We start from the raw sequence: 70,980 nt of genomic DNA, 5'->3' as shown, positions 1-70,980 counted from the left end.
CTGAGACCCGGCAGTGCTGCCTGGAGAAGAGGCCACATATGCCAGACTTCAAAGGGCGGTTAGGAGTTTGATGAAGACAAGGCAGCAGTAGGGACAGGAAAGAGGGGCAGCTTCTCTCTCTCTCTCTGGTGCCTCTCAGCCCAAGCCTGATATTCTCCACTGGCTTCGCTCTCGCCGTGGTTTCTGCCACTACGTGGAGAGAGTTCTCTCTGGAATTTTTTGTTTTTTATGAGACAAGGTCTTACTCTGTCGCCCAGACTGGAGTGTGGTAACATGATCTCAGCTCACTGCAACCTCCGCCTCCCAGGTTCAAGCCATCCTTCTGACTCAGCCTCCCGAGTAGCTGGGCCTACAGGTGAGCACCACCACACATGCCTATTGTTTTTTGGGGGTTTTTTTTGTATTTTTTAGTAGACACGGGGTTTCACCATGTTGCCCAGGCTGGTCTTGAACTCCTGACCCCAAGTGATCCACCTGCCTTGACCTCCCAGTGATAGGATTACAGGCCTGAGCCACCGCACCTGGCCTCTCTGGATTTCTTTAGAGGCTTGAGAGTCCCAGGGGCGGAAAGGTGCTCAGAGGAGAATGAGGTCTGCAGTGCCTATTGAAGTGAACAGACGGACATTTCCTACCGGGAAGGACAACCAAGGCCCCTGGGCCCAAACGCCATGCTCTGGGAGCGGACACATTCCCCCGCAGACTCCTCCAGGTGCCCTTTCTTGGGCTTGTCTCCTTTCCTTTTCTTTTTCTTTTTTAAAAATTATTTATTTTGACAAGATTTTTCTCTGTCGCCCAGGCTGGAGTACAGTGGCACAATCACAGCTCACTGCAGCCTTGAACTCTTGGGCTCAAGCGGTCCTCGCACCTCAGCCTCCTGTGTAGCTGAGATGACAAGCCTGAGCCACTGTGCTCAGTGGATGTCTGAGATTTTTGTTTGTTTTGTTTGTTTGCTTCTTTTTTTGAGATGGAGTTTCGCTCTTGTTGCCCAGGTTGGAGTGCAGTGATGCCATCTCAGGTCACCGCAACCTTCGCCTCCCGGGTTCAAGTGATTCTCCTGCCTCAGCCTTCCAAGTAGCTGGGATTACAGACATGTGTCACCATGCCCGGCTAATTTTTTTGTATTCTTAGTAGAGATGAAGTTTCTCCATGTTGGTCAGGCTGGTCTCGAACTCCCGACCTCAGGTGATCCGCCTGCCTCAGTCTCCCAAAGCGCTGGGATTACAGGCATGAGCCACTGTGCCCGGCCCGGGTTTTTTGTTTGTTTGTTGGGTTTTTTGGTAGAGATGGGATTTTGCTGTTACCCAGGCTGGTGTCAAACTCTTGGCCTCAAGCAATCCTCCCGCCTCAGCCTCCCAAAGTGTTGGGATTACAGGTGTGAACTACCGTGCCATTTTATTTTTTGAAGCAGACGTAAGTGGCACCCGCCCCACGTGGCAGCCTCTGGATTGTCATTTCTCTTCCAACAGGCACGTTCATGGCTGGGCCTCCTGGACGGGACCCAAAAGCCGTTTGCTTCGGAGGCAAAGTTTGAGTCAGACCCAGCTGGGTCTTTCCATCCTTTATTTGCCCAATCCTATTAATAATTAATGGTACCGTAATGAGAATTGCTTTTAATAGAATCTGCTGCCATCACCGCATTCTGTTCCTCACCAAGGGCTTCCTCCACAAGGATTCACGCTCACATGGCCGCGTTTTCTGCCACGGGCACCAGGAAGCCAGGAGCTTCCCCAATGATGGACTTCACAGCCCCTAAGCAGGCCAGGGCCCGAGCCCCACGCCCCCATGACCTGGAGGCTCCTTTCCCCGCTCCATCACGGCCCCTCCTTGGAGCCCCACCCCTTGTGCCCTGGATGTTCCCACGGTGAGTGAGGCTGTTCCAGCAGCCCAGCCACGCAGGTGTCTGTCACCCAGGCAGACTGGTCCCACTGGTCAGGGACCGGGCAGGCAGGAAGCTGTGGTGCAGGCAGCCCTGCGCCCTCCAGGCAGGGGCCACATTCCAGACAGAAAAAAGACCTGTGCAGGGCAAGAGTCAGGGAGAGACTGGAGAGGAAAGGACCTGGCTAAGCCATGTTTGGGGGACCTTGGGAAAGTGTCATCTCTGTCCCCATCCTCAGTTGCTGCATCTGCGGAAGAGCAGTAAAGATGGTCCTTACCCCTTCAGAATGTTCTTGGTTTTTTTTCTTTCTATTTTTGAGACAGTTTGGCTCTTGTTGCCCAGGCTGGAGTGCAATGGTACAATTTCTGCTCACTGCAACCTCAGCTTCCCAGGTTCAAGTGATTCTCCTGCCTCAGTCTCCCAAGTAGCTAGGATTACAGGCACCTGCCACCATGACTGGGTAATTTTGTATTTTTACAAACAGGGTTTTGCCATATTGGCCAGGCTGGTCTCGAACTCCTGACCTCAGGTGAGCCACCCGCCTCGGTCTCCCAAAGTGCTGGGATTACACGTGTGAGCTATCATGCCTGGCCCCCTCCAGAACATTCTGAGGAGAAGGGGAATGAGTGCTGGGGAGGCCGAGAATCCAGGGAGCTCCTTAATATTTGCTCCAAGAAAATATCTGTGCTGGCCAGGTGCGGTGGCTCACGCCTGTAATACCAGCACTTTGGGAGGCCAAGGCAGGTGGATCTTGAGGTCAAGAGATTGAGACCATCTGGGCCAATATGGTAAAACCCCCATCTCTACCAAAAATACAAAAATTAGCTGGGCATGGTGGCATACGCCTGTAGTCCCAGCTACTTAGGAGGCTGAGGCAGGAGAATTGCTTGAACCTGGGAGTTGAAAGTTGCAGTGAGCCGAGATCGTGCCACTGCACTCCAGCCTGCCAACAGAGACTCAGTCTCAAAAAAAAAAAAAAAAGAAAGAAAAGAAAATATCTGTGCTGTCCCCAGGGTTCTAGCTATTAATGACTCCATCAATAAATATAATTTATTGGCAATATTTGTGATATCACAACTTGGAAAGCATCTCAGTGTTCCACAATAGTGGACTGGCTGAAATGAATCTGGAGGCATTGCACAGAGGGGCACTCGGCCGCCACTGGAAAGGGGCTTAGAGGCCAGCTCCCTAAACCACACTGAGCCTCAGAGCCCCCTGGAGATCCTGGGGAAGTGTGGGGTCTGCGGTCTGGGACAGGGCTGTGATTCTGCGCATGTGGATGCGCACGCACACACACACACACACACACACACATCTAACTGGCAGCCATTCGGGGAGCATTCTGAGGAACGGGAGGGTGGAGGGTTTGGGTGACACAGAAGTTCACATCCTGCTGGCGAATAGAAGAATCGGGTTACAAAACAAAGTGTGGCTGGGCCCTGTGTTCTTGGGTCGCCGCCTTCGCTCAGAGCGCCTCACATTCATGCAAAAGTCTGGGGGCCAGAAGCTCAAATGCTCAGCGTGGCCATAGATGGGTAATGAGTCATAGACCATTTCACATCTTCTCTTTGGTTTATCTTAATTTCAAAATTATCCACAATTAACATGTATTGCTTTTGTAACTGAAGAAAATGTTTTTTTTTTTTTTCTTTTCTTTTCTTTTTTTTTGAGACAGAACCTTGCTCTGTTGCCCAGGCTGGAGTGCAATGGCACGATCTCGGCCCACTGCAACCTCCACCTCCTGGGTTCAAGCGATTCTCCTGCTTCAGCCTCCCAAGTAGCTGGGAATACAGGCGCGCACCACCACACCCAGCTAATATTTTGTATTTTTAGTAGAGACAAGATTTCTCCGTGTTAGCCAGGATGGTCTTGATCATCCTGACCTCGTGATCTGCCCGACTCGGTCTCCCAAAGTGCTGGGATTACAGGCGTGAGCCACCACACCCAGCCGAAAATGTTATTTTATATATATATATATATTTTTTTTTTTTTTTTTTTTTTAATGAACAAATGTTCTCTTCCTTTCCCTACAACACAATCAGGGTGACATTCAGCTTGGAAAGGTGGGGATTCTGAGACACACGGAGTTGGACGGGTTCTGGCTCCAGAGCCCATGTGGACAGCTGTGGGTTAGAGGGGGCAGCCATAGCACTGGGGCAGCCTCCTGCAAGCCTTGCATGCCTGACACCAGGCTAAGCCCTCCGGACCTGGCATCGTCCCACCCCAACCCCCACACCCCATACCCCCTAAGAGTGGGAGCATCCCCAGAAGAACTGGGATTAGCCACTTTGCCACTGAGGGAACTAGAAGCTCTGAGAGGTGAGTGGCCTGCCAGGCAGCCCAGTTCCCGGTGGGAGAGGGGTGGGGGAGGAACGGGGGTGGGAGCCAGGGGCCTACTGGGGGGCGTTCTGTACCAGCCACAAGGAAACCCCTTTCTCTTTGAGGGACTTTTGTTTGACCACTAGTCAAAGTGGCCTCTCCAGAAAATCCAGAAAGACAGGTGATAGACTTTGAAAATTAGCTGCAGTAGCCATGAGAGGTGTCTTCGCCACCCCCATGGGACTGAGTGGGAAACCGAGGCTCCCCTGGGCAGGGACTGGGGCGTGGTCACACAGTCAGGCAGCAAGGCCCCTGCTCCTGCCCCATCTACCTCCCACTCTGCCCCCACAGAAGGGAGTGCCAGGAGGCTGGAGGGAGGAAGCCCCTTTTCTCAGAGTGGGGAGGGAAGAAGAGAGAGGGCTAAGTGGTTAGAGGCTCTGGTCACCCAACGTGGTGCCACCTGACCTTGCCTGCCTGGGAAGGGGGCCCTGGCTGGCAGATCTGGTCAGCTCCCCCTACACACCCTGGTGCCTGGGAAGGTGGGAGCCACCAGAGATGAATTCCACTTCACACCTTATCATACCCACTCCTGGTCCTCTGGAAGCTGGACTTGGAGGTTCTAGAACAGTGCTGCCCAAAGTGGGGTGTGCAGAGAAGCCTCAGCACCAGCCTCCCAGCTCCAGCAGCCCCCACTGCAGCCAAACCAAAATCAGTTCCCAAAAATCCGTTTGGGAAATTGTATAGCGGCCAGGCGTGGTGGCTCAAGCCTGTAATCCCAGCGCTTTGGGAGGCCGAGGCAGGCAGATCACAAGGTCAGGAGTTTGAGGCCAGCCTGGCCAATAGGGTAAAACCCCATCTCTACTAAAAATACAAAAAAATAGCCGGGCATGGTAGTGGTGCCCCCATAGTCCCAGGTATTCAGGAGGCTGAAGCAGGAGAATCACTTAAACCTGAGAGGTGAAGTTTGCAGTGAGCTGAGATAGCACCACTGCACTCCAGGCTGGGCAAGTGAGACTCCATCTCAAAATAAAAGAAAAGTAATTGGACAAACTCCTTTCCTAGGTTGGAGACCAACTGTCCACATCCACAAACGCTTTGAGAAGCCCTGCTGGAAAGAACAGTTCTGTTTAATCCTGCTTTTCCCGAAATTTATTTAATCATGAACCTCCATTTGTGCCATGAAATACATATTAGCATCTGTGGTGGATTAAACATGACTACAAATTCCCTGATACCCCCATCATTGAGAGGTAGGGTCTATGCCCCTTACCTTCAATCTGAGTAGGCTATGTGACAGCTTTGATCAGTGGAGGACTGCAGAAGTGACACTGGGACAGTTTGCCTCCTGCCTCTTGGTGCACTGGGCTGTAGGAAATCTGGGATACACTAGGGGAGCACAGGATCACCACAACGAGGCTGTTTTGGGCACCTGGCCCAGTGGAGCCTTTAGACGACTCCAGCTCCTGCTATCCTCTGACTGCCCCCGCAGGAGACTGTCCCCGCAGGAGATGGCCCATGCACGAACCACCCTGCTGAGCCCAGCCAACCCCAGAATCACAAGACAGTCCAATCCATGATCATGCTGAGCCACTGTTTGGGGTGGCCTGTCACATGGCAGCAGATAACTGCTTTTCGGGGTGTGCCTAGAGCACCCTTCTGCCTCCCTTTCCAGTTGGGAAGGGAAGATCGTACAAAGTCTGCACTTTGAAGCCTTTTTCTTTTCTTTTTTTGAGTCAGTCTTGCTCTGTCACTCACGTTAGAGTGCAATGGCGCCATCTCTGCTCACTGCAACCTCTGCCTCCTGGGTTCAAACGATTCTCCTGCTTCAGCCTCCCGAGTAGCTTGGATTACAGGCACCCACCACCATGCCCAGCTACTTTTCGTATTTTTAGCAGAGACACAATTTTACCATGTTGGCCAGACTGGTCTCAAACTCCTGACCTCGCCTTGGCCTCCCAAAGTACTGGGATTACAGGTGTGAGCCACTGCACCTGGCCTGAAACCCTTTTCTAACAACCATCAAGACAACTACCGCCTGGGATGTGCCTCGGCTCACACTTACCAGCCATATGCATTCAGACAGTGCCAGGCACACTGGCATGTACCTGTGGTCCCAGCTACTTGGGAGGCAGAGGCGGAAGGATGGCTTCAGCCCAGAGGTTTGAGGCTGCAGTGAGTTATGATCACACCAACGCACTCCAACCTGGGCGACAGAGCGAGAAAGGATTCAGACAGGTATTTAGTTCTTTGGGTGTCACTTTCCTAATCTGTAAAATGGGAGAATAATGGTAGCGACTGCGTGAGGTTATTGGGCGGATTCAGCATCGGAATAAAGCAGACAGCAGGTGCTGAGCAGATGGTGGCCAATACTCACAGCTCTGTGCCTCCGGCAGCGCATGGCCTAGTGCTGGGAGTGGGTTGTTTGCACCTCAGCTCCCCCAGGACTGGGCTCGCCCCTCCCCCCGCCCAGAGTGGGCCTCCCGTAGCCACCTGCTTGTTGCACCCAAGCGCGGCGTTTGTGACATTGCTGGTGCTCAAGAGAGGTTTGGCAGAAAATAAAAGGTTCAGAGAATTCTGAATTGTTCCATCTGGAACACTTCCCAGAAATTAAAGAACTGAGCCCCTTTATTTTTACTGAGGCCCAGAGAGGTAGAGGGCCTTACCCAAGGTCACACAGCTAGTTCTGGAGGGAATCCCTGGTCTCAGCTCCTCTCCTGGTGCCTGGTGTGACACAGGGCTCCTTGAGTCTTGAGCCTCCTGTGCCTTCCCTTCCCCCAGAGCTGCCTGAGATGCCCCAAGGCCTGCTCTCTGGGTCAGCTGAGATCCTCCCCACCAACAGCGCAGCCGGACCGAGGGGCCTTTCCGGCATCTCCCTTCACTCCTTTCTCCCCAGGACATGTGCTCAGCCAGGACATGTGGACTGGATGCTGTAGTGTGCCACGCAGAGGTGCAAGCCACCCTGCCACCCCAAAGGCCCTGTGGAAGCTCCAGACCAGCAGCAGGGAAAAGTTGGCAGGATACTGCCAAGCTGCCAGTGCAGAAGTGGGGGCTGCCTGACCCATAGAGCCCCAGAGAGTTTGGCTCAAACCCCTCCCTTCTCTCTTGCTGGGGGACCCTGGGTGTATTACCTAAACTCCCAGCCTCACTTTCCCCATCTGTAAAATGGGAGTAAGAACATGTCCACCAGAGGGAGGTAAGACATGAGAGCCCAGGCACAGAACCCAGCAGTGGAAATGGGCGGAGGCCACCAGGCAGACCCCATGGGACAGGGCTGCCCTGGGCATCTGAACCAACTCCCCTCCTTCAAGACCCGACAGCCGCTCCCCACCACAATTTCCATTCTTTCTTCCCGTCAGTTCCTAGGCCGGTTTGGGTTCTGAACACACTTGGGGGCCCTGGGGCTCTAAGGAGGTGGGGCATAGAACCTAGAACCTTTGGGGAGGGCCACAACGTTCTTCTGGAAACATCCTTCTTGAAGATGGCAGGGCACATCTTGGGATGGGGGCCCACAGGCCACAAACATGAAATGCCAGTCTACGAAAAGTATGTTCGTAGGTCAGGCTCACTGGCTCATGCCTGTAATCCCAGCGCTCTGGGAGGCCAAGGCAGTAGGATGGCTTGAGGCCAGGAGTTTGAGACCAGCCCGGGCAACATAGACCTTTGTCTCTACAAAAAATTAAAAAGGATGAGTTTGTGTTTGTTGCACAGAGAAAGAGTGTGTGTGTGTGTCTGTGTGTAAGTGTCTGTGTGTATGTGTGTGTATGTGTGTGTGTGTGCATCTGTGTATGTGTCTGTGTATGTGCGTGTCTGTGTCTATGTGTATATGTGTGTCTATGTGTGTCTGTGTGTGTGTCTGTGTCTATGTGTATGTGCATGTCTGTGTCTATGTGTCTGTGTGTGTGTGTGTGTGTGTGTGTGTGTGTGAGAGAGAGAGACGTGCTTGCCCAGCATAGGGGGCTGGGGACAGGGAGGGCGTTGCCCTGCAGCTGTCCCAGTCCTGGTAGAGCTTTGCAGGCAGCTCCTTCCCTGCACAGGAGGCAGAGGATGTGGATTTGAGAGCAGGGCTGCAGCAGGCTTAGAGCTGGGAGCTTCAAACAGAGCTGGCCTGGCAGCAGGCCTGGAGCCAGGGCTTAAAGGGACTGCTGAAATTATAAATAGCCACCATCCCCGGGTCTCTCCAGTCCCTCCTGGAGAGAGCCCTCCCACCAGCCCCAGCTTGAGCCTCCACTCCAGCCCCCAGCCCTCTAGGAAGGGAGAGGGGCGGGGCGGGGCGGGGCGGGAGGAGCCGGTGCTAGTCAGAAGGCTGAGCAGACCTGCATGTTAGCTACAAACACTTGGTTTTGAGTTGCAGGGAGCATCTAGAGACCCTCCCAGCTGCTGACCCCGCAGACGCTGCCTGAGGACTCCTCCATCACTAACAAACACCCCCACCCCCACCCCAGCTCATATGTCAGGGCCAGAGATTGCTTAAGAGGAGGGGCTGGCACGGGTCTAGCCAAGCAACCCTGCATCCGTCAGGCCTCTGCGGAACTCAGTTCCCCACCCTTGAAGAAGAGGAGAGGGACGCGGAGGTGTGATCAAAGGGGCATTTGGGGTTCTCCCACCTGAAGCCGGGACCTGGGCAGGGTCAGGCACTGAGCCAGCTGCTGCCAAGGATGGGACAGCGCGGGCCCCGCTCAGAAAAAGCCGGCCTGGGCGAGCAGAGGCTGCGAGCTTGTGAAATGGCTGGTGCCCCTTCCCGCCCCATCCCTTCTCTGCCCACCAGGCACTTTCCCATCCGTGAGGTGGAGGGGGTGGACAGGGACCACCAGGCCACCAGGATGGGCTGTCAGCTCCGCAGGCAGGGGCAGTCACAGCCCCACTGCGCACAGGGGACCCCGAGGCTCCGCGCCGGGCTCAGAAGCACAAGGCCAGGAAGAGGCCGATCAGGGATTAGAATTCAGCTCTTTCCAAAACCTGAGCGCTCAACCCCAGCCGCTCTGGGCCACCGATAGATCTGTGGCCTGATCCATCAATCAAACCTGTGATTGACGGATTGGCCCGCTGATTGATGAGCTGATTGGCTGATTGCCTGCCCGCCCTTCCTCCGGGCCGGCCTCCAGGGAGCCCCGTCCCCCTTTCCGCGGCCCGGTCCGCGTGCTTCGGGAACCTCACCCCAGGCGCCCCCAACCGCCGCCCGAGCGAGGGGGCGGGGAAGGGGCGGGGCTCAACCCAATCCCCGCCCCTCCCGCCGACCGGCCCGTTGCCGAGGAAACGACCCCTCCTCCCGGGAGCCTTCGGGGGCTCTGGCCGCCCCTGGACCCTCTGCTGGGAGCTGGGGTCCTCGGGTGAGAGGGACGGGGGGGCGCGGGGCAAGTGGGAGGACACAGATGGAGAGATGGGGGAGACAGAGGCAGAAATCTACGGGGGGAGACTCAAAAATCGCCCCCGTCCCGCCACCCAGAGAGACAGAGACGAAGACGCACTGGGGGAGAGACCGAGGGAGAGACACGGGCTTAAGAGACTGGGAGAGAGGAAGGAGAGGGCCTGGGGGAGATAGAGACCACCCCAGGCGGGAGGGACTGCAGAAGGAAGGCAGGGAGGGGAAGAGGGGCCGAGTGAGAGCCGTTGAGGGATCTGCACCCCGAGGGTCCCAAAGAGAAAAGACCAGGGCCAGCCAGGGGGAGCCAGGAGGGGTGAACTTGTAAAAATAAATATTTATAAATTGAGAGTTTCCCAGTTCTTTTTGCATTTCCGTAGTAAATTATGTATCTCCTATCTGCTTTGGGAGCCGCCAAGGGGGTGCTCCTTTCTGTGCTCCCCCATCTTCCTCCCCATCCTCCTCCTTTGCCCCCTTCCTCACCCCCTCCACCCCACGCCCTCCCCAGCCTCCTCTTCCCCGCTCATCTCTCCTCCCTAATCCTCTCCTCCTGCCCCTTCTCCCCTTACCCTCCTACTCTCCTCCCCTTACCCCAGCACCCGCTTCCCTTCCTCCTCCACCCTCTTCTGCCCCTCTTCCCCCTTCCTCTTCCTCCCCCTTCCTCATCCTCCTAATTCATCCTCTCCCGTCCCCCTCCCCCTTTCAGCCTCCTGCTTCCCCTCTCCTCCCACCTCCCCAGGTTGGAGCTGGGCACAGGCAGGCCGGAGGGGCTGCCCCCACCTGGAGGTGCCCCCTCCCAGAGGTGACCAGCTGCCCACTCCCAGTTTCTTCCCTGCCTTAAATAAAAAGAATCACACAAGTCAGCGAGGCTAGGATTTTAAAAATGCTGTTGTCGCTGGCAGTTTGGCACCCCCAACCGGGACCACGGAAATCTTCCTCCAGAGGACAGGGGATGCTGGGGTTGTGAGGAAGGCAGGGCCAAGGAGGAGGCAGGAGGGCACTGCAGTCTCAGGGAGGCCTGGCCTGGAGGCTAAGACCACTTCGGCTTCCTAGGGGGCCTGGACAAGCCCCCAGCTGGCTGAGCCTCAGTTTCCCCCGCTGTGGGATGGGGCCGGGGGTTGGCTCCCTGCTCTCTAGGGCCAGACTTGCTCTGTTTGGGCATCTTTGCCAGAGTCTGGGAGGTTTCCAGCCCCCTCTGACAGTCCCCACAGTGCCTCAGACACAAAGGAGGAGCTGAGGAAGACACACACACACACACACACACACACACACACACACACACGCTGCAGGAGTTCCTAAACTGGGGCCTGCCCCCAGTCATAGCCTGCCAGGTTGAGGGGTCACACCCACTAGCAGTCTGTGGCCTGGCTTTGAGGAGCCTCAGTTTCCTTATCTGCAAACTGGGCCCGGTGAGGCCTCCCTCCCCTTGACCAAGAACGAGGATCCTGCCCCCTGAAAACTGCCATGCCCTGTACATAGTACCATAGGCTCCCTGCTCCACCCTGAGGTCTTGGAAGCCAGGAGCCAACCTTGGAGCATTCCTTGGGACCCGCATCCTTTCTTGGGGCTGCAGGTGGAGGGCCTGGCTCCATTGGCCTGCCCTTTCTGGGTGTGGGGGCCTGGGTGTTCGATCCAGGGTTTGACATTAGCCCTGCCTTCTCTCCAAGCTCCTTTCAGTCCTCACCTGTTTCCAGTCCTTCCCATTGTTGTTAAGAACAGCAAGGGTGGCCAGTGGCTCTCGCCTGTAATTCCAGCACGTTGGGAGGCTGAGGTGGGCAGATCGCCTGAGCTCAGGAGTTCAAGACCACCCTGGGCAACATGGCAAAATACCGTCTCTACCAAAAATACAAAAAATTAGCCAAATGTAGCGGCACACACCTGCAGTCCTAGCTCTTTGGAAGGCTGAGGTGGGAGAATCACTTGAGCCTGGGAGGTCTAGGCTCCAGTGAGCCGAGATTGTGCTACTGCACTCCAGCCTAGGTGACAGAGGAAGACCCTGTCTCAAGAAACGAATGGCAAGCGCCATTGATCAGGTACTGACTGGCACCAGGGGCAGTGCGTGGGACCTGCCAGCTCCTCCCTGCCCTCCCCACACCCCGCTCCGATGCCCTCCGATGCAGGGCCCTACAGATGTTCCAAACAGCAGAGGCTCAGGAGGACGACTTGCCCCAGGTCAAGTGGCCGGACAGTCCTGAGCGGAGCTCTGGCCTGGGCCACACGGAGGGGCGTCTTCAGACCCAATGGGAAGGGGGAAAGGTGGGCTGCCTGGCTTAGCAACCTCAGGCCCTGCAGGACCCTCAGAAGCACCCGTCTCATGTAGAGACACATCTTTCTTCTAAGCCAGGCAGTGAGGGATGCACTGGGAAATGACTCCCCTCACCCCTCGTTTATCTGCTGCCAGCACCTCCCGTGGCCGGGGTGTTTCCAACTGTTTCACAGCCCCTAGGGGCATCGAATGGGAAATGGAGAGGGCCAAGTGGGGGACTCACAGCCCTTCCCGCTGCTTCCTTCCGTATTGATCACTTGGGTCAGATTCATTTCAAGAAAAGAGAACAAGGTTGCGATGGGAAGGTGAATGGGAAGTACAGCTCGGACCTCTCTGCTGTCAAGACCTAGGAGCCTCTGGGAGGAAAACTGTGGGTTCCCAAAGACCCCCAACCTCTGTAACTCAGCTTTCCCCAGGCCACCACCCCCAGGGCAAGCAGACAGAGCAAAGCGGCACTGCCAGGTGAGGAGGCCTGGGCATCGAGTTCTGTCCTTCAAGCCTGCCACGTGGGCCCTGCTGTGCCTGTAGGGTGGATGAGGAAGTGGGGGCTCAGAGACCTTAAGTGACTTGCCCAGGGTCACACAGCCAGTACAAGACTCCACTAGGACACTCTCCAGTCCCTCTGACTCCAAACCCAAGCTTCTGTAGCACCCACCCTCCCCCGAAGAAGCCACAGGGTCACTCTGACCCTGTTACAGGCTCTTGCCCCCTTTCTGCTCTTGTTTCCTGTCAAGCCGCCCCCAGGGGTTTCTTCTGGCATCAGGAAGACTCACAAATGCTCAGGAACAGGACTGAGGAACGACTAAGGGAGACCACCACGGTACCACGAAGGGCAGGGCAAAGCCGCCTGTGCAGTGGAAATTGCCACCCCCCACCACTCGCCCCTGCCACCCCCCACCGAGCATGACAGCAACATCTGCCACCCCCAGTGGATGTTGTCCCAATCTCCCAGAGCCCTGTGCATCCAAGAGGCGCCGGAGCAGGGCTGCGGGGTCCCAGGTACCTGTTGTCCTTACAGAAATGTCTACACCTGCATCAGATTGGACCTAGAACTGCCACCACCACACTGCCACCTGGGTCGTGCCTCCTCCCTCCCTGAGAAGCAAGGCCAGGCCCTTGCCAGTGGCAGCTGTTTCTTTCCTGCAGGCAAAGGTCCTCCCAGGAAGCTCCTGACATCCCAGGGGTCGATCAACAATCCACTTCACTAGAGAGACCCAGACACTTGGGAGCACCCAGGCCCAAGCTGGGGCCTGCTCTGTGCTTAGAAAAGGTCAATTATTGCTGATGGTGAGTGGGGGCTGGAGACAGAGCCACAAACCAGACAGAGGCCTGCTTGGCTTTGTGCGAACGCAACACACAAACTGGGGTGTCTGGAAGGTAGCAGGGTGGAATTTTCTTTGGGACTGGAGGATCAGTCCCTGCTTAGTGGGGACCAAAGCCTGCTCCCTGGAGCTGGAGAGGCAGCAGGCTTCCAACCTGGCAATGGGGGGAGGGGTGCCGGTGGGCTGTTTGTTTATGCCCTGGGAGGGGAGGGAATGGAGATTTTCAGGCCCTCAGATCCACACCACACCTACAGCAAGAAAGGGAGAGATTTTCATGGTCATTACAGGGGATGGGGAGAAATGTCTACACTGCAGAAGGATGTCCACCCAGACATTAACCAGAGTTGTTTCTGGGTGAGGTGTGTTGGTGATTTTTACCTTCTTTCTTTTTTAGAGATGGAGTCTCGCTCTGTCGCCCAGGCTGGAGTGCAGTGTGGGATCTCGCTTCACTGCAGCTTCCACCGCCCGGGTTCAAGCGATTCTCCTGCCTCAGCCTCCCCAGTAGCTGGGTCTACAGGCGTGCGCCACCACACTGGCTGATTTTTGTATTTTTAGTAGAGACCGGGTTTCACCATGTTGGCCAGGCTGGTCTTGAACGCCTGACCTTGTGATCCGCCTGCCTCAGCCTCCCAAAATGCTGAGATGATAGGCATGAGTCATGGTGCCTGGCCTAGCAGCTCTTCTTAAAAGCTGCTTGTGGCCCTGGAGGCAGCATGTGTCCCCTGGAGAGCTGTCAGGTTGCTAAAAGCACCCACACTTTGACCAAGTGATTCCATTGTTAGGAATTTATGCCACAGACGCATTCACATGGCGACAAGGTGAAATGCAGAAAGAAGCTCACTGCACCCGTGTTTTTAATAGCAGAACTTTGGAAATGCCTTAAACACCCATCCCAGGGGACTGATGATGAACAGGAAGAGTGCACAGTGGAAGAGTATTTGGCTGTTAAAAATACCTGCCTGAGGCCAGCCGCGGTTGCTCACACCTGTAATCCCTGCACTTTGGGAGGCCAAGGCGGGTGGATCACTTGAGGTCAGGAGTTTGAGAGCAGCCTGGCCAACATGATGAAACTCTGGTCTCTACTGAAAAAAAAATTGGCTGGGTGTGGTGGCACACGTCTGTAATCCCAGCTACTTGGGAGGTTGAGGCAGGAGAATCGCCTGAACCTGGGAAGTGGAGGTTGCAGTGAGCTGACGTTGCGCCACTGCACTCCAGCCTGGGGGACAGAGCAAGACTCTGTCTCAAAAATCAATCAATCAATCAATAATACTTTTCTACTAGGGCCCATCTGGGCTTCTTCAAGGACAGAAGAACAGGAAGCTCTCATTTGTATTTTGAAAGGGGCACCTGGATTCACACACTGACTGTGAGGAGAAACCTGGTGCTCACCTGTAGCCGGTTTTCCTCTTTCTGAGGACCTGCCACCCTTGCGGCTGCACGAGGCCCCCTGGCTAGTGAGCCATGGGAGGACGTGATGTGACACTCTTTACCCTGCCTCAGTGATCTGGAGATGGGGGTGTCACGAGCTGAAGGCAGCCTGGATTTTTGAGCCTTCACAGGAAGGGCAGTTACCCCAAAGAATCACCTGGAGGCTGGCGCGATGGTTCATACCGTAATCCCAGCACTTTGGGAGGCTGAGATGGGCAGATTACTTGAAGTCAGCAGTTCGAGAGCAGCCTGGCCAACATGGTGAAACCCCATCTCTACTAAAAATACAGCCATCAGCTGGGCATGACGGCACGCGCCTATAGTCCCAGCTACTTAGGAGGCTGAGGCAAGAGAATTGCTTGAATCTGGGAGGCGGAGGCTGCAGTGAGCTGAGATTAGACAGAGACTTTGTCTTCCAAAAAAAAAAAAAAGAATTGCCTGGATACACAGCAGACTTTGTTGAATGTGAAACAAACTTTGACCTTGTTAAGGTGCTCAGATGTGGGGTTCATTTGTTATGGCAGCAGAGGGAGCCTTGCTGACCAGTACAGCTCACACCCAGGCACAGGTGAAGCCTGGCCCAGGTGCTGAGGAAACTCCTGGAAAACCACGCTCTGGTTCAGGAGATGCTGAGGGATCCTGGCAAGTCCTTTGACTCTTCTGGGCCTCTGTTTCCTCATGTGGAGGGTGGGGCAAGAGATGTTTTCTCCTCTAAGGCCTACGGTGCTTATGCTCCCAAAACCCAAAGGCTCAAGGAAGACCTGCCAGTCCTAGGGGTGGCTGGGGGCTGGTTGCTCACTGCACATTGGCCGCTGGGCAGAGCACCTCAGAGGCATGGTGGAGCCCTCACAGTGGCTCCAGGAGGGAGGTGCCATCACGATCCCTGTTTCCCTGTGAGGAAACTGAGGCTCAGAGAGGCAAGGTCACTTGCCCAGAAACATGAGCATCTGAATTCTTGACTGCAGTAATGCCGATTACTATCTGGTATTTTTATTTCTTACAAAAGCAGCTAACTTAAGGCTGGGATTTGTCTCACGCCTGTAATCCCAGCACTTTGGAGGCCCAGACAGGATGATGACTTGAGGCCAGGAGTCCTAGACCAACCTGAGCAACATAGTGAGACCCCATGTCTACAAAAAAAGTAAAGAATGAGCTGGGTGTGGTAGCTGCTCTGGAGGCTGAGGCGGGACGATCGCTTCAGCCTAGGAGTTCAAGGATGCAGTGAGCCGTAATCATTCCACTACACTTCAGCCTGAGTGACAGTGAGACCCTGTCTCAAAATAGAAAAAAGAAAAAAAAAACTTCAAAGAAAGCCAACTATCAATAACATAAGAGAACTGGTAATAAATTTCTTTTAAATACACATGAAATGTATCATCGTAACCATTTTCAAGTGCACAGTTCAGCAGTGTTAAGTACATTCATGGTATTGTACAACCATCACCACCATCCACCCACAGAACTCTTTTCATCTTGTAAAACTTAAACTCTGTACCCATGAAACACTAACTCCTCCTTTCCCCGGCAACCACCATCCCACTGTCTGTCTCACGAATGCAACTCCTTTAGAACCTCACATAAGTGGGATCCTACTGTATCTGCCCTTTCGTACAGGCTGTTTTACTCAGCCTGCTGTCTTCAAGTTTCATCCATGTTGTAGCGTGTGTCAGTTTCCTTCTTATGGCCACATAATATTCCATCGTACGTATGCATCGCATTGTTTATTCCTGCGCCCGAGGACACCTGAGCTGCTTCCGCCTTTTCTCTATTGTGAGTAAAGTTGCTGGGAAGACAGGAGCATGAGTATCTCTTCGAGACCTTGCTTTCCATTCTTTTGGGTACATACCCAGAAGTGGAAATGCTAGATCATATGGTAATTCTATTTTTAATGTTTTTGAGGCACTGCCATGCTGTTTTCCACAGCGGCTGCACCATTTTCGTCCCCATCGGCCCTGCCCAAGTGCTGCAGTTCCTCCACCTCATCCCCTCCAGCACTTGCTCCTTCTGCCTCCTGATAGTAGCCACGCTTGTGGGTGGGAGAGGACATCTCATCTGGGTTTTCATCTGCTAACAATTAGTGAGGGGATAAGGGCTTTTTCTTTTTTCTTTTATTTTCTTGCTTTTTTTTTTTTTTGAGATGGAGCCTCACTCAGTCCCCCAGTCTGGAGAGTGGTGGTGCAATCTCGGCTCACTGCAACCTTTGCCTCCCAGATTCAAGCAATTCTCCTGCCTCAGCCTCCCAAGTAGCTGGGACTACCCATGTACCACCACATCTAGCTAGTTTTTAAATTTTGGGTAGAGACGGGGGTTTCACCATGTTGACCAGGCTGGTCTCGAACTCCTGACCTCAAGCGATCCACCTGCCTTGGCCTCCCAAAGTGTTGGCATTACAAGCATGAGCCACCACACCTGTCCTGATATGGGCTTTTTCAATGCTGCTAGTGGGTCTAGAGCAGTGCATTCACCTGACTCTGCTTCCACGGGAGGAAAGAGGGTCCCAGTGCTGCCCCCATCCCGGGGGAAGTTGTGGGCACAACTCAGAGTCCCTGACCCCCAAACCAGCTAGTAGGGCTGTGGCTGCAGCATGACCTGTGCCCCAGTGAACAGGCTGGGGGCCCAGCTTCTCCGGAACCTCAACCTCCGTGGATGTTGCAACCTCCACTTCCCCTGCTGGGCCTCAGCAGGAACTGAGCTGGGCTTTTCCAGCTCCGGCCAACCCTGTGACCTGGAGTCCCTGCCCAGCCTGGAACTCAGAGCGGACAGGAGTCAGCACCACAGGGAGACAAGAGACGTGGTCATCTGCGTGTCCCTCGGCTTCCGCATCCGGACAAGGGGCAGCTCTGTGGATAGGACGTGCAGGACGAGCTTGCAGACCGTGTGGCCAGATGGATGTGGTCTGACTCCCATTTCTTCCATTTACCAGTGGTGTGACCCTGGATAAGTCACTTCCCCTCCGAGCCCTCACTTCCATTTGTGAAATGGTGCTTGGCACGCGGTATGAACTCAGTGCCTCCTGTGATTACCAATACCATCATCCTCCTCGTCACCATCAATCTCCACTAGGATGACCAGGTCACGCCTGTGTCCAACCATCCATGGCTCCCACTGCCAGCCAGAGACAGCCCATCACACTCTCACGGCTGCTAGGTGCCGCCCAGACTGACCCCTGCCCACATCTCCAACCTCCTCTCCCTCTCACTCGTCACATTCCACTCTCTGGGGCTGCCCACCTGTCCTTCAAACTCAAAGCTCTCCCTCAAGCCACAGGCCCTTTGCATATGCTGTTCCCTGCCTGGAATGTGCTTCCCCACCCATCCAGCTCCACCCCTTCATCAGTTACCTCCTAAAAGGCCTCCAAACTGTGAAATTATTAGAAGACTGTCAGCCTCCCTACGTCCCTCTATGAGGCCAGGATCATGCCCACTTTGCTTCCCACTAAGGACAAGGTTGGTCCAGGTAGCCCCCAAATATTAGCCACATGGAATTATGTCCTTTCCAGATAAACCCTGATTTTGGAAACTCAGGTTCTTTCCACAAACACGCCATTCCTCACATCACTAAGTAAGCTTTAACTTTCGTACCTTGGGAAGATTTTTTTCCCTTCAGTAACAAACAAACCTGAGAAAGCCCTCGGCAACATCCTGTGTCCTCACTGTTCAGCTCAGAAAAATATGGTCACTGCACTTGGAGGAGCTGCTCCCAACGCCTGCTGCACCTCCTCCCAGTCCGCCCCGGCTGCCCCTTCCTCAGGACTCAAGGGAGCTTTCGAGCTGCTCTCTGGGTGACCCCCTGCTTGGGAATAAACACCCACCCTGAGAGACGGAGGAAGGAGAGGGAGGCAGATCTGTTTCAGCCCCCACAACAAGGTCGGAGAGAGCCACAGTGAACCCTGCTAAGCGCCAGAGCCTGACCCAGCCAGGCTACAGTCAGCACCACCGCCATCGGGAGCTCGGGTGTGGACCCCAGGAGGGCCATGGGCCAGGAGACTTCATGAAACTTCATGGCCCAAACCCGTGCCTGCATCCCCCCTTCCATCCCCTTGCTTATCTTTTAAAATTTGTACTTATGTATGTATTTACTTATTTTTTATTTTTACTTTTTTGAGATAAAGTCTCGTTCTGTCACCCAGGCTGGAGTGCAGTGGCACGATCTTGGCTCACTGCAACCTCCACCTCCCAGGTTCAAGCAATTCTCCTGCCTCAGCCTCCTGAGTAGCTGGGATTACAGGCACCCACCACCACGCCAAGCTAATTTTTGTGTTTTTAGTAGAGACGGGGTTTCACCATATTGGTCTGGTCTCAAACTCTTGACCTCAGGTGATCCACTCACCTTAGCCTCCCAGAGTGCTGGGATTACAGGTGTGAGCCACCGCGCCCTGCCTACTTGCTTGTCTATTTCAACATTTATTTAGCAAGCACCTATTATGTGCCCAGCCCAATTTTGGGGAAGCCTAGTGAAGACGCCAGGTCCTGCCCTCCTAACCAAGCAATTTACACAGACCCGGTACTTACTTCTGGGGAGGAGACCTCAGGCTCTGCACTGTCCCCAGGCTCACCCAGCGCATTCTCTGGGCTCAGGGCCTGTGGGTAGGGGCTGGCTCTAGGGGATGCTCCAGAGGACCCCATGGGGAGGGGGGATTCTGAGGGGTAGTGCACTCTCCCATTCCAGAAGGTCCTGGGGAAAGAACTTTCTCCTCAGGGTCACAGGAGCAGGCTCTGCACAGTCATCACCCATCAGCACCACTGTCGTTGCTGTGCTTGGGGCCAGCTCAGGCCTGCAGGAAGGAGGGGCTGTCCCCAAACATAGGTGAGTCAAGGGAAGACTTAGGGTCACCGTCTGGGCCTCAGGGACACCAAGGGGGAGCCCTGGGGTGAAGGAGTCACGGCCACAGGGAGGACCAGGAAACCTCCCCTGGGCCTGGCGGGGAGGGGGGTGGTTCTGAGATGAGTACCTGCTATTTGGGTTCTCACGGGGGTCACATTCCTGGGGGAGATGACAGCAGCCAAACAAAGCACACAACCATGTGGCCACAGAACTACCCTGGTGAGAGGGAAGAGGGGGAGGCCTGGGAGCCTGGGTCAGGAAACGGTGGGAGGCGGGAGGCGGGAGGCGGGAGGCGGGCCTGGGAAGGCTGCAGGAAGGGAGGGAGCGGTGAGGACCTCCAGGAAGACTGGCTTCTGGGGCCCAGCACTGGGCGAATCTTGAGAGAGAGGAAGAGGAGTGGGTGTGAGGCCAGAGGGGACCCCAGGGCCACTGTGGGGACGGGGACTCCGGGAGGTGCTGGCCTGAGGGGCCCTCCGGTCTGCTGTGCCCCAGGAGGCTTGGGTGGGCAGACAGAGATGGTGAGATTCCCCACGGGTTTCCAAGGGAGAGGCCCCTGTGGGACTGGAGAGCCCAGGGGACTGCAGAGACTAGAGAGAGAGGAGAGCAGGAACACGCAGAGGCCTGGGCCAGGGCAGCCAGAAGGGCCCTGATGTCCTCCCACGCCAGATCTGCCAGGGGAGCTCAGAAATGCCTGCCACAGAGTTTCAGTTCATGCACCCCTCCCAACCTGCCTGGCACTCCCAGGCACATCCACACCTGCCCACAAACACACCCTCCCTCACACACACAAATCTCATGCATGCTAACGCCTGTGCACACCAATTCACACATACACAACTCACACACCGACTCACACGTACACAACTCACAGACACAACAACTCACATATATACAACTCACACACCAACTCATACATGCCAACTCTGACTCACACACACCAACTCACACATATACGACATACACCAACTCACACATACACAACTCACATGCGTACCAACTCATACACAGCAACTCACACATACACAATTCACACACCAACTCATACATGCCAACTCACACCGACTCACACACACACACACCAACTCACACATATACAACTCATACACCAACTCACATACACACCAACTCACATGCCAGCTCACACACTGACACACAGCAACTCACATGCACATCAACTCACACACATACCAACTCATACACAAGCCACTCATACAACACACATCAACTCACACAACTCACACTAACACACAGCAACTCACACACTAATTCACACGCACAGCAACTCACACACCAACTCACATACACACACACACACAACTCACATGCACACAAACACACACAACTCACACGCCAACTCACACACACAACTCACATGCACACAAACACACACAGAACTCACACGCCAATTCACACATACAACTCACATGCACACAAACAACTCACATGCCAACTCACACACAACTCACAAGCACACCAACTCACACACACATATATACGACTCACATCAACTCACACCACACACTATCACACACACCCTCAGACACCCTCTCACATACACCCTCACTCACACACATCAACTCCCATGCACACCAACTCCCTTCCATGCACCCACCCTCCCTCATACACAACTCACACACAGACCCATGTACACACCCTCATCCCATCTAACACAACCTCACACATACCAACTCACATGCACACACCCTCACTCCCAACACGACCTCACACATATACAACTCACACACCAAGTCACACACACCCTCATGCAAATTCACATGCACACACCCTCCCTCATTACACAACTCACACACAGACCAACTCACATGCACACACCCTCACCCCCAATAACACCTCACACATGCACAACTCACACACACCAATGCACATGTCCACATTCTCACACACATCTACATACATCCCTGCTTGCACTCACCCTCCCACACACACACTCTCACATGCACACATAAACTTACATACACACCCTCACTCACACACACACACCCCTGCTCACAGACACACACACACTCTCACACATACACATACACACACACCCTACCCCCACTGGGCTCAAGGACCCCTCCAGTATCCTCGGGGCACTGGCCCAGGGGCAGCAGGTGGGGTGATTTCCCAAATAGCAGCCCCCAGAGCCCAGGTTCTGCCCCAGAGAAGTTCAAGTCCAGACAGCAGAAGGATCTCCCTGGAAGCTGAAGACATTTACATGAGAAGAACAACTTCCCCAAGTGACTCAGCATGCACAGATCACACACACACACACAGACACACACACACGCGGAGGGCTCTCTAGAGAGCAGTCCTCGACCCTCACTTCGGGCCCAGAATTCTGAGGCTCCACTCCAGCCCCAACAGTCCAAGTCCTACCCATCTATGCAAAGCTCAGGGGTGCCTCTGGCATGTGGGAGCCTCACAGTGCCATATCCTGTCACCTCATTCCAGAGGCAGCTTTCCCTGGCTGGGGGGCCGGGGGAGAGCAGGGAAGGCCCAGCCTGAACCACAGTAAAGTGGAAATCCTCAGGGAGATTCACACTCAGTTGCCTGCCTGCCAAGGACAGCATTCACACAGGCGCACTGACACACACGTGTGCACACCAACTCGTGTGTACACAGCCCCATACTCACCCTGATCTGCAGGTGCACACTGGTCACAGGCGTTCAAACCAGAGCGAAGGCATGTTGAGTGAGGGCTCGAAACGTGAGGCTGGGGCTTGATGGGCTGCCTTCCCAGAAAGTCAGGTATTCCCAGCTTCTACACGGTCACAGTGAAGGGAACAAATTAATAATGTTTACTAAAACAGACCCAGACTTGGGAGTGTCCAGATACCCTGGATCTGGAGAACAAAGGCAATCCTAATTTTGCTTTAAAGATAATAATATTGATTCTTGCAAAATATAGGAATTAAGAAAACTAATCCTTTATCACAAACCCTTGTAGCAGAGCCAATCTCCCCATGTATGTAAGCATTGTGCCTGGGGTGGAGGCATCCTCCTCTTTTGGGAACGTCCTACTTTGTCTATGGAGTAGCTGTCCTTTCTTTCTTTTCCACTTTTCTTTTCTTTTTTTGAGATGGAGTTTCACTCCTGTTGCCCAGGCTGGAGTGCAGTGGCACCATCTTGGCTCACTGCAACCTCTACCTCCCAGGTTCCAGCAATTCTCCTGCCTCAGCCTCTCGAGTAGCTGGGATTACAGATGCACTCCACCATGCCCAGCTAATTTTGTATTGTTAGTAGAGATGGGGTTTCCCATATTGGTCAGGCTGGTCTTGAACTCCCAACCTCAGGTGATCCACCCCCCTTGGCCTCTCAAAGTGCTGGGATTACAGGCGTGAGCCAGCGCGCCCGGCCAGGTTTTTTGTTGTTGTTGTTGTTGTTTTTTTTTTTCTCTCTCTTTTTTTTTGTTTTTTGTTTTGAGACAGAGTCTTGCTCTATTGCCCAGGCTGGAGTGCAGTGGTTTGATCTTGGCCTACTGCAACCTCTGCTTCCCAGGTTCAAGTGATTCTCCTGCCTCAGCCTCCCGAGTAGCTGAGACTACAAGCATGTGACACTAGGCCCAGCTAATTGTTTTTGTTTGTTTGTTTGTTTGTTTTGTTTTGTTGTATTTTTAGTAGAGACAGGGTTTCACTATATGTTGGTCAGGCTGATCTCAAACTCCTGACCTCAGGTGACCCACCCGCCTCGGCCTCCCAGAGCTGGGGTGACAGGCGTGAGCACCGCACCGGGCCCATTGTTCGTTCTTAGTAAACTGGCTTTTGCTTTGCACTGTGGACTCCTCCTGAATCCTTTCTTGTGCAAAATCCAAGAACCCTCTCTTGGAGGCTGTATCAGAACCCCTCTCCAGTAACACACTAACACTGAAACTCACACAAGCACAAATATACACTCCCCTACGCCACTGGTGCACACACACCAGCAAACTCACAATGACACGACACACCCAAGTACACGCAGACACTGCAGAGTGTAACTCTGGGTCTCCAGTGGGTCTGAGCGGTCTGCTCCACAGTGGGGCTCTCTTGAGGCTGGAGCCTCCTCTCAGAAATGTTTCCGCCCCCAGCTGCCATGTGACTTAAAATCCTGAGAAATTAGGAAAGATTCCTTTAAAACCAGCACCTCGGATTTTAGGCTTAAGCAGTATTTGGAAAATGCGAGGCTCAGTCCTCCAGCTGGGTGGGCTCTGGACCTGTGTCTCGCGGCTCACGGGGGCAGGTGGGAGGAGGGAGCTGGCTGGTGGTATGGGGCGAGTCCAGGCAGATTTGGGGCAGATGCAGGTACGCAGGTACGAGGACATCCCACCGCAGAGAGCCAGAGAGACAGCAGGGGGCTGTGGGGGGTCAAAGACAGGGCTCTGGAGAGACCCAGTCCCCACCCGCTCTCCCTGCAACCCTCCCCTAGGGACTTCACTCCCGCGAGCCTCAGTTTCCCCATCTGCACAATGGGTGTGACTCCAGGACCCACCTCATGGGCTAATGTGAAACTCAAATGACACCGTGCCGAGGAAGTTAGAAGCCCTGGAAGACCAAGAAAAGAAAGTGGTGGTGGCGGCGGGGCTGCGATGGGGGAAAAAACCACCATCCCCGGCTTCCCGCGTGTAACGGGGCCGAAAATAACCAGCATTTTCCTTTTCTCTGCGACTGAAGCCCACGCTTCCCAGAGGACCGAGCCTGCTTATCAGGAGCAGAGCGGCTCGCTCGGCTGTCTCCGCCAGAAGGTGACTGTGGGGGCCCCGCTCCCCTCCAGCCTCCAGCCCGACTCCCACCAGGAAAACACCGGCTCCTCTCCCCCTTCCCCCCGCCCCTCCCAGGTTTCCGCCCCACCCCCCAGCCCACAAACAATTTTGCATATATTTAAATCTCCTTTGCGAGTTCCCCCTCCCCCGGAAAAAGAGAGAAAGAAATTACAAAGGCCGTCATTTGTCTCCGTCCCCGCACCCCATCTATCAGGGCCCGGAGCCCGTCGCCTCGAATGAGGCGCGCGCCCGGGACGGCCGCTTTAATGGGGCGCCGCGTGTGACTGTGCAGCCGCGCGGCGGGCGCAGCCGGCCGGCATTTGCATACATATTAAACGGAGCAGTAAAAAATGCAGACATGCAAACCATTTGGACGGGCTCCTCGGCGCAGAGCCTGCCAGGAAATCAATCTTCTGGTTTCTTCAAGGCAGCCTGCTCGGGAGGAGGTGGCGATGCCACACAGCCCGCAGGCCGTGGGAGGGGGCCATCGTCTGTCCATCTGCCTGCAGGAGCGGCCGTGGGGGTCCTTCCTGGCCACGGAGAAGCCACCTACGGGGAGCCAGGGGCCGGGGAGTGAGTGTTGTGGGTCCTGGCTCGGCTGGCTGTGTGCCCTGGAGTGAGAGCTGGCCCCTCTCTGAGCCCCCTTCACTGGGTCCTGAAGATACTTCCTCTTCCTTTTGCCACTCTGGGGCTTAGGGGACTAACCCAAGATCACCGGGCCGGGTCTCTAAGCCAAGTGCAGAGAAGGATGGCCGAGCACCCATGCTCTGGAGGCAGGCGGCCTGATTCAGTCAGGCTCCACTCCTTGGGAGCTGTGTGATCTTGGGAGCTGTGTGATCTTGGGCAAATGCATCAACCTCCCTGTTTCCCGTAAAAGAAAGCTCAATACGCCTCCCTTCTAAGTATGCTGTTGGATTGAAATAGGGCAGTCTTGTACAGCACTTGGCTCCTCGCCTGGCAAGTAGTATGTGCTCAATAAATAGCGGCAGAACAGGGAGTAGGAGGATCCTCGGTGTGATCGGTATGGCCTTCTGGGTGGATATCCCTCTTTACGTCTGCATGGCGTGACGAGCCACGAACCTCCTTACCTGTAAAATAGGGCGTTTTGATTCTCACGGAAAGGGCTAGCTGTGTTCTACAGGGCACTGGGTTGTCTCCCTGGTCCTCCCTGCTGTGTGCTCCCACCCACCCGCTGATTCCAGCCAGCGTGGCCGAGGTGGCACCTCTGAGGGCTGCCCACAGCCTGTCTTAGGCAACGCCCAGAGCAATCTGTGGGTCCAGGAAAAGGCCACTGTCCCTGAACCTCAGCTGAGAGAGACTGGGGCCTGTCTGAATTCCGTGGCACAGATGGGGAAACTGAAGCTCAGAGAGGCGTGGCAGAGCCAGGAAGCTCCAAGGTGGTGCCACTGGGATTCAAGCCGGATGCGCCCAACTGCAAGGCCACCTCCCCAGAGGTCACCCGGAAAGTAAATACTGCTGGCAGAAGGAGGAGCTCACCCCACAGTGTCGGGACACAGCTGCTCCCCCAAAGGAGGGGGTGCTTGTGGAGAAAGAACTGAGTTTTGTGTCTGAGCCCAAGTGAATATTTGGTACCCATGAAGGTCCTTCCCTTTTTTTTTTTGAGTCGGAGTTTCCCTCTTGTTGCCCAGGCTAGAGTGCAATGGCACAATCTTGGCTCACTGCCATCTCCGCCTCCCGGGTTCCAGCGATTCTCCTGCCTCAGCCTCCCTAGTAGCTGGGATTACAGGCATGTGCCACCATGCCCAGCTAATTTTTTGTGTTTTTAGTAGAGACAGGGTTTCACTACGTCGGCCAGGCTGGTCTCGAACTCCTGACCTCAGACAATCCACCTGCCTTGGCCTCCCAAAGTGCTAGGATTACAGGCATGAGCCACCGCGCCCGGCTCAGTCCTTCCTTGAAAAAACCTGGAGGAAGAGGGGAGAGAGGGCTTTTAAGAACCTGCTCAATTTGGCCTTCATTCATCTACTTTATACTCCCAGAAGCGGGGAACAGAGATGATCAAGGTCCCCAAGACCTGGCCAGGCAGTGGGCAGTGCTGGGGCGTTAATGGCAGGATGGGGGGTGCGCCTAGACCAGTGGGTGCACTGTCCTCTCTGAGACCCTAGGGATTAGGTGAAGAGGCCAGGCCAGGGCATGCGCAGGGGAGCGCTGTTTTCAGTTGGGAGAGGGTCTCCTGAGGTTCAAAGCTTCCCAACTGAGTGGCAGTGTGACCTCCGTGCTGTGTGTGGGAGTCACAGCCTAAAGTTATGGGAACTAAAGAGGCCAGACCCAGAGCTGTGGCCCAATTCACTGGTGTCTCGCTGTGTGACCTTAGACAAGGCCTGGCTTCTCTGGGCTGGGGTAGCTGAGCCGACTGCACCCCTGCTCTGTCTCTCGGGGAGCCCCCCTTCATTCTTGCCCTCCAGGCCCTCCGGGCTTCTGTCCCTCCACCTCTCTCTGCAGCCCCGAGTGCAGGCCACCCCCACTCACTGCCCGGCAGGCAGTCCAGCCAGGGTGAAGGAAGCAGGCAGGGCGGGAAAAGGCGGGAGGGGTCCGAGTTACAGGAACCAGCAGGGCCATTGCTCAACTGGGGAACCTGGCTGCAGGCCTGCCTCGGCCCCCACCTCCAGCAGCCCGCCCTCCTCCCGACTCTGCATTTCAAACATTCCTCGCCAATCTCGGGTTGCTGCAGCCCCGGAAGGGGGAACTGCAGCAGACACAGCAAGAGGCCGCCAGAAACGCTTAACCCCTTCGCTCCTTCCAGGCAGAGCTTTCAGGCGGAGGAAGGAGAGAGCTGGGGCGGCAGCTGCCAGAGTCCTTCCCAGGCTCTGGGTGACCGGGTCAGGTGATTTGCTGGCAGGCCTGGCCGGATTACCAACGTGGATCAACAGGTTGTGCGTTCATGACTCAGCCAGCAGACATTTCCGGAGCTCCCCTGGGTGCTGGCAGCAGACATGAAAATCCAAGAGTAGCCCCAGCATGGGGGGTGGGATGCGGGTCTCATGACGAGCATAACCAAGGAGAAGTGCAGGGTGAGCCTGAGCACAAACGAACGTGGTTCAACTAGTCAGGGAGGGCTTCCTGGACGAAGTGACTTTTAGGGAGCCCTGTGAGGGCAGAGGGAAAGAGTTCCAGGCAGAGGAGGCAGCAAGTGTGAGGCTCTAGAGGGCAGAGAGATGTTGGCACGTTTCAATCTGTGTTTCTGGAGGAGAGGGAGGAAGGGAAGGAAAGCCCCCAGGTGGGAAAGCTTGGCCCATGCCAGGTCCCAGAAAGTCTTGAGGCCACTCCCAGCATGGACTGTCATCTGAGGGTACTGAGGAGTCGGGGAAGGGCTTACGTGAAGAATGACATGGTCAAGTTTAGCTCTATGCTCTAAAAAATGCCTTGAATATAAAACAGAACCTTGGGCGGGTGCGGTGGCTCACGCCTGTAATCCCAGCACTTTGGGAGGCCGAGGTGGGCAGATCATGAGGTCAGGAGTTCGAAACCAGCCTGGTCCACATGGTGAAACCCTGCCTCTACTAAAAATACAAAAATTAGCCGTGTATAGTGTCACGCACCTGTAGTCTCAGCTACTTGGGAGGCTGAATCAGGAGAACTGCTTGAATCCAGGAGGTGGAGGCTGCAGTAAGTCGAGGTTGAGCCACTGCCCTCCAGCCTGGCGACCAAGCAAGACTCTGTCAGGGGGGAAAAACAACAAACCACAACCTTAATGGAAAGAGAGGGCACTAACACATTTTCATGTACAAACCAAATGGACTCTAAGACCAGAACACCTGAGCCATGCCAAGGTGCCACCAACAGGACGCGTTTCAGATGGCAGCTGGGCGGGGCACTAGTCTCTCCGGCAGCACACACGGCCACTCTGCCATCCCAGGCCACAAAGAATCAGCAGGCTCAGGTTGGCTCTTCCTCCCAGGGTGGGGTCAGTACCTCCCATCTCCCAGACACTGCTCCTGCATACAGCTGGAGCTCAATAAATGCAGCAATTGTCAGAGTGTTTGAAGTTGGGAGGGGCTGAGAGGTCATCTAGGCCCACAGCCTCCTTGCTTTTTTTAATGTTATGTTATGTTATGTTATTATTTTATTTGTGAGATGGATTTTCACTCTAGTTGCCCAGGCTGGAGTACAATGGTATGATCTCGGCTCATTGCAACCTCCACCCCCCGGATTCAAGAGATTCTCCTGCCTCAGCCTCTCAAGTAACTGGGATTATGGGTGCCCACCACCACGTCCGGCTGATTTTGTATTTTTAATAGAGATGGGGTTTCACCACGTTGGTCAGGCTGGTCTCGAACTCCTGACCTCAGGTGATTCACCCGCCCTGGCCTCCCAAAGTTCTGGGATTACAGGTGTGAACCACCACACCCTGTCCTCACTTTAGATGAGGCCCAGAGGTAGCGATGGCTGGCCCAGGCCTTAGTCCCAGGCCTACACATACTGGTCATGAGCTACATGACCCAGGTAAGTGATGTCATGGTCCTCATTTACCCATCTGCAAAATGAAATGATAACGGTAAACTGCTCCATATGTGATGAAGACTCAGAGAGAGAATCCCCACCACAGGGGGGCCTGGAGTTTATAGCTGAGACACCCATAGAGCATGTCAAGAGGAGGCCAGCACACCCAGCTGCCCATAACCTTGGTCCTCAAATCTCCTTCACCAAAGACCTCAAATCTCCCTCACCAAAGCCCCCTTCCTTTTTCTACCTCTTATTGGGCCTGTTCCCTCTATACCTGGTCTTTTTGTTGGAACAGCAAATATATTCGGGGTTCCTCTAAGTCCTGCTCAGCCTGGTGAGACTTCTGAGGGGAAACATGCCCAGAATCCTCCCTGTTGAAAATCATGCCCCAACAGGACAGGAAGGGGCGGGGCAGGCTCCAGACCTCCACATGCCCCAGCAGAAGAAGGGGCTGAGCCCAGCCTCTTTGGGGATCACCCCTATGGGCGGCCTCAGACGTCACCACAGTCTGTTTTGTGAGGGTCCCCTGGGTGTTGCCAGACCCTTCCAGGCAGTAGAATTTCTAGAAAGGTTCCTTCCATTTGGGGGACCACCACCTTGGTGACCTGCCACCGACTCTGCCATGTGAAACATCTTACAGCCCTCATGCTGGGCCAAGGGTTCACTCTCCGAATCCTCATCACAAGTGGTGAAGTTGCCTGTCATTGTCCCATTTTGCAGATGGGAAACTGAGGTCCGTGGAGTCACACAGCTCATGAGCAGTATGGGTAGGCCTGGGACACAGGCGTTTTGGGGCTCACCACCAGGTGTTCAGGTGTCACCACTAGGCCTCCCAGCCAGGGATCCCTGCCCCGGGGCTAGAAACATGACACTTCTTCCCAGCAAGGAGGCTCCAGCCAAACCAGGGATTCCCCATGCTCACCCTGACCCTCGTCTTGTTAACGTACTTAAACCTCAACCTGTACATGAAATAAATATTTCGTCTCCTCTGTTAATCATTTGTTTATCACGGGCATTTATCCATCCTAAATTTCCTCGTTGCTCAAATCTTCCCCACATGGGTTCACTCAGGTTACTGATCTTGTCTCAACTTCCATAAGGCACAGCTACGTGTGTGCTGCAGCCAGCATCACAGAAAAAAGTCTCACTTCACGCATTTCACAGGCGTGAGTGGCCTGACTCAAAAATATTAGTGGAACCTGCTGAGTGGGGCCGGGGGTGGCACGGCACCCTGAGGCCCGAGAGGTACCTCGTGCAGAGTGAGCACCCAGGAAGGGGGGCTGGGGTATTATCACCACCATTTTTCGCCAGGGTTCCAGGTGGCTGATAAATTCCTGGTCTCTTCCTCTTCTCTTCATATCGCAGGTTAACAGGTTCCCCTACTGACATTGCTCATGTCTACACAATGGTAAGAAAAAAGGAACTTTGCGAATGAGGCAAGTTTTCTGTCCTCGGACTGCAGTGTTGGCCTCCAAGATGGTCTCCAAATGATCCCCCCTCCTGGCACGCACACCTTTCCACAGTGAATCAGGCTGGCCCGCATAACCAATCAGATATGACTGCATGTGCTCTCCAAGGCTAGGTCATAAAAGGTACTGCAGCTTTAGTCTCACTCTCTTGTGTCACTCACTCTGAGAAGCCAGCCGCCATATTGTGGGGAAACTCAAACGGCCTGATGAAGTCCACATGGCATGGAGCTGAAGCCTTTTTGTCAGCTACGTGAATGAGCTATTTAGGAAAGAGATCCTCTATCTTCAGTCAAGCCTTCAGATGACTGCAGCCCCAGCTGACATCTTGATGGCGACCTTAAGAGAGACCAGCCAGCTAAGCCACCTCTGAATTCCAGACCCACAGCAGCTGAGATACTAAAATGCCTGTTTTGAGACACTAACTTTGGGATAATGTGTACTCCACGGTGTGTAACTAAAAAGAAACAGAGAGACCTTTTAGTCACGAGAGCCTTCCAGGGACTCTGTTCCCAAAATGTGTTCCCCGGAATGCCAATCCCAGGCTTTGTTCTGAAAAACCAAGGTCAGTTGAATGGAGACAGACGGTGAATTCTAGTCTCCTGTTCAAGATTCCCATGCTCCTTGGCACATTAAAGTGGACTCCTCCAGGCGAGGAAGCCGTTCTCTTGATGTAGCACTTCTCAGGGACCTCTGGCTGTGGAACTCTGGTGTCAGCCTCATAGCATGCCTTGGGACACAGCCAAACTTTCATGGCAGCCAATTCCTTGAATACTTTAAATGATTGTGCCCAGTATAAAACTGAAAGTGGGCCAGGCTCAGTGTCTCATGCCTGTGATCCCAGGTGCTTTGGGAGACTGAGGCAAGAGGATCACTTGAGGCCAGCCTGGCTGGGCAACATGGCAAAACCACTTCTCTACCAAAAAAAAAAGCCAGGTATGGTGGCATGCACCTGTCATCCCAGCTACTCAGGAGGCTAAGGTGGGAGGACTGCTTGAGTCCAGGGGTTCAAGATTCCTGGGTGACAAAGTGAGACCTTATCTCTCAAATTAAACGCTACAGTGAGCTCAGATTATGCCACAGCACTCCAGATTGAATAACAAAAGGAAACCCTGTCTCTAAATAAATAAATAAAAATAACCCAAAATACTCCCAGCCTAATATCAAGAGTCTGGCTAGGCACAGTGACTCACGTCTGTAATCCCAGCATTTTGGGAGGCCTAGGTGGGAGAAACACTTGTGGTCAGGAGTTTGAAAGCAGCCCGGCCAACACGGTGAAACCTCGTCTCTACTAAAATACAAAAATTAGCTGAGGGTGGTGACACACGCCTGTAATCCCAGCTACTCAGGAGGCTGAGGCAGGAGAATCACTTGAACCTGGGAGGCGGAGGTTGCAGTGAGCTGAGATTATGCCACTGCACTCCAGCCTGCGTGACAGAGTGAGACTCTGTCTCAAAAATACTAATAATAATAATATCCAGAGTCTGACCTACCGCATGAGACACAAGGAGGAGATGGCTGCTCCACCAAGATGGGCCACTGTCCCCAGGCTCCTCTTCTGGATGAGGGGTTGGTTTGCCCTGGGTCACGTATGGCCCCTCCCATCTTTATTTATTTAATTTTTTTTTTTGAGACAGAGTCTCACGGTGTTGCCCAGGCTGGAGTGCAGTGGTGCAATCTCAGCTCACTGCAACCTCCACCTCCTGGGTTCAAGCCATTCTCCTGCCTCAGCCTCCCAAGTAGCTGGGATTACAAGTGCATGTCACCACGCCCAACTAATTTTTTTGTATTTTTAGTAGATACGGGGTTTCACCATGTTGGCCAGGCTGGTCTCGAACTCCTGACCTCGTGATCCACCCACCTCGGTCTCCCAAAGTGCTGGGATTACAGGCATGAGCCACTGCACTCAGCCTCCTCCCATCTTATAATCAGTAGTGTTGGGCCAGGATCTGGCCAGAGACCACAGCCAATTTGGGGAGCACTTGGGATTCAGACTTAGAATCCCAAACCCCAGCGCCAGCTCCCATCAGCTCTGCCACTCAGGGACTCATGAGCTGGGCTGCACGATTGAGCCCCACCCCTTCAGGGTTGCTGCACCGGGAATACCAAGGCCTCAGAGCTGGGTGTTTCTCGGTGGGAATGCAACCACAGTCATATAACACGAGCCACTGGAAAATAGCATTTGATCTAGAAAAATTCATTTTATAAGCAACTTTTTAAGAGCAGATCCACCCCCTTCAGCAAGGGAAGGCTGTGCTCAGAAAAGCACATTCTTTCAGGTCCCTGGGGCTGCGTGGGGTGGGAATAGAACTCTGTCCACATGCTAGAAGGCAGAGGTCTTTTCTTTTGTTAAAAACATAATTTTACCCGCATGTTCCTTCGTGTTTCCTGGCACATGCATTCTGGGACGCTCCGGTCTTTCTGGAGGCATCTCTGCAGACGCCAAGTGGCCTGCCCGCCTCCCTCCAGCCAGAGGCTCAGGCGTGGGCACAGAGGGTGAAGAGAATTCGTGGCACCCTTACTACAAAGAATGTGGTCCCGGCTGGCAGAGCCTCCGTCTCACCAGGAGCCCCTGCCCAGGCCTGCTGCCTCAGAACCTGCTTCTGAACGAGACCCCACAGCGGATCAAGGCATATTAAGGTTGGGGAGCACTTGGATGCACCCTGGGTGCAGGGTGCCCTTGGCCTGCCTGCTAAAGGGGGGCCACACCTGCCTCCCTCCCCCCTCTTCCAGGGCCTCTGTCCCATCACCTCCCCAGAGGAGTTCCAGCAGAATTTCCCCGACCCATTTCTATGTTCTGTACCACAACATCCCTCTCTCATCACAGAAATCCAGCAAGATGGTCACTGCATGACACGGTGGGAAGTCAGGAGACCTGACAGAGAGGTGACATTGACATGAAAGACACCCGGCCCTTAGGGAGCACGCCCAGCCCAGGAGGGAGGCCATGGGACCCAAGGGCTCAGACAGGGGATGTCATCTCCCCAAGGTCAGCCCACCAAATGGCAGTGTCAGGGGGAGCCCATAGCCACTGAGCTCTCCCTGGACCCCCTGCTGCCGAGGGGAAGTGGGAGTGGCCTCAGGAATGGTCAGAACTGCACCCTCATCCAACTGGCTTAGCCCAGCAGCTCCCAATTCGGGGTGGGAGCAAGCCTTCAAAGACTCTCTGGTGTGGTGGGGCGGGGGGGGGGGGGGGGGGGGGGGGGGGGGGTGCTGGCTCCATGCTATTTACAGCCTCTCGCAGTCCCTGAGGGCCACTGCACCTTTACTGTGGGCCAGGCGGCCCAGGCTTCCTCCACCAAATTCCTTTGCTTTGGGTGGGAGGGTAACAGCTCACTGGGGCTGTTCAGTCTGCCTGGAGCTGATGGGAGTTAACAGGCATCATCTCCGCCCTTCACTAACCCAAAAATGAGAGGCTTCTATTGCTTAACAAATGCAGTTTGCTTGTTGGGCAAACATGGGCCTTGGGGCAAATAACAGAAGGAGGGACTTTCCCAGTGCAAACAGAGAGAGGAATTAGTTGAGAAATTTGAGGTGCGGAAGGGAGGGCATTTGTCTGGATTATTTTTTAGCAATGGCACCTGCTCTCTTTTCTTTTCTTTTTCTTTTTTTTTGAGATGGAGTCTCACCCTGTCACCCAGGCTGGAGTGCAATGGCACAATCTTGGCTCACTGCAAGCTCCACCTACCAGGTTCAAGTGTTTCTCCTGCCCCAAGGTCCCAAGTAGCTGGGATTACAGGCACCTGCCACCATGCCTGGCTAATTTTGTTTTGTTCTGTTTTTGTATCTTTAGTAGAGACAGGGTTTTACCACGTTGGCTAGGCTGGTCTCAAACTCCCGACCTCGTGATCTGTCTGCCTTGGCCTCCCAAAGTGCTGGGATTACAGGCATGACCCACCACACCCGGCCCATCTTTTCTTTAAAATAAAGCCCGTGCTTCTCCATTCCCACCCAGCCCTGCTGGCGATTGGGGCATGCCCTGGGAGGCCCAGGATGGGAAGGAGCCCCTGGTGCACGCATCCTGGGTTGTCACTAGACGCTCCTCACCCCAGGTTCTCTTGCAAGCTGTCCTCAAGGACATGTGGGCTCTTGTTTGCAGGGAGCCTGGCAGAATCCAGCCACAGACACATTTGAATTTCTTGTAGAAACCTGCACCAAGGGTGGGGGTGCAGCCAGCCCAGAAGCATTCCAGGGAGTGAGGTATCTGTGGCGCTTCCTCCCCAGCTGCTTCTCTGGCTCTTTCCCCCGCAGACCTCTTCCCTCCCTGACCCCTCTCACTTCCACCCCACAGCCACAGGAGGTTGGCGGCCTTGGAGATACTGGTCAGGAGAGTGCAGAGGTTACAGGTGAGAGCTGGAAGGACAGATGGACAGATGGACACAGCAGGTGCTGCAATCAACTGGCGACTTCAGCTCGCAGTCTCTGGCCCAGATGCGTTTCCTCCAACTGCCAGCAGCCTGGAGGAGGTGGGGTCCCCAGAGCCCAGGACAACCGGAATGTGTCTTCTCCATTCTGGACTGAAAGCAACCTCTGGGCACAGGATTGCAGGGGAGGGACACAAGGGCTTCTTTTCTTTTTTCTTGTTTTTTTGACGGAGTCTCTTTGTCACCAGGCTGGAGTGCAGTGGCGCGATCTCAGCTCACTGCAACCTGTCCTCCTGGGTTCAAGCAATTCTCCTGCACCATCCTCCCGAGGAGCTGGGATTACAGGCACACGTCACCACACCCAGCTAATTTTTATATTTTTAGTAGAGGCAGAGTTTCATCATGTGGATCTCTTGACCTCGTGATCTGCCCACCTCAGTGGTCTCCCAAAGTGCTGGGATTACAGATGTGAGCAATCTCACCCGGCCACAGCCAAGGTCTTCTTTTTTTTTTTTTTTTGACAGAATCTTGCTGTGTCGCCCAGGCTGGAGTCCAGCGTCACAATCACGGCTCACTGCACGGCTCACCTGACCTCCGGGGCTCAAGTGATCTTCTTACCTCAGCCTCTGAGGAGCTGGGACTACAGGTGCGCACCACCATGTCCCACTAATTGTCTTCGTTTTTGTAGCGACAGGGTCTCACCATGTTGTCCAGGCTGGTCTCAAACTCCTGGGCTCAAACAATCCTCCTGCCTCAGCCTCCCTAAGTGTTGGGATTACAGGTGCATGCCTGGCCTACAAGGGGCTTCTGAGACACGGTTTTTACTTGTCTAGTAGCTGGAGACCCAAGCCCAGAGGTCTCCAGGACCACAGACTAGGACATTCTCGGGAAGGAAAAACCAACTGGGTTTTAAATATGGCTCAAAGGAGTCCACTTCAAGATGTAAAAGATGCACCATCCACCCACCATGAAGGACCCGAACTCTGTTGGGCACATACCAATAAAAGATTTTTTTTTTTTTTGAGATGGAATCTCACTTTGTCACCCAGGCTAGAGTGCAGTGGTGCAATCTCGGCTCACTGCAACCTCCACCTCCCAGGTTCAAGCAGTTCCCGTGCCTCAGCCTCCCAAGTAGCTGGGACTACAGGTATGTGCCACCACACCCAGCTAATTTTTTGTGTTTTTAGTAAAGATGGGGTTTCACCATGTTAGCCAGGATGGTCTTGATCTCCTGACCTCGGGATCTGCTCGCCTCAGCCTCCCAAAGTGCTGGGATTACAGGCACAAGCCACCGAGCCTGGCCCAGGAGACTTTTTTTTTGAAATGCAATATTTCTCTGTCACCCAGGCTGGATGGAGTGCAGTGGCATGATTTCTGCTCAATGCCTCCCAGGCTCAAGCTATTCTCCTACCTCAGCCTCCTGAATAGCTGGGATTATAGGCGTGTGTCACCACACCCAGCTAATTTTTTGTATTTTTAGTAGAGACAGGGTTTCTCCATGTTGGCCAGGCTGGTCTTGAACTCCTGGCCTCAAGTGATCCATCCATCTTGGCCTCCCAAAGTGCTGAGATTATAGGTGTGAGCCACGGTGCCCAGCCAAGAAGACTATTCTTAAGCAAGGTCTGTGGGGGTCTTTTCAGCGATTTTGTATGGGATGGATCAGTTCGGCAGACCTGGGTGGCCCCTCTTAGGCCCATGTGTTCCCAGTCTGTGGCTGTGTCCCCCTCTCCTGGGAGATGTGAGGGACTCCAGGACAGGGACCATGTGTGATTCACACTTGTTCCCAGAAGGCTCCCCCTGTGCCCGGCTGCCAGAACTCAAAGTCTGTCTGGGCTTGGCTCCCCCACCAAGCTGAGCCTCGCCGAAGACCAGGACTCTAGCCTGCTCACAGGAGCACCTGGGGCTCAGCCCACAACTGGGCTCCCCAAGCTTCTCACTGTGGGACCTTCAGTCTGGCCCCTCAGCTCTCTGTGCCTCATATTCCTCATCTGGGAAATGGCAGTCCTAGCCTGCTGCACCTCCGGGGTGGAGGTGAGGACGACCTGGGCAGTGAAGAGGCTGGCACCTCACAGAGCACAGACCTACCTCCCCATAAGTGGGGCCTCACTGGCTGGCACGCCCCATGCAACGTTGGCACAAGGAAGGTGTTGGTATTGCCTTGTGTTCAGGCAGATGCTTTTCCAAAACATTGTTTCTTAAAGAATAGGAATAACAATGGTGTGTTATTGGTGGGAAATGTGAGGGTTTGTTTTTGTATTCTTTTTTTTTTTTGAGACTGAGTTTCGCTCTTGTTACCCAGGCTGGAGTGCAATGGCGCGATCTCGGCTCACCGCAACCTCTGCCTCCTGGGTTCAGGCAATTCTCCTGCCTCAGCCTCCTGAGTAGCTGGGATTACAAGCGCGCGCCACCATGCCCAGCTAATTTTTTGTATTTTTAGTAGAGACGGGGTTTCACCCTGTTTACCAGGATGGTCTCAATCTCTTGACCTTGTGATCCACCCGCCTCGGCCTTCCAAAGTGCTGGGATTACAGGCGTGAGCCACCACGCCCGGCCTTGTACTCTCTTTTTTTTTTTTGAGATGGAGTTTCACTCTTGTTGCCCAGGCTAGAGTGCAATGGCACCATTTCTGCTCACCACAACCTCCACCTCCCAGGTTCAAGCGATTCTCCTGCCTCAGCCTCTCAAGTAGCTGGGATTACAGGCACGTATCATCACGCCCAGCTAATTTTTTTTTTTTTAAGTAGAGGAGGGGTTTCTCGATGTTGGCCAGGTTGGTCTGGAACTCCCGACCCCAGGTGATCCACCCACACCGACCTCCCAAAGTGCTGGGACTACAGGTGTGAGCCACGACGCCCAGCCCTGTTTTTGTTTTGTTTTTAAGGGAAAGCTTGACATTTCTATTCCTTTTCCCATTCCCCAGCAGATCAACACCCACCAAGCTCCTGCTGCCTGGCCTAGCGCTGTTCTGGGCCACATATTAAGGAGCAGGAATTCAGGAATTTGGAAACCAACTTCCAAACGGTTCAGGGTAAAGAGAAAAGAGAAGACCTCCTGGGACCTTGCCCTCCTCCCTGAGCCCAGAATCCTGGCAGACAGACCCAGCCCTCATGCCTGTGTCAGCTCCCCACACCCGGGGCTCTCTGAATCCAGGGATGCTCATGGTCATTTGAGGAGAGAGACTGTGTCAGGATCTTGTACCTGGAAAAATGCATCAGTCTGTACATGGTCGGACATTCGCAGAGGACAAACAGAAACCAGCGAACTCTAAAACCCACGTGCAGGGCATCTCAGGCAGTGAGTGACGGCAGTATCTGACCAGGTATCGAGCAAGACACTGTCCATCTAGGAGCCTAACCTGTCCATTCCAGTTAGGCAAGTGAGGAATCCAGGTACAGCGAGACTCCCAAGGTCACTCAGTGATAGGGCCAAGCTCTAACCCTGAGAGGGTCTGATTATAACCCCAGTCTCACCAAGACACCTGCTGAAATCCCCCTGGACCAGGGGCCCCACAGAAGATAAGCAGCAGGTATCAAATGCACATGTGAATTACCCAAGCCAGTCATCACATAGCAAGGTGACACACAGTGAGAAAACTTCTCAGAGTGGGAAACAAAGTGACAAAGATGGAAAATTTGAATCAGGTCACGCAAAACAGGGACATCCAAGAGACTCCAGCAGAATGCAACTTCCCTGAGACTGAGCTCACTCTGGCCAACTTTTGCCTGATTCCCAGATAAGCAAGGAAAAGGCTGGGGAGCACGCAGCAGTTCAGAGGCCTCACTGGTTTTAGTACAAGGTCTGAGAATGGGTGGAGTGGGGAAGATTCAGGCTCTGAGGCTCTCTTGGTTTGTGACGTGGGAGTCAGAAATGGACTCTTGAGCCTGACAAAACTGATGTTTCTTCCAAGCAAGCCATGTGACCTCTCTGACCCTCAGTCTCTTCATCTGAAATGTGTCCAGCAAAGCTTTATTGACTAGCTGCTCCATTTGGGGTACCAGGGACTCAGCAATGAATGGGAGAGACCAGATTGGAGCCCTCACCAAGCTCATTCCTATCAAGGGGTGAGTTTAGAGACAAGCAGATTCTGACATCAGCTGTAAGGAAATTATGCAGGGATGAAATAATCCCTTTCTCAGGTGGGGCTCAGGGCGGGCATCTGAGTCAAGGCTGAGTCCGGCATGGACCCCAGGATGAGCGCTCAGTCAGCAGAGGCTGCAGTTCTATTACCGTAACCTGAGTAAAACGGGGCTGCCTTGGGGGCCAGTCTCATCATGGTGTCACGCTCAAGAAAACACCAGGCTGACATCCCCAAATCACTGAAAAGCAGTTTAAATCTTCCCGAAATCTTTCAAAGCGACACCAAAGGGGAATTCCTTTGCACACCGCGCACACACACACAAAACGTTTTCAAGCCTCTCTGCTGGAAGGTCTCATGGTAGTTGCCTGGGAATATCTCCCTTCCCACTCCCTCCTTTTTATCCTTCTCAGAGAGGCAGGAGCATTGGTCCTGGCCCTGGGAGACCAGGGGCTGGGCTGGATCCAGCCTCTGTCCTCCCCAACTGTGGGCCCGTGCGTGCATCGAGTAATGACTGTGTGCCTCAGTTTCCTCATGTGCACGTCGTAGATAACACTTGCATCACCTGCGAAGGGGCTATTGTGGGAATTCTAGGAAATAATCCCCATGAAGTGCGTGAGAGAGGTAGGCACACAGCTGGACTATTGACGTGTGAGTGACTAATCAGTTTCTCTCTGCCTCCCTCACCCACTTGCCTTTGCACCCCACCCCAGTTAGGAGCTCTGGGCAATGCCTCCTCTAGGTCACTATGGGTCTTCTAGGTCCCACCACTCAGCAGCAGTCCACCCACCATCCCAGACAGCACAGGGAAAAGGTGGGAACTGGACCGGCAGACCCGGGAACTTTCTTAGGAGGGGACCACAGGGCCTGGGACCACACTTACCCCTGCCCCCTTGAAGGCTGCATTCTCTCTTAGGTGGAACACACAAAGGGCAGTGTCCCCTGAGCATCAGTGCTCTGAGGGCAGAGGCAAGCATTCATGCAGCACTTACGGCCTGCTGATGTGCCGGGGAAACGTGGTTCCCCACCCACGAGGAGCTACGGCTTGCTGCTTGCTCCAAGCCGGGGTGGTCTGGCCAAGGTGGCTCTACCTGGCTGACAGGGGCACAGGACAGAGGATTCAGATGTCTCGCTTCCTGAGGGGCTCCAGGCCCAGGCCCGGGCAACACAGCTGTGAAGAGCCGTGTGGTTTCTGCCCTCATGGAGCTCACAGCCCTGTGTGCAAAGCAGGCAATCTGGGCCTCAGCATGGGGTGCAGAACTGAGAGGGGGCAGAAGAGGATGGGCTGGGCACCAGAGAGGGCTTCCGAGAGGAAGAGGCACTGAAGGGAAGGGCTTTAGTGGGAAGAAAAGGGGTTCCAGGCAGAGCCCACAGCCTGGGCAAAGGCCTGGAAGAAACAAAGTGCTGGGTTCAAGGAGCTGCAGGTGTCCTCGCCCACCTCCCCCCACAGGTGGGTTTATTGCTCACGGCCACATACACCATCTCACATGGTCCCCATTGCCACCAGGAGAGGTCAGAGGGCAGGAACTCTTACTCCCAGTTCACACTGGGACAATTCCCAGCTGGACTAGAACCCTGATTTCCTGACTCCTGGCTCAGGTAGGAGAATCCACATGCAAGGTTGGAACCACAGCAACCCTGGCATTTGACCAGCAGTCGGGTGGGCCCAGTTTCCATCACCTCCCTGTAACAGATGAAGAGACCTAGGCGTAGGGAGGTCTCAGGGCCCTAGGACAAGCCTGAGGTGCAGAAAAGTCCTCCATGGGAGGGCAAGAAACAGAGCTGGGAACAGGGATGACTTGGGGTGTAGGAAGGACGGGAGTGAGGATGGGTTTTGGAAATCCACACTCGGCGGGGAAACGCGAAGGAATGTGGGTGAGACAGGGTGAGACGGTGTGCCGGCCTCTGAGGAGCCCAGGGCCTCAAGCAGCCCCCTCCCTCCCTGCCTCCCAGGCGAGACCCTAACTTCGCGGAAGACGACACCCCTCAGCTGGGCAGCGAGAAGGATCACCGCCTCCTGGCCGCCCAATCGGAGACATTCCCAGTCTGATGGCGGAGGCCGCCAGGGCCAAGGGCTCCCAGGGCCTTCCCCGGGAGGCCCCGAGACCTGCCCGGGACTCAGAGGCCCCCGCCCCCCGCCCGCCCCCAGCCTCATTAGCACCGACACCAGGGCGTCCTCCCCTCGGTTTCCGATGGCTCCAGAATTTAAAGGTTAAATCCTAACCTCGTCTCAGCAGTTTCTCCCGGCTTTGCCTACCCAGCGCCAGTTGCTGGTAATTATATGCATCTCCGAGCAGCCAATCAGCTGTCAGACTGACAGATACTGATCTTTTCGTTTTATTTTTAGCTCTGTGCTTCCCCCTCTAGTTGCAAAAAAAAATTCTGTTTGTTCTGTGTATTGCTGCCTCGGTCCCAGCCCTGCAGCCGGCTCTCATCTCCGCCAGCCAGGCGCGAGCAGGAGCCGCCGGGGCTGCAGCCTGCGGTCCCCGCCAGAAAGCGGGGAACAGAACGTGCCCCCCGCCCCGAGCTGCGGACCGCCCTGCCCAGCGCGGCCCCCGGGTATGCCGTGGGGACCGGAGGAGGCCGGGTCGCTGCGAGCACCTTGGATGCAAACACCCGAGGAGCTGGGCTCGGCTTTGGGGGCCACGCATGGGAGAAAGCAAGTCTGCACCTGTGGGCTGGGGGCTTGCAGAGAAAGACACACAGAGACAGTGAGACACTGAGAGACGAGCACAGGCAGAGACAAGGCTAGACGAGGTGGAGGGAAACAGGAGCACGTTCCCCCCTGGAGCACTCGCCCCCCCCCCCCCCGCCCCCGGAACTGAACGGAAGGGAGCAGGAAGGGCCGTCAGCCCCGCCCGCCCTGGAGTGGGGCTCAGAGGAGATTTTCCAGCCCTGGGACCCCCCTTTCCCGGAGCTCAGGCCAGAACCTGGGCCGCCCCTCCCAGGCCTGGTGCCTCATCTGCCGTGGAAGGGCAAGTGAAGCGCTCTTCAGAGTCGTTTTGCGAGTTGTTCTGGAAGGTTCTGTGGGCCTTCCTGGAGGCTGGCAGGTGTAGGGGCCTGGTTGGAGCTTCTCTGGAGGGAGAGACAAGCAGCTGAGGGCCAGGGAAGCCCTTAGGTCTCAGCGAGTCCCCAGACAGTGGACAGTGGAGGGGTCTGAGGGCGGGGGGCGGCACTGAAGAGGGATGGGAATGTCAGTGACGTTTCCTTCCGTCCTCGCAGCTCTCTACAGTTTGCAAAGTGCTCCTTTTGACCCAGCGGCCTCTGCTCCTGCCCCACAGTTAGATCAAGAACGGAGTAAAATAGTGGTCTGGGAGGCCTGGCGAGGCTCACCTCTTTTCTTATAGGCCCTGGGTCTGGGGTAGGGGGAGTGTGGCCTAATGGTTCCAGCTTTGAGGCACAACTCACCTGGTTCAAGCCCCAGGGCTGCTGTTTACCAGCTCTGTGATCCTGAGTGAATGGCTTGAGCTCTCTTGGCCCCAGTGTCTGCAACGGCAAGGTGGCCCCCACCCCACCCCGCACCCCACAGGGTGGCTCGGAGTCAGAAGTCACTCTGTCTGCGTGCCCCTCCCGGCCCGGCATCCATAGGCCCAGCAGGTATTATTAGCTTCTCCGTTTTGCGGATGGGGAAACTGAGGTTCATGTGACTCGTAATTGGCAGAACTGGGACTAGAAACACCCCCCCCTTTTGGCTTCCTTTTCTCTGACACCACAGATGGCGCACTGAGAAAAAAGAGAAGAGCGGGAGAAGGGAGTTAGGAGCCCGAGAGAGATGGAGGGAGGCAGAAGCCCCGTGATCAATTACTTGGGCTATAAATTTCTGCTGTTTTGCAAAGTGAGCACACAACCTCGGAGAGGCAGAGCTCCCTGGGCAGGCTCTGGAGAAACCAGACAGAGCCAAGCCCTGCCACAGACGCTTTTGATGGTGGGATCCGGGGAGGGAGAGGGGTCGAGCTCAAGGGTGGGTTGGACAAGCTGGGGGTGCAGCAGAGGGGGCCAAGGGAGGGCCGGAGGAGAGGAAGGAGACCCAAGTGTCAGTGAGCTTTGGCGCCGAGGAAGCCCCCAGGAGAGGGTCGGCCTCGTGCCCCCTCCCCGGCGATCTCTCCCACTGCTGGGGGGTGGGAGAACCAGGCGTGGGCACAAGATCGTGGCTCCCTGCTACTGCCTTCAAAGCTGGTGTGGGGTGGGGTGAAGAGGGGGAGGCAGGAGGCCCTTTGAACCTCACCTTCCTCATCTGTAAAATGGGGATACTGATGACATCCCTCCCAGGGATTGGTGTCTGGGGTATAAGTGGCTTAGCATGGGGCCTGGCACACAGCAAGGAGAGTCGTTGTGGTTAATTATTTGGAAGGTTACCAAAGGCAGAAGGGTTTGGTGACTGGTGGTTGGAGACCAATTTAATTATTTAAAAGGTGGAAAGTGGTCCTCCCTCTGAGGAATGGTGATGAAAAGAGTTTCCCACAGTGGAAGCAGGTTGGGCAGGCATTAGACCTGTGTCTTGGTCTCCCAGCAGTGGAGGGGCTGGGGACAGGGACCAGGGTGCTGTGTGTAGCTGGGAAAAGAGGCCAGAGCCAGCCACCCAGACTCTGACTCGTGGGTGGGAGAACCAGGTGTGAGCACAGGATCGTGGCTCCCTGCCACTGCCTTCAGTGGACTGTCCTGAAACCTGCTGTGGCTCACTTAGGAAATGAGCCAGAAGCAGAGGCCGGCTTCTCTCTCTGGAATCAAGTGCCCTGGAAACATGGGATCCTGGGAGCAGCCCCCTCTGGGCCTTCCGCACTGGGGAGCTGCGAAGAACAAGGCGTTCCAGAAGCAGCCCCTGTGTGCTCTGCCTTCCACCACGCGGGAGGAAGCTCGCGGGGAGCTGGCCGGGCCCTGCCCACAGGGAGAAGGGGAAAAAACAGATGTGGCTGACCCCTGAACCTTGGGCTTTCAACCCCAGACAGTGGTCAAAGTAAATGGGAGGCCACAGGATGGAAGAAGGCCATGGGCTACAGAGGCAAGGAAGGAGGAAAACGGGGTGGGGCCCTGAGGCCAAGCGGGGAAGCCAGTCAGAGCCCCAGAGAAGATGCCTTGAGGCTCAGGGCTGGAGGCAGACACCCTCCAGCTTCAGGATCACAGGCCAAAGGCTCTGGAGGAGCTCTCTGTTTTAAAGGAGCCCTAAGTTGGATTCCTTTTCAATGGAAAAGAACCTCCCCTGGATGGGGATGATACAAACGTTGACTTAGTCATAACAAATGTGAGAAACCGCTCCCAGAGAAAAGTGTGTTTCTTGCGTGCATTACAGTCTCCTGGAGGCTGGTGGAGGGAGACAAGGGCTCTGCTCCATCCGGTCACTCAGGGGCCCAGGCCCCTGCGACCCTGTCATCATCTGAGGTCCAATCCTCCTCTGCAGTCACCATGTAGGAGAAGAAAGAGGGAGCAGAGGAGGCAGAGGGGTTGAGCTCAAGGGTGGGTGAAAGGATGTTTGTGGACTGAGCTGAACCAGGGGCAGAGGGGCTGCATTATTTCAGCTCCAGTTCCACAGGCCAGAGCTGGGTCATGTGGCCACTGCCAACTGCAAGAGAGGCTGGGAAATGCAGTCCAGCTGCATGCCCGGGAGGAAACCAGTGAACCAGGGTTTAGTGAAAATATAGGGATCTCTGCCTCTTAGGGTGGATGAGTTGATCTGAGCGGGTGCTAACGAAGTGCCCAGTGACCTGTGTGCCAAAGTGTTGACTGGAAACCACAGGCTGGTCTCCGTAGGGTCAGGGTAGGCCTCTGCAGGCTACTCCTACACCTCCCCGGAAACTGTACCCTAAAGCATGCCAACCTGGGCAGCACAGCGAGACCTTGTCTCTACAATAACAACAAAAGGGAGCCAGGTAGGGTGGCCGGCACCTGTAGTCCCAGCTACTCGGGAGGGAGGCTGAGATGGGAGAATCGCTTGGGCCCGGGAGGTCAAGGCTGCAGGGCTGTGATCACGCCGCTGCACTCCAGCCTGGGCGACAGAGCAAGTTCCTGCCTCAAAAAATAATACACATAAAAATAAAGTGTGCAGAGAGGGAATAAGGGGAGTGAAGGAATGTTTTTTGGTCTAAGGAAAGCAGCTAAAAGCCTTTATCAGATTTCCAAAGATTTGAAGCAAAAGGGTCTAAAAAGGAGGTGGACCACTGTCTGCCTTTCTTTCTTTTCTTTCTCTCTTTCTCTTTCTTTCTTTCTTTCTTTCTTCCTTCCTTTCTTCCTTCCTTCCTTCCTTCCTTCCTTCCTTCTTTCTTTCTTTCTTTCTTTCTTTCTTTCTTACTTTCTTTCTTTCTTTCTTTCTTTCTTTCCTCTTTCTCTCTTTCATGGAATCTCACTCTCTCATCCAGGCTGGAGTGCAGTAGTGAGATCTCGGCTCACTGCAACCTCCGCCTCCCGGGTTCAAGCGATTCTCCTGCCTCAGCCCCCCAAGTAGCTGGGATTACAGGTGTGTGCCTCCACACCTGGCTAATTTTTTTGCATTTTTAGTAGAGACGGGATTTTATTGTGTTACCTAGGATGGTCTCGATCTCCTGACCTCATGATCTGCCCACTTCAGCATCCCAAAGCGCTGGGATTACAGGCGTGAGTCACCACAGCTGGCCCACCACTGCCTATTAAAGCAATAACCCTGGTACCAGGACATTGGTCCTTATGAGCTCAACTACACAGAAGCTGAGGATTCCCCAGCTGTCATCCCCTCTCCCCAACCAGGCACGCCCCATAGGCCTCAAGGGTCAGGGCAGGGGAGGCCCCCACCGATCCTCAGCAGCAAACATACCAGTCCAAGTCAGCCACCATAACCAAAGCAGCCACAGGGCCATGGCGCGTCAGCATAGGAGGCGAGTTCTGCCTTGCTGATGGAGAAACTGAGGCCCAGAGAGGGGCCATCTTGCCTAGGGTCATGCAGGGAGTCGGGGCAGCATCAGGGGTGACGATCAGTGTCTAACCAGTCAGGTTTCTGTGGTTATAAGCAAGAGAAATGGACTTTGTTTGACCTGAGCAGGAAGGGGCTTATCACCAGACCAAGAGGGAGCTCAGAGAGTGGAAGGAAAGGCTGGAGATCCAGGTGGGCCTCGGTGAGGACGGGAGGACACCAGGGCATCTTCCAGCACATGGATAGACTCAGTGACCGCCCCAGGGGTTGGCCATCAAGATGAAGCCAGAGAGCTTCCATTTTCAGGGTAGGAGGGCTGGCGACCAAGCCCGGGCTCCAGGCCTACTATGATTTGAATGTGTCCACCAGACTTCATGTGTCATGAACTTAATCTCCACTGTGGTAGTATCGAGAGGTAGGAGTTTTTTTTTGTTTGTTTTTTTGAGACGGAGTTTCACTCGTGTTACCCAGTCTGGAGTGCAAGGGCGCCATCTTGGCTCACCGCAACCTCTGCCTCCTGGGTTCAGGCAATTCTCCTGCCTCAGCCTCCCGAGTAGCTGGGACTACAGGCACGTGCCACCATGCCCAGCTAATTTTTGTGTTTTTAGTAGAGACGGGGTTTCACCTTGTTGACCAGGATGGTCTCGATCTCTTGACCTCGTGATCCACCCGCCTCGGCCTCCCAAAGTGCTGGGATTATAGGCATGAGGCACTGCGCCCGGCCGGGGTGGGAGTTTTAAGATGTGATTGGAGCATGAGGGTTCTGCCCTCATGAATGGAGTAATGGGTTAATGGATTAATGGGTCATCATGGGAGAAAAACTGGTGGCTTTGTGAGAAGAAGAGAGGCTTGAGCCAGCAGATGAGCTACTCCACCCCCTTGCCATGTTACTGCACAGGTCCCTACCAGCAAGAAGGCTGTCACCAAATGTGGCCCCTCAACCTGGGACCTCTGAGCTGCCATAACTGGAAGAAATGAATTTCTTTTCTTTATTAATTACGCAGTTTCAGGTATTCTGTTATAAGCAACAGAAAGACTAAGACAAGGCACGTCCCTGGACCAGGCAGGACAGGGGCATCTGGGCTGACCACCCACTCCCCAGGCTGCACACATCGGGGGAGGTCCCCATGAGACAACTGGGAGGCTCTCGCCAGAAAAGGGGGGCTTGAGTGCTGGACTGGCCAAAGCAGCAGATGTCCGCCCTGGCCTCCTGCACCCGGCTTGTGCAATCAAAACAAAACAGCCACGGGGCTCTTTTCCTGCAGCCAAGGGCTACACGCTGCCCACGGAGTCCAGCCCAGCGCACAGCCAAGAATTAGGGAAAACAGAGGCTCTCTGCAAGCTCTCTCCGTGAACCTAGGACCGGGGTTTCAGGTTCCACGGCTCCCCCAGGAGACTGGCAGCTCCCTGAGGGCAGTAAAGGAGGCTGTTGGCCCCACTTCAACCTGGGCTCACATGGGGCTCTCTCAGGCCAGTTTGTGGAGATTTCACAAGCCAGAGATTGACAGTGAAGGAGGAGCTGGGGTCGAGGGCTGGGGGTCCAGGTGGAAATTTATCCTGGGGACTAGGAGGTGGAGCACAAGAAAGTCCCGGGATCCAGCAGGGCCTGACTCAGGAGCTCAACGCAGGCTTCACTCCTCACTCCCCCTACCCCTACCCTGGCCCTGGCCTCGGGGACCAGTGGCTGATACCTCTGAAACCCAGTGTTCTTGCTGGCAAGATCGAGAAATCAGAGGGAGAGGAGGGATGGTGCGATGGTCAGTTTCCTGTGTCCCCTGGGGGAAGCTGCAGTCCTCACACCTTGAATCAAACAGGAATCTCTGTGTTGCCAGGAAGGTTATTTTGCAGATGTGATTAAAGTCCATGGTCACCAGCCAGGCGCAGTGGCTCACACCTGTAATCGCAGCACCTTGGGAGGCTGAGGAGGGTGAATCACTTGAGGTCAGGAGTTCGAGACCAGCCTGGCCAACATGGCAAAACCCCACCTCTACTAAAAATACAAAAATTCACCAGACATGGTGGCATGCACCCAGTTACCCAGGAGGCAGAGGTTGCAGTGAGCTGAGATGGCACCATTGCACTCCAACCTGGGAGATGGAGCAAGACCTTGTCTCAAAATAAATAAACTGTCCAAGATGGGTTGACTTTAAGAAAGGGAGATTGTCTCAGATAATCTGGGTGGGTGTGACTCCATCCGGTTAAAGGCCTTAAGAACAGGGCTGGGGCTTCACTGCCTGTGGTGGCAGCGTGTGCCCAGGGAGAGGTTTCCAGCCACCCTTTCCCACAGCCTGCCCTCCAGATTCCAGATGTGCTCCTCCAGCCCCACAATTGCATGAACCAATTCTTTACAGTAACTCTCCTACCATAGACCTCTCTGCTTCCGTTTCTCCAGCAGAACCCTGACCTGGACAGAGGGCGGGAGGACTGTGGGACCGTGGAGGAGTAGGCTAGGAGGTCCTCAGGCCCCTCTCCAGGTGGGAGCGTCACACCTGCACAAACCAGCACCAGCCAGGTCCTGTCGCTCACGCAGCTGGGAAGCAAGGACAGTGCCACCTGCTCAGACTGTGCAGCCTTGCTGGTGGCGTTCAGCAAGGTGGCTCGGGCCTCCAGGGCAGGGCTGGCACAGTCCTGTACAACTGTCCTTTGTCCCTCCAACACCACCCCCTTGAGTGCCAGACACATCTATTTGACTCTGGCCAGCATAGACTTGATGCTCGTTATTTCTCTGAATCTGCAGAGCGTTGGACAAAAGAAGAGACTGAGGCCCAGACTTGATCACTTGTCTGGGGGTTGAGATGGTCCCAGAGCAGTTTGAATCCCACCTTTCTCTCTCTCTCTCTTTTTTTTTTTTTGAGATGGAGTCTTGCTGTGTCGCCCAGGCTGGAGTGCAGTGGTGTGATCTCGGCTCACTGAAACCTCGGCCTCCTGGGTTCAAGCAGTTCTCCTGCCTCAACCTCCAGTTGCTGGGATCACAGGCGTGCGCCACCACGCCCAGCTAATTTTTTGTATTTTTAGTAGAGATGGGTTTTCACCATGTTAGCTGGGATGCTCTTGATCTCCTGACCTCGTGATCCACCCACCTCGGCCTCCCTAAGTGCCAAGATTACAGGCGTGAGCTACTGCGCCCAGCTGAACCTCACCTCTCTCAATAAGGCTAAGGTACCCAAGTGACCATCAGACCCCAAACATGGATGGCCAGGTCTGAGCTAACCTGGTAGAAGGATGGCTTCGAGCGGCTCCATCCTGACCCATGTGGACAGATACACACCCAGGTCTGGCTGAGTGTCCTCAGGGGAGGTCAGGGGCCTGCTGGGGAAGAGACTCCCTCACTGTAAGCCTCCCTCCCACAAGATCAAGGATCTCCAGAGACTTCAAGTCTCCTAAAATCTCTCCCCAGCCTCCTGGCCCCATCCTCCCTGTGTCAGTGGGAGGCACAGGCAGAGGCTTAAGCAGTGCCCTTGGCCCACCTGCGTTGGGACCTCAGGGGAAGTGTGGTGAGGCTCCACTCAGTGTCCTCTTCCTCCGGGACAAGGGGAGGAGCCACAGGAGCTGGGGTGGGGGTGGCAGGAAAGACGATAAAGAAAGTGAAGGGCCAGGCGCGGTGGCTCACCTGAGGTGGGGAGTTCAAGACCAGCCTGACCAACATGGAGAAATCCCATCTCTAATAAAAATACAAAATTAGCCAGGCATGGTGGCACATGTCTGTAATCCCAGCTACTCGAGAGGCTGAGGCAGGAGAATCGCTTGAATCTGGGAGACGGAGGTTGCAGTGAGCCAAGATCGTGCCATTGCACTCCAGCCTAAGCAACACAAGCAAAACTCCGTCTCAAAAGAAAGCAAAAAAAGAAAGGAAAGTGACAGACCCCTGATTCCACCGCAGGCCAGCTCCGACAAACGGCTGGGCCCACAGGCCTGTGGATGGGAAATTGCAAGTGGGGGGAACACTTACTCTTTTTCTTCCAGAGACGGGACCTCACTCTATGCCCAGGCTGGAGTGCAGTGGTGCAGTCGTGGCTCCCTGCAACCTCCCGAGGCTCAAGCCATCCTCCTGCCTCCCCAGTAGCGAGGGCCACAGGTGCACGCTACCACGTCCAGCTGATATTTTGAACTGTTTTGTGGAGATGGGATCTTGCTGTGGTGCCCCGGCTGGTCTTGAGCATTTCCTCTTATATACTGACCAAACATGAATACAGAGCCCCTGCCAGCTCCAGGCTTTGCCCCAAGCACTGACAGCTGTTCACAACCACCTTTTCGGGATGGAGGGACTAGTGCTCTCTGTCATTCCCATTTTACAGAGGAGGAGACCAAGGCACAGAGAGGTTAACTCCTTGCCCAAGGCCCCACAGCCAACACATGGGGGCCCCGCCCCATCTCCCTAATCTCAAAGCCCCACCCACCTGTCCTGCTTCCTCAGACCCTGGAACAGAGCTTCCCAGGGGGCCTTCCCACTCTCAGTCCAAGACCCCAGTCACGAGGGTCCCTGTGTCTCCTCTTACAGCACAGGCCGCAGTGTAGACCCATCCTTTCTCTCTCTTTCTCTCTCTCTCTCTTTCTCTCTCTGTCTCTCTGTCTCTCATCAGCTCTTTGTTTGGTCTTCAGGGCTCCCACCCTCCCTTATCGAGGCAATAAACACTCAGGATGGAGTTTGGAAGGCACAGAGCCCTCACACTGTGGTGTAATTGATCTGTTCCCATAGCCCCACCCCCTCCAGCAGCCGGGCTTTCACTGGCTGCATGGGCGGAAGGATGGGGCTGGGCCCACCATGGCCCTGCAGATCTTGGGGTGTTCAGTTGCCCCTGTGCCTGGTTTGGATCCACCACAGCTGTCACTTGGCGGCTTCGTCCTCCCGGCCCTCTGAGATGTGCTGTCATCACCACCCCACTTTTCAGATGAGGAAACTGAGGCTCAAGGGTGTCAGTCAATTTGTGCAAGAATTTCCAGCTTTCTGGGCTCAGCACTGGTGCTTTTCAGTGCCCTCACTCTTCTTCGAGCATCTTTGGGGTCCCTTTTGTTATCTCACTGCGTGCAGGGCGCAGCCATGTTCTGCCCAAAACCTCACAATGCTATGAGAGGAAACGAGGCTGCGCTGAGCAATGCTGGAGCCGGCTGGATGAACGGGGCAGACCCGTAGGCTAAACCGTGTTTTCACCTTAACTGTGATCCCAGAGATTTCCATCAACTGGGTTTGCTTAAAGCAAGGGAAGCGGGGATTAACTGAGTCTGGGCAGTTTCCCTGGAGCTCAGATTGTGCAAAATGACATTTACATGCTTCTAAGGGTGTGAGGACCACAATCTGTAGGGGAGTGAGCCCCCAAGGCCCCAGAGAAGGCAGCTGGGGAGCCACAGGTAAAGCAGAGGGTCCACCCCACCCCTGCCCCCCACCAACATTAGCCAGCATTCACAGGAAGACGTTCCAGTCCATGGAAAATCCCTGCAGGTGACATAGAAGCCCAAGGGCCCCAGCCACACCTTCTGAGCACTTCCACCAATGGGAGAATTCACCTGTCATTACCCTACTCACCCCTGCCCTCCCTGGTCATGGCTCTGTCCCATGCTCTGATGCCCAAGACAGTGGCTCTGTCCCATGCTCTGATGCCCAAGACACACCTTGGGACACAAGACTCAAAGGAGACAGAATTTCACTGTGAAGCAAGGAATTCCTCAAGGTCTCTCATTCGTTCATTATTTATTTATTTATTTATCCATTTCCTGCACTCCCACAAAGCTTTTAATTGTCATATTCTTGCTCCTCAGTGCCTAAAGGGTTGGGTACAGCCACCACTTCTCCCCAAATCTCCAAAACTATCACCAACCCTCCCTTGGCCCCGAAAGACTCACTGGGGCTGGGCTGATGGAATGAAATGAATCACCTGCCTTCACAACACCTTCCCAGGCATACAGATCCCCCTGGCCTCAGCCGAGCCTTCGGATGACTGCAGCCCCTGACTGCACTCTCAGAAGAGACTGGGAGCCAGAACCACTCAGCTAAGCTGCTTCCAAATTTCTGACCCACAGAAGCATTGAGAGAATTACATTTTCCTGCTGTTTTAAGCTCCTACTGTTTGGAAAACTCTGCCCCTACCGCGAAAGCTCTCTCTCTCTCTCTCTCTCTCTTTCCCTCCCCCACAAAGAGGCTCCCTTATCTCTCACTTTACATACCGGCCCTAGCCCTCCCACCGCCCAGCTTCCCGCCCAGCAGTTCAAACTGACCAACAGTTGCCCACCACCTCGGCTTTTGGCTTCCCCACCCCCCAGCCCTTCAGTCCCCTATAAAACAACCCTGCCCCTCTGAGCGGCGCGGCCATTCTCCTCTTCCTCCCGGCTGGTCCGCCCGGAGGCTCTTTCCTCTCAATAAAGCCTGAACTTAAGGAATTTCCTCTAGCCTGCAGTCCGGTTTTTTCCGAAAGAGCTCAGTCTTCCCGCAGAGGGTAGGTCGGACACCTACTATGTTTGGGGATGATTTGTTACGTAGCAGTAGATGAATACAGTGAAGAGGGTGTGTGTCTGAGAGAGAGACTTGTGAACAAATGAATCGAGTGCTAGCAGGCATGTAGAGGGGTCAGAGATGGATTCCTGAGAGCCGAGTGGGATATTCCTAGCAGAAGTGTCCTTGGAGGCCAGGAGGGGAGGTAGACAGTGAAATAATGATTCATAAACCATTTCATTCATTCAAGAAACAGCTGTGCACTTACTGTGGACTCGGCACTACACCAGGTACGGGGACTGCAGGTGAAAAAGCAGGCTCAGAATTAGCTGTGATAAGGTTCTTTTTCTTTTTTGAGATGGAATTTCACTCTTTCGCCCAGGCTGGAGTACAGCGGCGAGATCTCGGCTCACTGCAATCTCCATCCCCTGGGTTCAAGCAATTCTCTGCCTCAGCCTCCCAAGTAACTGGGATTACAGGTGCCCACCACCACACCCGACCAGCTAATTTTTTTGTATTTTTAGTAGAGATGGGGTTTTGTCATATTGGCCAGGCTGGTCTCAAACCCCTGACCTCAGGTGATCCACCCACCACAGCCTCCCAAAGTGCTAGAATTACAGGTGTGAACCACCGCGCCCAGCCTGTGATAAGGTTCTAATTGCAAGGAAAGAGCAAGGTTACAAATAAACATGTCAGGCCAGATGAGATGAGCACCACAAGAGGAGAGCTGGAAGGAGGCCTCGCCGAAGGCCACTCAAACAAAGTCCAAAAGGATCTGCAGATGTTACCAGGTGGTGCTGGGAGGTGCAGGTACAGGGAGACGGCATTCCAGGCAGAGGCTAAGGGAGACCTGTGGGGATCGCTCCTGTGTGAGGCCCCTAGGAAATGGGCCTCGACATATGGTGAGCTTGAGCCCTGACACAGATCCCGGGTTGGGGGAGTCAAGCTGAGGGAAAGCAGGAACCGAGAGAGGGACTATGTTATTCTAAATAATTAATAGACATTACTTTATGGATATGAGGACTTGGGAGGCAATGTGTCCACTTTTGGCTTCTTATGGTTTATTGCTTCAAGGGTTCATTTTGGACCCTTGGTACCTTCATTGTAAAATATTAACTTAAGTATTTACAATTGGTAACTTACGTACCGTAACTTACTGGGTGTAACTGTAACTTACTTACGTAACTTACTGGGCGTGACTGTAACTTACTTACCATAGCGTACAGGGCGTAACTGTAACTTACTTACTTACCATGGCTTACAGGGCATGACTGTAATCTACTTACCTTGACCTATTGGGCGTAACCTACTTACTGGAAGTAACCTACTTACTGGGCGTAGCCTACTTACTGCGCTTAACTTACTTATTGGGTGTAACTTGCTTACTGTAACTTAAGTACGTTAATCTGGTGTAAACAACTTTAACTTCAGAAAAGTATATAATGAAACACATCGCAAAAATAAAATTGCTGCATGAGCATAGCGCATGTAGCCCTCCAGACTTCGCCTTTTCTATCTCCTTTTTTCTGGCGCGCGCTCTCTTCCAGGTTTGGGACCCTCTCACTGGACGAGATTCCCAGGCTCGCGTTCAGTTCACAACAGCTGGCGCCCAACGTGGGGCAAGTCAGTTCACAACAAGAGGCCAGAGCACATGCAAAGGCCCCAAGGCAGTGAGAAGCTGGCGAGTCAGAAGAACCATCTTAAGAAGGTCAGTGCCATGGGAACAGCGTGAGCCAAGGGGAGGGAGATGAGGGATGGTGGGAAGACTAGACACAGGTTTAGGGAGCCAGGCTAAGACCTTCAGTCCTTAAGCCCTACACAGTGGAGAAGTGCCAAAGCTTCTAGCACAAGGACTGGCGAATGTTTGAATGCCTTCTTTGCTGCCAGTTACAGAATACCTGACTCAGAGTGGTTTGAACCATAAAGTTTACTCAAGAAGAATTCCTCAGCTGAGTACAGTGGCTCACACCTATAATCCTAGCACTTTGGGAGGCCAAGGTGGGTGGATCGCTTGAGCCCAGGAGTTCAAGATCAGCCTGGGCAACACACTGAGACCCCATCTTATTTTTAAAAAATTGAGCTGGGCACAGTGGCTCATGTCTGTAATCCCAGCATTTTGGGAGGCCGAGGTGGGTGGATCACCTGATGTCAGGCGTTCAAGATCAGCCTGGCCAACATGGTGAAACCCCATCTCTACTAAAAATGCAAAAGTTAGCCGGGTGTGGTGGCAGCCGCCTGTAGTCCCAGCTACTCAGGAGGCTGAGGCAGGAGAATCACTTGAGCCCGGGAGGCAGAGGTTGCAGTGAGCTAAAATTGTGCCGCTGCACTCCAGGTTGGGAGACAGAGCAAGACTCAAAAAATTTCCAAAAAAAAAAAAAAATAATAATGAAAAGGGTTCTGGATTTACATGTTAAAACTATAAAACAATGATGAAATACATTGTAGGGGAGTTAGTAAAGAAAGAAAAATAAATAAATAAACAAAACACTGATGAAAAAGCTTAAAAGGATCTAAATAAATGGAGAGACAATTCGTGTTCATAGGTTGGAAGAATTGACAGAGTAAAAATTAGTTGAACATGGTGGTGCTCACCTGTAATCCAGATTCTTGAGAGGCTGAGGTCAGAGAATCACTTGAGCCTGGGATGCAGAGGTTACAATGAGCCCAGATCTTGCTACTACACTCCAATCTGGAAAAGAGAGTGAGACCCTGCCTCAAAAGAAAAGGAAAGGAGGGAGTATTACCAAAAGAAGAAGTCCTGGGGTTAGTTCAGCAGCTTGAGAGACAAGGATCCAGATGCATTCCACCCTTTCACTCTGCCACCCCTGGGCCATTGTTTCCTTAAACCTTAAATCTGTCACCTCATTGGTGCAAGATGGCTGCCACAGCTCCAGACACCACATCCTCACACACACGTGCATCCAGAGCAACTTCCTGACTTTAGAGCGGCTGGCAGCCCTTCCAACAGCCCCCAGTGCGCTGCCCTTTCTACCTCACTGGCCACTTTGGGTCACATGCTGCCCTCTGTCTTAATTGCTGGAAAAGGGGAGCGGGATTGCCACAGATGTCTTGGAAGAATCACAATGACACCCTGGGGCCTCAGTGTTGCTCACACAAGACCAGTATTCAGTGAGCAAAGAGAAGTGACTTGATTGCTGTGGGAAGTAGAAAAGTTCCTCTTCAAAGTTTCATAAGCGTTAGAAATAATAGTTTGTTTTAAAGATTTTCTTCAAAGCCTTCTTGCTTTTTGCTAATAACTCTTTGTTAAGCCCTATCCTGTGTAGCTGTTAGACATGCTCACAGGCACGTAGTACATTCTATGTCCTTGTACCTTAATCGAAACATCTGTGCTGGATGTGCTCACAGGCATGTTCTGGCTTGAAGCCTGCTCCCCTTCCTTGTTTAGACTTCTTTTTTGTTCTCCATAGCTTTTACCTGTTTAGAAAAGTTTTAAGTTGTTAGCCAATCAGGTTTTAGTTTAGACTGTAGGGTCTGGCCCCAACCAACAGAGATCAGACACAGCAGTAAAGACAACCCCAAATGCATGAAGGATAAATATGTCAGCTTTTCCTTTGTTCGCTGTACTTTTGTGGCAAGATGGCTGGCGAGAGTACCCTTGCAGCAAGAAGTAAAAATTGCCTTGCCGAGAGATCATTTGTCTCAGTGATGATTTTTCTTTGCGGCACCGAACATCTGTTTCCAATAATCGTGGAACCGTGAGTGCTTTTTCTGCATGTGTTTGTCCAGCACAGGCTGTGTCCAGTGTCAAGGGACAGCAGCGGAAGCAGAGTGAGCCCCCAGTTGGGGACCCTGCACTGGGACAGAGGTCACAAAAGCTGCCTACAGGGGAGCAAACATCTCCTAAGATATGTCCACATCCGAGCAGCTGTTCCCAAGGAGATCCAGACCCCCATCACCCTCTGGCTTCTCCAGAGTCAGCTCCAGACTCTTGCTCCTGTCACAGGTGTTCGGGGGCCCAGCCATGTACCCCTGGCATGGGTGGGAATATCAGGCTGATGCCATCATCATGTCAGCTGCTCAGATGTGAGAAGAAAGCCATACCCTATACTCCAGGCCTTTGTCAGGTCACATCTGCCTCCCATCCCCATGTCCCCAGCCTCCAAAAGAGCTGTGTTTCTCTGAAACTTTCTTGAGGGCTGAAGCAGTCCTTACTACAGAAAAAAATCATCTGTTCTCTTCTAGAATAATAAAGACTTCTGCTGGGCCCCTGGCCACCCAACAAAACTGTGGCCGGGTGCAATAGGTGGCTCGCGCCTGTAATCCTAGCATTTTGGGAGGCCGAGGCAGGCGGATCACGAGGTCAAGAGATTGAGACCATCCTGGCCACATGGTGAAACTGCAGCTCTACTAAAAATACAAAAAAAAAAAAAATTAGCTGGGCATGGTGGTGCGTGCCTGTAGTCCCAGCTACTCGGGAGGCTGGGGCAGGAGAATCTCTTGAACTTGGGAAGTGGAGGTTGCAGTGAGCTGAGATCGTGCCACTGCACTCCAGCCTGGTGACAGAGCGAGACTCCGTCTCAAAAAAAAGCAACCAACCAAACAAACAAACAAAACCCACATTTCTTAGCCTCCCTTGTGACAAATGGCACCCAGGCTCTGGTCAGTAGCATGTGAATGGCAATGATGTGTGCCTTGCCCTTTAAAGGAAGAGGGTCCCCCTTCCTGGTCGTCACTTCCTGAGGGCTGGAATGCAGACACAGTGGCAGGAACCAGAGCAAACATCATGCACCACGAGGTGGAAGCTGTGTGCTGAGGACGGCAGAGCTGTAAGCCCCGAGGAGTCTGGTACTGACATGGGGCTGCAGATACCAGGACTACCTTGTTCAGATCACTGCTATTTTGGGTTCAGCAGCTGAACTGGTATCATAACCCATGGTCATCACGAAGCAACAAACTTGATTCCAGTTTTGCCTTCAAGTGACAAAGACTAGTGTCATCCATGACCCCAGTCCCCTGCTTGGCTGGAGAGTGGAGGCAAGTTGAAACAGGGGAGCAGAACACCAACGAGCCCCTCATGTTCCCAGGGGATTTAGAGAGCTGCAGAGGAGCCAAGGAAAGGAAGAGAGCTGTGTGCCAGGGGCATCCACACTAAGTCAGCCTGGCACTGGCCAGGACACTCAGCTGTGCTCATTTCTACAGGGACATGGCGGGAGTAGGCACAGTGCTTTTATTTAGTGTGTGAGAGAGAGAAGCTCTGATTTTCACGTGAAGAGGAAACAGGCTCAAACTGCCAGCCTGACGAAGGGCAGATGCCACCACCTCACTGTGCAGCCCTAGGTCGAGTAGGTAGCCGGTTCTTCTCATGCCTCAGTTTCTCCATCATGTGCATGGGAGTTTATACATATGATTATTTGGACATCTAATTAACTTATCTCTTTTTTTTAGAGATGGGATCTTTCTTGTTGAGGCTGGAGTACAGTGGTACAAACGCGGCTCACTGCATCCTCGACCTACTAGGCTCAAGAGATCCTCCTGCCTCAGCCTCCTGAGTAGCTGGGACTATAGATGTGCATCACCACACCCAGCTATTTTTTGCGGGGGAGGGGGCAGAGAAGGGGGTCTTACTGTGTTACCTAAGCTGGTCACAAACTCCTGGGCTCAAGCAATCCTCCTGCCTCAGCCTCCCAAAGTGCTGGAATTACAGGCATGAGCCACCGCACCCAACCGTTTGCACATTTTAACACAATTAAACTCTACAAGCAGCCCAAGAGGACCGTGTGGGAGGATTCTGCCACCGTGGCCAGGCTCTCTCCTGTCTATAAATGAAAGGCTTCTCCTTGGAGAGGAGTACAAAGATCGCCAAGCTCGTTGCTCACTTACTCTATGTGCAGACAGACACCTCAGCAGCCACTCTCTCCTAGGCGAAGAGCTCAGAATGACTGGTCAGTTACCTTCTCACACACCATGGATAATCTGCTTAGGTAGTATGTGTTTTCTTTAAGTCAGTTTCCTGTCACTGCTCTAACAGATTGCCACAAACTTTGTGGTTCAAAATGGCACACATTTATTATCGGATGACTCTGGGAGTATTAAGTCTGAAATGAGTCTCCCTGGGCTAAAATCAAGGTGTTGGCGGGATTGCATTCCTTCTGGAAGCTCTAGGGGAGAATTCCCAATCTTGCCTTTTCTGCCTCTAGAGGCCGTCCACATTCCTTGGCTCACGGCTGCTTCCACCGAAGGCATCATGCCAACAGCTGCTTCCTTCACCACGTTGCCTCTTATAACTCTGACGCTCCTCCCCCACCTGTATGGACCCTTGTGATTACCTTGGGCCCGCACAGATAATCCACGATCATCCCCCCATTTCAGGATTCCTGACTTCGTCACATGTGCAGAATCCCTTTTGCCACATGAGGTAGCACTCTCTCACGTTCCAGGGATCAGAAGGTGGACGTCTTTGGGCGCCGTTACTCTGTGTACCACAATCAGAGTCCTCCACTTGAAGGAGGACAAAAGTTTTCCTCTGTTTTGCTCACTCATGTGTCCCAAGAACCTACAGCAGGGTTGGCTCAAAAGAATATTTGGTAATTCATGAACACGTGAATCAAAGTGGCCCAAATATCACAAGCAAATCTTTTTTTTTTTTTTTTTGAGACAGGGGTCTCACTCTATTACCCAGGCTGGAGTGCAGTGGTGTGATCTTGGCTCACTGCAACCTCCGCCTCCCAAGATCAAGCGATTCTCCTGACTCAGCCTCCGGAGTAGCTGGGATTACAGGCGCCCACCACCACGCCCCACTAATTTTTGCGTTTTTAGTAGAGATGGGGTTTCACATGTTGGCCAGGCTGGTCTTGAACTCCTGAGCTCAGATGATCCACCCACCTTGGCCTCCCAAAGTGCTGAGATTACAGGCATGAGCCATCGAGACCAGCTTAACACAGCAAATCTTTTTTTTTTTTTTTTTTCTTTTTTTGAGACAGGGTTTTGCTGTGTCACCCAGGCTGGAATGCAGTGGTGTGATAGTTCACTGCAACCTCAACCTCCCAGGTTCAAATGATCCTCTCCCAATAAGCTGGGACAACAGGTGCACACCACCATGCCCAGCTAAATTGTTTTTTGAGTCAAGGTAGGGTCTTGCTATGTTGTCCAGGCTGGTCTCGAACTCCTGGATTCAAGAAATCCTCCCACCTCAACCTCCCAAAGTGCTGGCCTCATAGAGAAATCTTGACAGAACGGTGACGAGAACCAAGAAGCCCTGTTTCCCAGGTCAGTTCCGATTAAGGGAACAGCATTTATCTCTGTACAGAGGAGAAACAGCCAGGTGTGGCTGTGAAGGAGAGCAGGTGTGAACTACTGCCTGGCTACCCAAGGCAAAATGCAGTGGTAGGGGCAGCATCCAGGATGCCCCGTCTCTGGAATGCGAAGGAGTTTGTCTTGTGATTCTGTAAGCAAGCGTGGTCAGACCCAAAGAGCTCTGCCCTAACCAGGTCACAGGGCAGCCGAGCAGAGCAGCTGAGCTCTCTTCATAGTCCTGGCAGCCAAGGCGCTGTTGTGGTGCCTGCTGATCTGTGTAATGTAATTCTGAATCTTTGTTTACATGTCAGGGTTATTTAGGTAAAATTTACATATTTGCAAATGCACAAATTCCAGGTGTACCTTTTTGTGAGGTTTTATTTCTTTATTTTTTTTTTTTAGATGGCATTTTGCTCTTTTTGCCCAGGCTAGAGTGCAGTGGCGTGATCTTGGCTCATTGCAACCTCCACCTCCTGGGTTCGAGCAATTCTTCTGCCTCAGCCTCCCAAGTAGCTGGGACTACAGACGTGTGCCACCACGCCTGGCTGATTTTTTGTATTTTTAGTAGAGACGAGGTTTCACCATGTTAGCCAGGATAGTCTCAATCTCCTGACCTCGTGATCCACCCCACTTAGCCTCCCAAAGTGCTGGGATTAGAGGCGTGAGCCATGAGCCACCGCGCCCAGCCATGTGTTTTATTAAATGTATACACCTGGGTCACCCACACACTATCAAAATCAAGAACTTTTTTAACATGCCAAAATGTTCCTTTGTGTTTTCCCAGCCAATCCTGCACCCCCTAGAGGCATCAATTTTCCACTTTTTTTTCACCATAGATTAGTTTTGCCTGTTCCAGACTTTGTATAAATGGACTCGCACAATTTGTGTCTTTCTGTGTCTGGCTTTTTTCATTCCACATAATGTCTGTGATTCATCTGCGTTGTTGCGTTTATTGACAGTTCATTCCCCCCACTTTTTTTTGATGAATTGTATTCCATAGTATAGATATACCACAGTTTGTTCATCTATTCTTCTGTTAATGGACGTTTGCACAGTTTCCAGCCTGGGGGTTTGATAAATCAAGCTGCTACAAACATTTACGTGGAAATCTTTTTGCAAACATGTGCACTTACTTCTTTTGGGAAGACATCTAGAAGCGGCATTTCTGGGTCATAGGGTAGACGTATGTTTTACTTTATAAGACAAGAGTGAAACTTTCTCCAAGGTACTTGTAGGGTTGTATGTTTTCATCAGTAATTTATGAGAATTCCAGTTTTTCTGCCTCTTCATCCACATTTGGTGCTATCAGTCTTTTAATTTTTTTTTTCTTTTTGAGATGGAGTCTCACTCTGTCATGAGGCTGGAGTGCAGTGGTGCAATGTTGGCTCACCGCAAACTTCGTCTCCTGGGTTCAAGGAATTCTCCTGCCTCAGCCTCCCAAGCAGCTGGGATTACAGGCAAGAGCCACCATGCCTGGCCCACATGTCTGTTTTTAGATTGAGGAAGGTCTCTTCTGTTTCTAGTTGGTGAGAGATTATATGTGTGTATACGTATGTATGTGTATGTGTGTGTGTGTGTGTGTGTGTGTATGTGTGTGTGTATACATACACATTGAATAAGCATTGAGTTTTATTTAAACATTTTTGTGTTTTGAATGATCGTATGGTTTCTCTCCTTTATTTTGTGAATACTGTGTATTACATTGATTGAATTTTTAATATTAAACCAATATTATATTCCTGAGATAAAACTCAGTTGGTCTTAATGTATTATCCTTATAAGATATTACTAGATTAAATTTGCGATTATTTTGTTTGGAATGCTTACATCTATGTTCTTGTGGGATATTGCTCTGTAGTTTTATTGTGATGTATCTGTCAGGTTTGGGCAGTAGGTTATGCTAACCTCACAAAACAAGTGGAAAGTGTTTCCTTTTCTCCTTTTTCTGAAAGACTTTATGATGTATTATTTTTTCTTAAATGTTTAATAGAAGTCACCAGTGAAATCACTGGGTATAGAGTTCTCTAATTTAGGATTTTAAATTATTAAAAAAAATTATTTTTTGAGACAGTGTCTTGTTCTGTCACCCAGGCTGGAGTGCAGTGGTGCAATCTCAGCTCACTGCAACCTCTGCCTACCAGTTCAAGCAAGTCTCCTGCCTCAGCCTCCCGAGTAGCTGGGACTACAGGCATGTGCCACCACAGCTGGCTAATTTTTTATTATTATTATTTTTAGGAGAGATGGAGTTTCACCATGTTGGTCAGGCTGGTCTCGAACTCCTGACCTTGTGATCTACCCACCTCAGCCTCCCAAAGTGTTGTGATTACAGGCATGAGCCACTGCACCCAGTCTATTTTAATTTTTTTGAGAGACACAGAAAGTAGGTTAGAAAAAAATATTTTAAGAAGTCATGGCCAGAAATCTCCTATATTTTCTGAAAAAACTTCTGAATCAAGACTTTCAGCTAACCCCAAGCAGAATAAGTAAGAAGACCATACCTAGACAGAACTCCTGAGAACTAAAGCTAAGGAGAAAATCTGGAAAGTAGTGAGAGAAACATGACATATTCAGTCCTGAGAAACAGTGACTTGAAACACTACTGACTTTCCATCAGAAACTATGCAGGTGACAAGAAAGTGGAACATCAAAGTGCTGAAAGAAAAACAAATGCCTTCAACTCTGTTTCCAGACAAGATGGAGTGGATATGCTTCTCACAGGTCCTCACACTAAATGCAGCTGAACACCAGCTTTTAAAAAATGATTCTGAAAGGTAGAAAGAAGAAGGCAAACTGGCTGGGACCTTAAGACTCCAGGGTTTTCTTAGGCCAGGTGTGGTGGCTCATGCCTGTAATCCCAGCACTTTGGGAAGCAGGAAGATCACCTGAGGTCAGGAGTTTGAGACCAGCCTGACCAACATGGCAAAACCCTGTCTCTACTAAAAATACAAAAATTTGCCAGGTGTGGTGGTACATGTCTATAATCCCAGGTACTTGGGAGGCTGAGGCAGGAGAATCACTTGAACCCAGGAGGTGGAGGTTGCAGTGAGCTCAGAGCATGCCACTGCACTCCATCCTGGGCAACAAGAGTGAAACTTCATCTCAAAAAAAAAATTCTGGAGTTTTCTTTTCTTTTTTTTTTTTTTTTTGCCTCATGTATCCCTGGATATAGGGAGGCTAGAGAATCCAGCAGTCCAGAAAAAGCAACAAGTACAGACCACACACACACACACACACACACACACACACGCACACAGCTCCCAAGAAAAGCCTCTTCTGTCTAGTCAAAATACCAGGAAAGGGGCTGCCTAGCAAGGCAGAGCTTTTAGACAATAACCACCCCAAACTAGCCAAACATCATCAGAAAACTGTGGCCCCCCTTCAGCTCTGTAAACAAAGGTAGAATGGGGAACCTAGACTGCTACCCTCTCGAGGCTGTAACCAAGTCCACCTTCTCCCTGCCGGGCTTCCATCCCCACCTGCCAGCAAGTCCTGTGATGTCAGCGAGATCACAAAGAACCTGGACTCATCCTCCCACCCAGTGATAGTGAAGCACCTCTTCCTCTCCTCACTGATGTGGAATTGAAAGAAGCCTAGTGAAGAGCCAGGACTTTTACCACTTCTCAGCAGTGACATCCTTCCCCTCTTCCACAGTATCAGTGGAGACCACAAGGAGAGCATAATGAGAGGTCCCTCCCTATCCCAAGCAGGGTAGTGTCAGTGGAGTGGGAAGCTGAAACTTCCGCCCAACCAGCAGTAACAAGGCACCTTTTTCTCACTCAGTGTCCACAGAGACTTAGTGAGAACGTGGGCTTTCATCCCTGCCTGGCAGTGATGGGGCAGTGCTTCTCTTCCCCCAGCAATGTGGTGTCAAAGGAGATATGCTAAAATAGAGATGTCAATAAGATCTCCACAGTCTCAGAACAGCATACCCAAAATGTGCAGAACACAACTGAAAATCATTCATCAGAGGCCAGGCACGGTGGCTCATGTCTGTAATCCCAGCACTTTGGGAGGCAGAGGTGGGTGAATCACTTGAAGTCATTAGTTTGAGACCAGCCTGGCCAACATGGTGAAACCCCATCTCTACTAAAAACACAAAAAAATTAGCCAGGCATGGTGGCACGTGCCTGTAATCCCAGACACCAGGAGGCTGAGGTGCAAGAATTACTTGAACCAGGAGGCAGAGGTTGCAGTGAGCAAAGATGGTGCCACTGCACTCCAACCTGGGTGACAGAGTGAGACCTTGTCTCAAGAAGAAAGAAGGAAGGAAGGAAGGAAAGAAAGAAGGAAGGAAGGAAGGAAGGAGGGAGGGAGGGAGGGAGGGAGGGAGGGAGGGAGGGAGGGATGAAGCAAGGAAGAGAAAATCACTCATTATACCAAGAATAGGAAAATCTCAACTGCAGTGAGAAAGAGAATTAACAGATGCCAACACCAAGATGATGCAGTTGTTGAAATTATTGGACAAAGACTTTAAAGAGCTATTATAAAGATGCTTCAACAAACAATTGCAAATACACTTGACACAAATGGGAGAAAAGTAAGTCTCAGCAAAGAAACAGAGATATAAATGTTTTAATAATAGAAATTTTAGAACTGAACAATATAATATTTGAAACTTAAAACTCACTACATGGGGTTAACAGAATGGAAGAAGAGAAAATAATCAGTGAACTTAAAGATGGAACAATAGAAATTACCCAATCACACCCAGCTGCAGTGGCTCACACCTGTAATCCCAGCACTTTGGAAAGCCAAGGTGGGTGGATCCACTTGAGCTTGGGAGTTTGAGACCAGCCTGGGCAACATGACAAAACCCTGTCTCTACAAGAATACACACACAAAAAATAATTCGTTGGCCATGGTGGCACATGTGCCTGTGGTTCCAGCCACTCTGGAGGCTGAGGTGGGATGATTGCCTAAGGTCAGAAGTTCTAGACTAGCCTGAGCAACATGGCAAAAACCCATTTTCAAAAAAGAAGAAAGAAAGGGAGAGAGGAAGGAAGGAAGGAAGGGAGGGAGGGAGGGAGGGAGGGAGGGAGGGAGGGAGGGAGGGAGGGAGGCAGGCAGGGGAAAAAAGAAAGGCAGAGAGAAAATAACTTGTGTGCCAATGGATTTCCAGAAGGAAAGGAGAGTGAGACTGTGACTTAAAAAAGATTAGGAGAAATAATGAATGAAAACTTCCTAAATTTGGCAAAAGATACAACTCTGCCCTTTCAAGAAACTGAGAAAACCAGAAATTAGATAAACCAAAGAATATTATAAAAAGATACATCACAAAACTAAAGAAAACAGTCTTAAAAGCATGGAGGAAGAAAGTATACTTTTCAAAGAGGGGAAACCAATTTGAATGACAGCAGGTTTCTCATAGGAAACTGTGTGGTGGCTGGAAGTAAGGGAGCACAACAGTTTTCAAATACTGAAATACAAGAACTGTCAACCCAGAATTTTGCATCCTTTGAAAATATCCTTCAAGAATGAAGGAAAAGTCAAGGCATTCTCAGATAAACTAAAACTAAGAGGATTTGTCACTAGCAGACCTACCCTTACCAATGGGCTAAAGGAAGTTTTTGAAACCAAAAGAAAATAATAAAAAGAGAAATCTTGGAACATTTGGAAGGAAGAACAATAAAAAGAGTAAAAAATATGTGCGAAGTCAATAGACTTTCCTTCTCCTTTTGAGTTTTATAAATTATGTTTGATGATTGAAGCAAAAGTTATAACAGTGCCTGATGTGGTTCTCAGTAAGTAGAGAATATATTTAAAGCAATTGTATCACATGCAAGGAAGGGCAAAGGGACTGAAATGAAGATAAGGTTTCTATACTCACTCAAACTGCTAAAATGTCAATACTAGTACACTATAATAAATTCTGTGTGTATAAGCCAGGCATAGTGGTTCATGCCTGTAATCCTAGCAGTTTGGGAGGCCAAGGTGGGAGGACTACTTTAGGCCAGAAGGACCACACCAGCTTGGACAACATAGCAAGACGCTGTCTCTAAAAAAAACAATGTAAAAAATTAGCTGGGTGTGGTGGTGTGCACCTGTAGTCCCAGCTACTCAGGAGACTGAGGTGAGAGGATCGTATAAGCCAAGGAGTTTGAGAGTACAGTGAGCTAGGGTCACACCACTGTACTTCAGCCTGGGCAACAGAGCAAGACTCTGAAATAAATACAAACTTACATGTGTATAGTGAATACCTAAAGCAAACACTAAAAAAAATATTATACAAAGAAATATACTCAAAAACACTACAGCTAAATAGAAATGGAACTCTAAAAAATGTTTACATCATCTACAGGAAGACAGGGGAAGAAAGAGAAATTAAAAACAGAGGAAACAAACATAAAACAAAGAATAAAATAGCGGACTTAAGGCCTAACACATCAATGGTAACATTAAATGCAAATGGCCTAAATATATCAATTAAAATACAGATATTGGCAGAGTGGATTTTTTTAGTGACCCAAATATAACTGTTTGTAAGAAACTCACTTCAAATATAACACTATAGGTTGACTGAAAGTAAAAGGATGAAATAAGATATGTCATGCAAAAAATAACCAAAAGAAAACAGAAGTGGCTATACTTATATTAGATAAAGTGGATTTCAGAGCAGAAAAGAATTACCAAAGAAGGATATCACATACTGATAGAAGGGTCAACACATTAAGAAGACATAGCACTTTTAATGTATATGTATCAAACAACAGAACTTCAAATCACATGAACGAAAAATGATGGAATGGAAAAAGCTGATGGATAAAAGGAGAAATAGACAAATATGTAATTATAGTTGAAGACAACACCCCTCTCTTACCCACTGATAGAACAAGTAGACACATAATCAGCAGAAATATAGATGAACGTAACACCACACCAACCAAACTAATCTAGTCAGCATTTACAGAACACTATCCAACAACAGAATACACCTTCTATTCAAGTGCTCACAGAACATTTGCTAAAATAGGCCACGTCCTACACTAAAACAAATCTCGACAAATTTAAAAGAATTGAAATTGTGTAGAGCGCATTCTCTGACCATCATAGAATCAAAGTAGATAATGGGAAAGTAACAGGATAATCTCTAAACTGTTGAAAACTGAAGAACATGCTTCTAAATAATCCATAGTCAAAGAAGTCTCTGAGGAAACTGAAAAAAAAAACACACATGGAACTGAATAAACACAAAAACACAACATAACAAACGTTATGGGATGAAGCTAAAGTAGTGCCCAGAGGAAAATGTGTAGCACTACATGTTTATATTAAAAACAGAAAATCTAAGGCATTTTTTCAATCTCCCACCTTAAGAAACGAGAAAAAAAAAAAGAGCAAAATAAAACCAAAATGAACAGAAGGAAATGATAAGTATAAGAGCAAAAATCAATAAAATTTAAATCAGAAATAAGAGAAAAAAATCAATAAAACAATAAAGTGCTTTAAAAAGATCAATAAAATTGAGAAACCACTACTGAGACTGACAAAGGGGAAAAAGAGACAAAGATGCAAATTACCAATATCAGGAATGGAGCAGGGGACAGCTCCACAGACCCCAAAGACTTCAGAAAGATATAGGAAGTGTACATTACAGACAACTCTGTACATAAATTTGACAACTTCAATAAAATGGGCAATTCCTTAAAAAGCACAAACGATTACCACTCACCCACTATGAAATAAATCACATGAATACCTTTAAAGAAATTGAATTTGTAAAAAGAGAAAGGACACTTCCCAACTCATGTTATGAGGGCTGTATTGCCCGGGTATCACAACCAAAAACAGCTCAAAAAAAGAGAAAACTGTAAAGCAGCATCCCTAAGGAATACAGATGCCAAAATCCTTAACAAAATGTTGGCAAATAGAATTCAGCAATATGTAAAAAGAATTCGGGTGGGCACTGCGGCTCATGCCTATAAGCCCAGCAATGGAGACTGAGCGGGTGGATCGTCTGAGCTCAGGAGTTCAAGACTAGTCAGAGCAACATGGCAAAATTCTGTCTCTATAAAAAATACAAAAGTTATCTGCTTGTGGTGGCATGTGTTTGCAGTCTCAGAGCAACAGAGCGATATCTTGTCTAGAAAAAAAAAGAATTTACCTTGCGACCAAATGGGGTTTATTCTAGGGAGGCAGGCTGGCTCAATATTTGAAAATCAATCAATATAATCCACCATACAACGGGCTAAAGAAGACAAATCATATGATCATATTAATCGATGCAGAGGGAACAGCTAAAGAAATTCAATAGCCATTCATGAAAAAAGTCTAAGAAAACTAGGAATTGAGGGAACTTCCCCCACTTGATAAAAAACATTCAGCGCCCCCCACCAAAATCTGTAATTAATATTATATTAAATGGTGAAAGGCTGAAAGCCTTCTTCCTAAGATTGGAAACAAGGTAGAGGTCCACTCTCCAATCTAAGTTAATGCTGGAAGCTCTAGCCAGAGAAGTACAGCAAGAAAAGAAAAGAAAGCACACAGATCAGAAACAAGGAAGAAGCCCCCGTGGCCCCTCGAGGTTGCTTTGGGGGCCATGATTGTGCTATTGCCCTCCAGCCTGGGCAACAAGAGCAAAACCCTGCCTCAAAAAATAAAAATAAAAAATAAAACCCAAAACAATTTTGGGGAATAATGCTAAAGTGGGAGGAATCACTCTACCTGATTTTAAAACGTTACGTAGCTGCGATAATCGAGATTTTGGGATATTGGCGGAGAGACACCTGGACCAGTGTAACAGAACAGACCAGAAAAGGACCCGCACAGATATATCCAACCAACATTTTACAAAGATGCGCATATAAGTCACTGGATGCCTTTTCAAACAATCGGTGCTGGAGCCATCAGACAGCTACAGGCCAAAAACAATCGACCCTCGCATTAAGCCTCACACTTTATGCAGAGTTAACTCAGGATGGATGCAAGACTTAAACACAAAATGTGAAATTATAAAACTGTCAGGAAAAAAAGCAAAGGAGAAAATCGTTAGTATCTAGGGCCAGGCAGAGTCCTTAGACCTAACGCAAAAGCATGATCCAGATAGGAAAAAATGGATAAAGCAGATTTCGTCAAAATTTCAAACTTTTGCTCTGCCAAACACCCCGATAAGAGATGAAAAGATAAGCCGCAGAGGAGGGAACATATTTGCAAATTATCTAACAAAGCATCCAACAGACAATTTGTATCTAAATTATATAAAGAATTCTCAATACTCAACACTAATCAGATTAGAAAATCTGCAAAACACGTGAAGAGACATTTCATTAAAGAAGTTATACAGACGGCAAATAGGCGTCTAAGAACACGTTCAACCAGCCATAAGGAAAAAGCCAGTTAAGGCCTCAGTGAGACATCGCTGCATGCCTATTATGATACAACAGCTACAAAAACAATAGCGATAAAACAAATGCTGGTGAGGATGCGGAGAAACCAAGTCACTCACACGTTGCTGTTAGGAATGGAGTACAACACAGTTACTTTGGAAATCATCTGGTAGTTTCTTTTTTTTTTTTTTTTTTTTTGAGACGGAGTTTCGCTCTTGTTACCCAGGCTGGAGTGCAATGGCGCGATCTCGGCTCACCGCAACCTCCGCCTCCTGGTTCAGGCAATTCTCCTGTTTCAGCCTCCTGAGTAGCTGGGATTACAGGCACGCGCCACCGTGCCCAGCTAATTTTTTGTATTTTTAGTAGAGACGGGGTTTCACCATATTGACCAGGATGGTCTCGATCTCTTGACCTCGTGATCCACTCCCCTTGGCCTCCCAAAGTGCTGGGATTACAGGCTTGAGCCACCGCACCCGGCCAGTTTCTTTAAAAAAAAAAACTAAATTTAGGGCTGGGCGGGGTGGCTCAAGCCTGTAATCCCAGCACTTTGGGAGGCCGAGGCAGGTGGATCACGAGGTCAGGAGATCAACACCATCTGGGCCAACAGGTGAAACCTCGTCTCTACCAAAAATACAAAAAAATTAGCTGGGCATGTGGCAGGTACCTATAGTCCCAGCTACTCAGGAGACTTAGGCAGGAGAATTACTGGAAGCCGGGAAAGTTGCGGTGAGCTGAGATCATGCCACTGCACTCCAGCCTGGGCAACAGAGAGAGACTCCATCTCAAAAAAAAAAAAACTAAACATACACTTACCATATAACCTAGCAGTCATGCTACTCGGCATCTACCCCAAAGAAAGGCAAACTTACATCCACAGTAAAACCTGCACATGTCTGTTCATAGCAGCTTCACGTTATAGCCAAAAAACTAAAAGACAATCAAAATGCCCTTCAGTAGGTAAACGGTTAAATAAACCATGGAATATTACTCAGCAACGAAAAGGAACACACGTAGCAACTTAGACGGATCTCAGTGGCATTACCCTGAGTAAAAAAGCTATTCTGGCTGGGCGTGGTGGTTCATACCTCTAATCCCAACACTTCGGGAGGCTGAGGCAGGCGGATTTCTTGAGCCCAGATGTTTGAGACCAGCCTGGGCAGCATAGCAAGACCCATCTCTAAAAAAAATAAATAAAAATTATTTGGAAGTATTTGGATTTAAGAAAAGAAGGAAAGAGGCCAGGTGCGGTGTGGCTCACGCTGTAATCCCAGCACTTCTGCAGACAGAGGCGGGCAGATCACCAGGTCAAAAGATGGAGACCATCCTGGCCAACATGGCAAAAACCCCAACTCTACTAAAAATACAAAAATTAGCTCAGTGTGGTGGTGCGTGCCTGTAGTGCCAGCTGCTTGAGAGGCTGAGGCAGGAGAATTGCTTGAACCCAGGGTTCAGAGGTTGCGGTGAGCGAAGGCTGCACCACTGCATTTCAGCCTGGTGACAGATTTATACTCTATCTCAAAGAAAAAGAAAAAAAATTAGCACTGGGGTAGCGCTGCATCTTGATTGCCACAGTAGCTTCACATTCTATATGGGTGAGAAAATAGCACGGAACTATACACACATAGTAGTACCAATGTCAATTTCCTGGTTGTGATATTACACTATTATGTAAGCTATGCCGCCGGGGGAGACTAGCTGAGGGTGCCCAGAGCTCCCTGTACTATTTTTGGAACTTTCTCTAAATCTATAATTATTTCCATTTTTTTTTTAATTGACATAGTCTCACTGTCTCCCAGGCTGGAGCACAGAGGTGCAATCCTGGCTCACTGCAACCTCCATCTCCCGGGTTCAAGTGATTCTCATGCTGAAATTGCAGGTGCCCACCACCCTGCCCAGCCAAGAAACCTTTTTAGAAAGGAGGAAGCCAGATGTGGTGGTTCACACCTGTAATCCCAGCACTTTGGGATGCTGAGGCAGGAGGACCACTCAAGGCCAGGAGTTTGAGACCACCCTGGGCAACATAGTGAGATGCCGTCTCTTTAAAAAATTAAAATAAAATATTATAAATAAAGAGGAAGAAAAGATACTTCAATCCAATAATTATATATTCAGCAAAATATATCCTTTAAGAATAAATGTAAAGTAGGCCAGCATGGTGGCTCACCCCTGTAATCTCAGCTCTTTGGGAGGCTGAGGCAGATGGATAATCTGAGATCAGGAGTTCGAGACCAGCCTGAGCAACATGGTGAAACCCCATCTCTATTAAAAATACAAAAAATTAGCCAGGCTTGATGGCAGGCACCTGTAATCCCAGCTACTCTAGAGGCTGAGGCAGGAGAATCACTTGAACCTAGGAAGCGGAGGTTACAGTGAGCCAAGATCGCACCATTGCACTCCAGCCTGGGCGACAGAGTGAGACTCCATCTCAAAAAAAAAAAATCTTTGGGAAGAGCATTGGAAATGACAAACATCTGGGTAAAAAGAAAAGGTCTTTTTTTCTTCTTAACTTCTGTAACATATATAGGTTTATTAAAGCAGAAATTACATACACATGACAATGCTGGTGTGGGGGACGCAGGGCAGCCGCCATGGACCTGA

The 70,980-nt window shown here is 51.9% G+C and overlaps 1 protein-coding gene and 1 long non-coding RNA gene across 4 annotated transcripts; both read right to left on the bottom strand.

The window, feature by feature from the left end:
• Positions 1–15,902: 15,902 nt before the first annotated feature.
• Positions 15,903–40,759, bottom strand: LOC103795238 (uncharacterized). 3 transcript variants are annotated; one of them, XR_013519452.1, is made up of 6 exons: positions 40,729–40,759; positions 27,696–30,522; positions 24,308–25,223; positions 23,865–23,917; positions 22,032–22,158; positions 15,903–17,410 (listed from the first exon to the last, which is right to left on the bottom strand). It is a non-coding gene; the product is annotated as an uncharacterized LOC103795238 (long non-coding RNA). The 3 variants fall into 3 exon arrangements; XR_004729753.3 differs by having other exon boundaries at positions 27,696–27,812; XR_013519451.1 differs by having other exon boundaries at positions 24,502–25,223; positions 27,696–27,812.
• Positions 33,277–40,636, bottom strand: LOC108593362 (putative uncharacterized protein encoded by LINC02913). The gene is given in 4 exon segments (XM_017976677.4): positions 33,277–39,655; positions 39,657–39,902; positions 39,904–39,959; positions 39,962–40,636. Coding segments are annotated over 4 exon segments (732 nt in total). The 5' UTR covers positions 39,987–40,636; the 3' UTR covers positions 33,277–39,250.
• Positions 40,760–70,980: the final 30,221 nt, after the last annotated feature.

This window comes from Callithrix jacchus, chromosome 1, assembly GCF_049354715.1.
Source record: "Callithrix jacchus isolate 240 chromosome 1, calJac240_pri, whole genome shotgun sequence".
Classification (NCBI taxonomy): domain Eukaryota; kingdom Metazoa; phylum Chordata; class Mammalia; order Primates; family Cebidae; genus Callithrix; species Callithrix jacchus.
This window is presented reverse-complemented; position numbering and strand designations above follow the sequence as displayed.